At 40.0% G+C, this 72,089-nt stretch overlaps 1 protein-coding gene, 2 long non-coding RNA genes and 2 other non-coding genes across 5 annotated transcripts; 2 read left to right on the top strand and 3 right to left on the bottom strand.

Annotated features, from left to right (window-relative positions):
- Positions 1-984: 984 nt before the first annotated feature.
- Positions 985-1,056, top strand: trnaa-ugc (transfer RNA alanine (anticodon UGC)). The gene has a single exon. It is a non-coding gene; the product is annotated as a tRNA-Ala (tRNA).
- Positions 1,057-3,248: 2,192 nt separating this feature from the next.
- On the bottom strand, positions 3,249-6,201 carry LOC148669373 (uncharacterized). Its single transcript, XR_015936971.1, has 4 exons — positions 6,091-6,201; positions 4,534-4,681; positions 4,341-4,454; positions 3,249-4,232 (listed from the first exon to the last, which is right to left on the bottom strand). It is a non-coding gene; the product is annotated as an uncharacterized LOC148669373 (long non-coding RNA).
- Positions 6,202-6,239: 38 nt separating this feature from the next.
- Positions 6,240-7,626, top strand: LOC148669372 (uncharacterized). The gene is made up of 3 exons (XR_015937021.1): positions 6,240-6,442; positions 6,573-6,659; positions 7,133-7,626. It is a non-coding gene; the product is annotated as an uncharacterized LOC148669372 (long non-coding RNA).
- Positions 7,627-25,048: 17,422 nt separating this feature from the next.
- On the bottom strand, positions 25,049-25,120 carry trnaw-cca (transfer RNA tryptophan (anticodon CCA)). The gene has a single exon. It is a non-coding gene; the product is annotated as a tRNA-Trp (tRNA).
- Positions 25,121-37,088: 11,968 nt separating this feature from the next.
- LOC148669370 (protein FAM78A-like) lies at positions 37,089-48,234 on the bottom strand. Its single transcript, XM_088632571.1, has 2 exons — positions 47,426-48,234; positions 37,089-37,752 (listed from the first exon to the last, which is right to left on the bottom strand). The coding sequence occupies exons 1-2, from the start codon at positions 47,728-47,730 to the stop codon at positions 37,227-37,229; spliced, it is 831 nt and encodes a 276-aa protein (XP_088488697.1). The 5' UTR covers positions 47,731-48,234; the 3' UTR covers positions 37,089-37,226.
- Positions 48,235-72,089: the final 23,855 nt, after the last annotated feature.

The raw sequence follows: 72,089 nt of genomic DNA, 5'->3' as shown, positions 1-72,089 counted from the left end.
CATATTTTTTGGAGAAATTGTCTCACACACCGGAAAACACTAACGTTTATTTATGTGAGAGTATGTAAAACTCAGGCTTTAACAGATGTTCATGGTGTTTCACACGGGGTGTTACCTTTTGTAGTGTTTCCAAAGATGTGTTAGCGGACCACAAATTATCTTGAAAAGATTTGGGTTTGTACTGGCTGGGATTCAAACACGACTCAATTATTTGGAAGGCGCCTGTACCACCAACGCACTTCCGAGAAGCACCTGCAAATTATCACAATCCTCTCTCTCACCTACAAAGTTATGGAGACACAGACGTCCAATGAAAACTCAAGGCTCCACTCAAGGCTTTATTCACTCAAGGCTCCACTCTTTTGTTGTGATGTCATTTTAATTAATATTAGCTTTGATAAGGTGTCATTTTTGCCTCTTAAAGGTAAAGTCTGCTCCTTTCTTCCTGGTATAGAAAGAACGTGTTCCATCTTTGTTTAAAAACACCACTAAAAGTAAATTATTCAGCTCTACCGCCTGTGTGCATTGACAAGACATCTCAAAAGGACATATTAAATAAGAACACGATCCTTCCTGTTACCATTCCTGTGCCGGGGCGTTGTTTCACCCTTTTACGTTAAATCATCAGTACTGCTGTTTTTCTATGCATAGTTTAATCAAGAGCACTTAAAAGATGCAAAAAGCTTTCAAATAAAATAGAATTGAAAGACAGTCGAGTAAGGAGGTAGAAAAAAGCACTCCCCCGTCTGGGAATCAACCACCGTCGCCCATGTAACTGGATACAAAAATAACAGATTAATTTGTGCCCAGTCTCTTGAAGCTTCGATGCGATTATTTTTCCTTCCTTATTTCTTCATTCCTATGAATTTACTCTGTAGTAGAAGAAACGCAAAAGTGGGAAACTGCAGGCATTCTTCGTGAGTGGTGGATTGTGATCAATGAGCATTTGCACATCTCTAAGTCTGTTCCATAAAATTTTTCATCGGGGATGTAGCTCAGTGGTAGAGCGCATTCTTTGCATGTAAGAGGTCCCGGGTTCAATCCCTGGCATCTCCAGGTGCTTTATGTTATAGTACTCACATCGCAATCTTCTGTTGAGTTAGAACTCTTTGCTCGTGTTCAGAGAGAGACAGGTTTACAAAATTAAATGCAGGCACACTCGACGTGCTGCAGAGTTGCGCTGCTGTTTTAAATGTACCTCATTTAGTTCTGTTTAATCTTAAATTATTTGAACTAATAATTTAGTTCAAATTCAGGAAATCCAGAGATTGCTTCACACTTGTCGTGGCTGTTGCAGAAAACACCTGTTGAATCTCACCCGGGATTTCCTGAGAGATTATTCAGCGAGCGAATCCTCCTTCTGAACTCCGCACTAAACTGAAAGCTTCACGAACTCCTCACTCCGTGTCCTGTACTGCTCTCGTGTAAATGTGAAGCACAGCCATAAACACACTTTGAACTTTTTCCGTTTGTTAAGGTAAATGAAAAAGAGCATGACAAGTATTGATCGTATAAAATATCCATGGCACAACTCGAGAAAGTACTGAAGGACTACACATCGACTCTTGATGATTACAAGAGATTCAAGAAACACAACCGTCCGCACCTGGGTTTGGATCCTGAACGCTAGAGTTAAAAGAACATAAGTGATGGATATGACCTATAAACTCTCTTAATTGTCTTGTAGTTTATGAAATAAAACAATTTCTTAATAATTTCTTACTGTTGATAGACGATTTATTGAATTTTAACAAAATCACAATTACAAACTTTTTCTGTTAAACTGTTATTCACATATTCTAACGTAGATAAACGTTAGTGTCTTCCAGTGTGTGAGCCAATTTCTCCAAAAAATATTTGTTAGTCTGTCGGGAGGCTGTGCAATGTCTTTAGAAATAGAATTTCTAAAAGACAGGCTCCCTAAGCTTAACATCAAGGCAGAAAAAATGCTGTTTTCTCTACAGAAATGCTCTTTAAAATTCTTCACTGCTGCAACTCCCTTTATAAAGGGTGTGCACACGTATACAACCAAGGCATTGAAAGTTTTTTTTTTAATTATTGTTCCAAAAAATGTTCCATTTGTTTTCTTAATGTTGTTGATTAAAAGATTTTATTAAATGTGAAAAAAATCTGAATGTGAAAAAAGGTCAAAATGCTATTGAAAAAAATCAGTAATGTGAGGAAAGATGGATTCTGGGAGCCCCTTAACTACCCATGTCATGCTGTATTTCTCACTCATTCTACTGGGAGTGGTGCCGTCGCTTCTGGATAAAGTCTGTCAGTGGTCATTCCAGACGGGTCAGGTAATGACTGCTCTTCCGCACAAGAGACACGTGACTTGCGAGGATCCCGACAGTGTCAACTTTCTTTCAGAGCCTGGATAACTCAGTCGGTAGAGCATCAAACTTTTAATCTGAGGGCCCAGGGTTCAAGTCCCTATTCGGGCGGTTGAACTGTTCTTAAGTCTATTGTGAATGTCATTCTAAATAGTCCTTTATCTTTCACTCTTCTAGCTGTACTGTGGTTATTTTAAATGTCTATTACCTGTATTTACAGTAGTGTATTTAGTGTTTCATTTCACAAACCAAAAATGTTCAAGTAGATCTTGTCACTCTACTCCACGTAATCATCTAAATTAAATCACAGTAGAGTACAGAACACGCAGTGAGGAGCTCACACAGTGAGTACTCTTGAATACGACAAGAGGAAAGGCACACTGCACATCAGTAGTATAAAGCGACACCTTTCGTCAAACTTTTGACAGGTACCACGCCCCCCTTTTCCAGCCAATGGTCGTCCACGGTGTTTGGTTGTCCCGCCCCTTGCCATCCAATGGCGTGTTGTTATTTGTGCATGTCCCGCCCCCTCAGGAGCCAATGGTGTGGGTCGGAACCCCCGCCTCCCCCCGGCCGGTCGGTCCGGAGCCTCAGGGTCCCAAAGCCCCAAGGCGGTGCATCCCTCGCTTTAGGTGTGTGCAGGCGTGTATTGGTTTGGAAGGGGACCATGTCTGCCGCGGGGTTGAGTGCGCTCTATTATAACCCTAGGAAATCGGCTAGTTACGGCGGCGCGGGGAGTCTGGTGCGGGCCGCGAGATCCCGGGGTGTGAGCGGCACCAGCCGCAGCCGGGTGGCCCAGTGGTTGTCTGGCTGCACAAGCCGTGTCTCCAAAGCAGCAGGGGTGCAAGCACGCACACACACACACTAACTGCGTAAAGTCTCACGGAAAGAATTCACAGGACAAACACCATGTGAAATGTGAACCGCTTTATTTCAACAGGGGGTTTTCAAACAGTGAAACAACGCAGCACACATGCATTACCGGCTCCTGTTTGCATTCAACAATTAAATGTTGGTGCGGAAAATTAGTTCGCTACACATAACCACCACCCCAACATTGCTGAGAAACTTTGCGGCATCTGAAAAAGCATTCATAACCCCCTTCCGCTCCCCGTGTCTAAAGCCATGCGAACCACACTGGGCGATCCAATCTAGCAGGGCAAAAAAATTTGCCTGCGTAATCAGCGGGATGGTGTTACCACAGGTTCTGAGCAAAACACGCTGTATTTTGGAATACACACTGTAGAACCCCTCAGGCTTCCTTTTCTGATCTGAAAACATCAGATCCGCAATAATTTCACTCAAGTTCTTGACATACACATCTATCTCTTTAACAAATTTAAGGACATTAGCATTCGACTCTTTGTTTTGCATATCAAGCTTTGTAGAGAGAAGTGTGTAAAGCACTCTTAGTAAGAATTCAGACGTATACATTCGAAATTCTTCATTCTTCGGACGATGGCGGTCCTCAATTATATTTTTTAGCAACTGTTTTATGCGCCGCTCAGTGTCATTTGTAATGGTGTACGAACCCAGACACCGGGCGGTGTACAGAACAGCCGATAAAATTTGGGCTAAACTGAGAAACTTATAAATATCTAAAGCGGCAAACTTCACGTCTTCAGACCCATCTGTGTAGCCGCCAGACAGGCATGTGTGACCCCGCTGCCCGGGATGGTCAATCAGACAGGCCGGGCAGTCATCAACCAGGACCCCCTTTAAACAGTGTTTGAAGATGCAATAAACTACTGCTTTCACAATCTGGGGCATAACATCGGGCTCATTAGGGACATAAGCATCAGCTTTATTAACATTTGGGCGAACACACAAGCATAGACACGAGACATTCACTTGTGCCGGTAGGCTGAAGATTGACCCGTCCACATCCTCTTTATTCTATTAAAGGAAAAAGAAAAGGAAGGCTTAACAAAATAGACATGCTTTGTACCTAAAATATTGAGCATTTAACGCGCTTGTGAGCTAAGGTTTTTCGTTAATATTTACCATTTGTAGTGTGGCATCATCGCTAGCACCCGGCAGTTCTTCAACATCTGGTACCCCAGCTGAACTCACACCCCCGCCGCTGTCACACGGTGTAGAGGGTGGGGTCGGGTTTTGCTAAAAAGAAGATCAAGTATTAAAATGACAGGCTAAGCACCGATACAAGTACGATCAGAAAAATATTTTAGCCGCCTACCTCTTGACTTTGTAGAGTAGCGGACCCCGTTGTTTCTTCACACAAAGAAGCCATCTCAGCACCTCTGCGGTGTCTGACAGCTCCAAGCACGCACTGCGACTCTGTCAGGCCGGAGCATTTAAGAATATGCGCCAATGGTGTAACACGCCTACATAACACAAGACATTTTTCAATTGGTTGTGATGACCCCCCCCCCCCCCCCGATTTATCGAGCGCGAAAAGTATTCACACATCTGTTTATAAGTTTTAAAGTATTAACACACAATGCAAACACAAATGTTGTGTTTCCCCAGAAAATAAATTTTAAGTTTTCTCATTTACAAGCACACCATGTATTTCACGCAAAAATGTTCTTAACATTATTAAAAAATAAAACCTCAAAACGTCAAGCTTGTTTTGTGAACACGTCCCTATAAAGAACAGATAAGTTTTCGTATAGCGTTAATAAAAAACATTTTGTTTCATAATATTCGTAGCGGTCTGTTGGTGAATCAAACACAGACACCGCGGCACATTTACACCACGTTTAACAGCTATGAAATTTAGAAATCGTTGTATGTCTTAAAATAATATAGATTTTAACATTATAACGGTCTATATTCACTTATCAGTTTATAAGTTTTAAAGTATTAACACGCAACGCAAACACAAATGATGTGTTTCCCCAGAAAATAAATTTTAAACACGCAGGGGTTGGTCTTAAAGTTTTTAAAATAACGTAATAAGACACAGTTTATTTTTAATAACACATTCGCGCCACAGCATTTTTGAAAGTTTGAGATAAATTTCCACACAGCGCAAGCGTAAGAGTTTTTAAGGTATTAACAGACAAAAAATGATGGGGTGTTGTTTTTCATACTTTAACAGATTGGTCCTAATGTTCTAAAATTGTTTCCCAGTAGAGAAAACCTCAAAACGTCAAGCTTGGTTTGTGAACACATGCCTATAAAGAACAGATACATTTTCTTATAGCGTTAATAAAAAACATTTTGTTTGATAATATTCTTAGCGGTCTGTTGGTGAATCAAACACAGACACCGCGACACATTTTCACCACGTTTAACAGCTATGAAATTTAGACACCGTTGTATGTCTTAAAATAATATAGATTTTAACATTATAACGGTCTAAAATGTTTTCTAAAATGTTTTTTTAATTTCTACAGCCCAGTACGTGCACACCCAACGATACCAAAGATTAATGGTTTTATGTGGGGGGGGTTCTTAGAAGAGTTTATCGGTTTGTGTATAAGTACCAGCGGTTTAACAGGCGAAGTTTTGGCTGCATTCCATTTCTTACAGTCTCACGTTATCGCCTAACTCGTCAGAATGGATCACACCGATCAATTTCAACAGTCTGAAGATATTCTATTTACAGACCTAACGCTGCTCGACTTGGTAGACGAAGGCCGGACTCCATGAATTTCAGCGGTATGTATATCCGGCTTTTTGTGAGACAATTACAACGTCACGATGCATGTCTCATGTTTGATATAGTTACAAAACGTTGTATAATATTTGTATACTAGACAATATTGAATTATTATAATGGAATTACCAGGGAGTTGCTCCATAATGTGGTCGTGACTGTGTGTATCTATTCATTTCCATTAGCCCCAAAAACCACAGCTGTAAAAAGGCCAGTTACCGCACAGTCCAACACTGGTGAGTATTTACGACAATGTTTTGAATAACACTTTACGACCATGTGAGTCTTAAAGACACCGGGGTATATACTCCACACCAAAACTCGTGTGTCTATTCCACAGACGCGGGAGAAGGGACAAGTCGCTACACATTTAAAAAAACTCGTTTGGGGTTTACAATCCCACCGCAAAACCTTGTGGAGACAGATGTTCACGCCATACCAGAGGGTGCGGGGCATATTATCAGATCGCCTGAGAGAAGAGGTCGGTATTATATAAAACATTCTTTTAGCATGGCCATTTAAACGTGTCTATAATAAAAAAATACCAACCGTTTTTTGGTAATTTGCGGTGTTGAGTTCTTTCACTAATGGTATTTTCCCACTCCGTGCAGACCCCGGACCTTCAAAAAATAAACTGTGACGCGCCAACATGTTAACTGGGTCAACGAGCTCAAAACGTCTGAAATCAACAAGCAAAGGTTAATATAATTTAAGCGTGGTCAAGATGTGTTATGATCCACTTACGGCAAACGTTGCTTCTTTTGTTAGGATGTTAATTCGCTGAAAGATCCTACATCGCGTAGTTTTCTGTTTGGGAGTGTTAAAAAACCTTATTTTAAAACTGCTTAGCTTTTAAAGTTAAAAGCGACTGGTCTGTGCGCGGGTCTATAGGCCGTTAACCACGCTCTAGTAGCGCCACCACAGCCGTAAAGGAAACCGGTGTAACAACATGTCTGGGTAACTTGTTCCATTCACCCACAGCCCTGTGTGTAAGGATGCGCCACATGTGTGGCGTTTTTATCATAGTTATTGTAGTTTTCTGATTTTGACAGTTTAGATTTCATTGATTGTTGTGTTGAAAAGTCTTTTATTTTTATCACCGTGTAGTTTTCTGATTTTGAGATGTGGAGCATTGGCGTGGTAATAAAAAGTATTTTATTTTTTCACACAGCCGCTGTATCTACGAGCGGCGAAACAAATGTGGCGGAAACGTCGGACCCCAAGGTGGTGACTGCATCGGAGACGGCTGTTAAGACGCTGACCAAAGCCAGACGTGTCAAGCCTGCGGAGAGAAATCATAACGTGCCTAAAGACTTTGTGTTGGGTGATGTGCTAGATTCAGTGCGCAGTATTACACAGTCACTATCAACGGCGATCACTAATGAGGTGGCCAAAAAACGAGCTTTAGAGCGTCTAAAAGCGGTTTTAGCCGGTGTACAGACCTTGTTTCCAAAACAGATCCAGGTTTTCACCGCTAACCTCTTAGATATAATTTCTACAGAAGATGCCGCTCTAAACTCAGGATTTCAGACCATGATGATGATATTTCATGCTTCATTGGTGCAAATCCCCGGTGATAAATGACTAAACATGCGGTCTAAAAAGTGCTTAAAAGACCGACCGCTTGCCAACCGCAAGCTTTTGTACATAAATAAAAGAATTAAACTGGCAAAAGCATGTTTGTTGTGTCGTCAAAGATTCAGAGAGAGGCATCAGATTTCCCAAGAGCCGCCCGAACCACGCAATGAGAATGCCGTGGTAGAAAATAACTTAAGGCCCGAGGCTGTTGTAGCAGAACAGGATGTCGGTAACCGAGAACCGGTTGTATTGAACGATCTGAATCAGGTTGGTGGCAGTGCAGGGGCGAATAGAGACCCCTTAGTTTTCCTGGAGCGTATACGTAGTTATAACAGGTCTTATAATAATTTTAGAGCAACAGAGCACCATGAAGAATGTCATATGTACAGGCTATAGACGCTGTGCATGGTGCAATCCAGAGAATATTGGATGAATTTTCTCCAAACATCGGGGCGAATGATTTTGTACAGCTGCGTTTGACTGCGGGTGGTTTTAACAAACCCTTGTTCTCACGCAGGAGACACCCCGGAGAATTAAATGCTGCCGATTTTTTTAGCCACATCTCGGACCTCTTACAGAGCCACACAGAGGTTCTCACCGATGACAGCCTCCGCTTAGTGGTGACGATAGTTAGGAAAATGCAGGGGGGTGCCCGCCGAAGATTTAAATCCGTTCTGTACAGCCGGGTAATTGCTCAGAAAAAAGCACACCTTATCGACTTACATTACACTGGCGGTAATCTGTGTTTCGACGGGTGTGTGTACGGTTTGTTGAATGAAGGTTGTACCGATAGGGAAATGTTACAGAGCGCTAAACGAATGCACAAAGAGTTGGGTTTTCCAGAGAATCGGAAAATTAGTTTGTCAGACATAAAAATTTTGTACCACGATCAGGGTGATTGGAAATATTTTACAACGGGGCCCACACCACCAAATTCTAAAATACTTTTTGTTCTACTGCATGAAGAGCATTTTTATGGGGTTTTAAATATTAAAGCTTTTGTGGGGGCGGCGTATTTTTGCACTAACTGCCATGTGGCGTTTAGCCACAAGAACGCACACGCCTGTGTTAAAGCTTGTAAAACCTGTTTAGATCCCCAATGTTGCAAAATTGATGCAGAAATTCAGAATTGCCCGGCCTGTAAGGTCTTTTGTCGTAGCTCTCAGTGTGGCGAGACACTTGCGGAATGCGGCGACGGGTGTGAGTAAGTGTGAGCGCAGGGTCTTTTGTGAGAAATGTGGGGTTTATAACCTCGCAAGTCACAAATGTAAAGAGAAAATGTGCTCGCGTTGTAACAACGTGATCGACACCCCTGACACACATTTGTGCTACATACCGCCTTTGGACAACCCCAAAATTTCAAACAAGTACATTTTTTTTTACTTTGAATGCATGCAAGAAACGGGGACACACATACCAAATTACGTCCACGCCCTTCATATTGACAATAAACGAAGCTGGGAATTTTATGGTGAAACTTGTCTAAAGGATTTTGTGTGTAAATTTATTGATAAACGTTTCAAAAACCATACGTTCATATCGCACAATGGCAAGGGATATGACAATTACCTAGTAATCAGACAGTTGTTAGCTGAAAAGATGGACGTTGAACTAATTAATCAGGGTGGTAAGATAATGTGTATGACTGTAAAAGCTCTGAACATCAGATTTATCGATTCTTTAAACGTTCTACCTATGAAATTAAGCAAACTGCCGGCCGCCATGGGGTTCCCTGGGGCTAAGGGGAATTTTCCACACTTGATGAACACTTCAGAAAACCAAAATTATGACGGCTCGCTGCCGCTGCCAGAACTTTACGGTGTTAACTACATGCTGCCGAGCGAGAAAGCCGGGTTTTTGGTTTGGTATGAAGAATGCAGGGGAAGTGTGTTTAACTTACAGAGAGAGTTGAAACGTTACTGCCAGTTGGATGTGGCAATTCTAAGAGAAGGCTGTATCAGGTTTCGGGACGAGGTCATGAATATGACCAGACAGACACGCATGACTGAGTCAGGGGCCGCCTGTGTTGTCTGCATCGACCCCTTTCAGTTTGTGACCATCGTTAGTGTCTGCATGGCCATGTTCAGACTTATGTTTTTACAGGAAGAGACGATTGCGTTTCTACCCCATGAAAATTACCACCGCCAGCAAAAATGATTTTCTACACCCAGCATTCAATGGCTTATGTACATCGAACACACAGAGCCCGTTAAAATCCAACACGCGTTAACCACGGCCAGTGAGTTCAAGGTTGGCCCATATTTTCTGGATGGTTATGCTGTAATTGACGGAGTGCCGACAGCCTTTGAGTTCAACGGTTGCTTTTTTCACGGTTGTAGCGTTTGTTATTGTAAAAACGATTTTAAACGATTTTAATCCGCTGACAAACACTACTTTTGGTTGGTTGTACAGAAAGACGATGGTGAAAATTAATTTTCTCAAAATGAGAGGTTTTAACGTGCGTGTTTTGTGGGAGCACGAGTTCAGAGACATGCTTGTTGAAAATGGAGACTTGGGTAAATTTCTAACAGCGAGTCGCTTTTTGGGGGGAGAACAAATGAGATTTGTTTGCATTACACAGCGCAGCCCGGTGAAAAAATCCATTACTATGATTTCACCAGTCTGTATCCATTTGTGAACAAAACTAAAAAATACCCACTGGGGCACCCCCGAATAATTTATAAAAACTTTGGAGATTTAAAACAATATTTCGGTTTAGCAAAGGTGAAAGTTCACCCACCCAGATGTTTGTACTTTCCAGTTCTTCCAACCAAAATTGACAAAAAAACTGTCAACACTGTCGTACATGTGGTGAAACAAAACAGACCACTCCCTGTGAGCACGGTGATGAAGATTGCGCCTTGACTGGTGTCTGGTGCGCCCCTGAATTATGGCCTTAGATCTGGGGTATAGAGTGGGTAAAATTTATGAAATTTGACATTTCGAAAAGTCCTCACACAATCTTTTTACCGACTACATCAAACTGCATCTGAAAGGGAAACAGGAAGCTTTGGGGTTTCCAGAGGGGTGTACAGATGTCGCGAAACAACAAAGATATATCAGCGAATATTATGAAAAAGAGGGTGTCCGGCTGGACCCCGGCAACATTAAAAAGAATCCGGCCAAAAGACAGCTTTCAAAAATTGCCTTGAACAGTTTGTGGGGGAATTATGGACAAAGAGACAATTTACCACAGACCACCATTGTGAGAAACCCCGATGAATTGTTCAGGTACTTATTTACGCCATATCATGAGGTGTCAGCCTGCAAGTTTATCAATGAAAACACACCCTGTGTTATGTGGAAACACACTAAACACTAAACACCACTATACAGGCCATTCAAACACTAACATTTTCATCGCTAGCTTTACAACCGCCTATGCCCGCTGGGAGTTATACAATCTGCTAAACGCTTTGCAAGGCCACTGTCTGTACCACGACACAGATTCCGTTATCTTTGTGAGCCGGGAGGGTGAGTGGAATCCGGGGCTGGGTGACTATTTGGGTGAGCTGACCAGCGAAATCGATGCTGGACAACACATCACCGAGTTTGTATCAACAGGACCCAAGTCGTACGGGTACAAGCTGTCTGGTGGGAAAGCCTGTTTAAAGGTGAAAGGCATTACGCTCAATGTGAACAATTGTGAAAAAGTTAACTTTGAGAGTCTGCGGGACTTGGTTTTTGACTATGGCATTAATCCTTATGCAGAGTGCCGGGAATTTAAACACATTTCTATTCAACAGCCGATGATCGTGCGTGTTAAAAAGGATTGGCGCAGTGAGACCCGGACCTTAAAGAAAACCCAGAAGGTGGTGTACGACAAGCGGGTGCTGCAAGAAAATTTGACATCGTTGCCCTACGGATATTAACACGATGGATGTCAGGTTAAAACACCTTTTCATGCATTTTTTCCTGACCCTCGAATTGCGGTCAAAGTTATTTTATAAAACAGCTCTTGGAGAACAGTGATACCGTTATGACTCGTAAACCCGAAAACATAGTCTGGTGTTACAGCTGCTGGCAACCTCTATCCGCTAAGTTGCTTGTGAAATTTCCATACATTCAGTTTATAGAAGGGCTACCGACGTCGTTTTCCGATGACCAGCTACTGCCACCGGATAGAGTAAATTTGATTATAGTTGATGATTTTATGGAGTCTGCATGTGAAAATAATGAGATAGAAAAAGCTTTTACAAAATACGTACACCACTGAAACCTCAGCATCATGTATATAGTCCAAAATGTGTTTTGCCAAGGCCGGAAAAGTAGAACCATAGCGTTAAATACAAAGTACATGGTGCTGTTTAAAAACCCTAGAGATAAACTACAGATTACAACCCTGTCACGGCATATGTATCCCGGTAAAGCCAGATTTTTTTGGAAGCGTTTGATGACACTACTAAAAAACCTTTCGGTTACTTGTTGGTGGATTTAAATGCCGACACCCCAGATGACTATCGCTTGTGAACAGGTCTTTTCCCCCCAGGTGTACCCGTGGCTTATGTATTTAAAGAATCTAAAAGTCGGTGATCTCGCAACCACAGACTCAGTCAAAAAAACACGTTCGGGCCGTCGTCATGTCTTCACGCGTTCGGAGAAACCTGACACTTGCATTTTCTGGTAAAAGCCAGCCCCAGTCACCGGAAAGCTATTCTCTGTGGGGCTTCAGATGATCTTGTACAGGCAATAGCTAAGCCTGCTAAGCAGTTTGGGACCCTGAAGAGAAAGCATAAGCTTTTAAAGACTTTGAGTCAAAGGGGTCTTTCTCTTAAAAGAAAGAGACTCTTGGTGAACCAGTCCGGCAGTTTTATCGGGACACTGTTGAGTATTGTAGTACCATTGATTACGGAGCTTCTACAACACCGATAATGGACCACACTGAAAAAAAATGTACCTTGTACCTCAAAAACAGCTCGACTCCTAGACTGGTCCGGCAAAGAAACCGATGTGAGAAAAATAACAACCCGCAGGTTGGATGACGAAATGAGAGACATTTTTCAGAACTCGCATCTGCCTGAATATGAAAACGTGAAATTATATAATCAGCTGTTACAACGGTATTTGACATTAGTATGCCAGGAAGTTTCTGAAGAGGGGACTTTAACTGTTGTACGACCCGAAAATGCACCCGCCGATCTATCACACGCATTACCACAACAGCCGTCATCGACCGACGCTGACTTTGGGTATATTTTAGACAGTGCATCTCAGTGGTTCCAGAGAAATGCCGAGATATTGTTAAAGACTGTGGCACACAATAAACCGTTAATAGCCGGGAATTAAAGAAAATTTGTGTACAAGGGGGCACCCGTTGAGGGCTCTCACATGATTGATCTTGTCAGGGCTCTCACACAACAGCAATCAGTTGAGGCCGGTAAGAAGCTAAAAGATTGGGATGTGTTCACAGGGGCAATGGCCGAAATCAACGTACCGGGCACCTTGCTAGCCAATGCTGGTAACTGAGAGCTACTAAAACTCAAGTCTGCCCCACTGTGGTGTGCAGCGTCTGTCAAAACTTTAAAACCCCATGTCCCACCCCCTTTTCAACCAATGGTGTTGTTATAGGGTGGATGTCCCTCCTTCCCCCACAGAGCAGAAGTGTGATAGAGAGGTTTAACCAAACTATTAAAACAAAAATGTGGAGGTACCTGACACACAAAAACACCTTTCGATATATCGATCTGTCTGATCTTATTTACTTTTATAATCATAGTTACCACATGACTATTAAACGACCCACGGCTTCTGTTACGACTGATAACTCCCTTGAGATGTGGAGAACCGTCTATGGCGAACACTTTAAGCGAAAACCGTCAAAGTTTTCATTTAATGTAGGTGATCATGTGCGGGTGTCCAAAATAAAAGGGAATGTTTGAGAAGGGGTATGAACAGACCTTCACAGATGAAATTTTCATTGTCAAAGAGCGGACCCCGGCTCTGAGACTCTATTACAAACTGCAGGACTACGCAGGTGATGACATTAAGGGCTCTTTCTACGCAGAACAGCTACAGAAGATAAACCCCAATTCTGAGAGCGTCTATCGCATCCAAAAGATTAAAGCAGCCAGGGGGCGTGAAAAAAACAAACAGATTTTGGTAAAGTGGCGCAAATAGAGCGATAAATTCAATAGTTGGGTAAAGGCTTCCGAGGTCAGAGAAATATATAGGTGCTGAAAAATGAACCCCGATGTCTTCTAGGTTACGCTGGCCAGTAATTCATCCTCAAAGATGTTTCCAAAGAACACCAGCGTGTGCTTCACAGAGCATCTGGCAAAGGCGATTGACCTGGACAGGAGCTGGGAAGTGGGTCTGGTCGAGCTGCACTATCCGCATACGCTAAACATGTTTGATCAAGATTAAGATTTTCTGTCCATATAGTCTAATCGCTGATGAACATGTACCTTACCTAGAGGGTACTACTGCAACATCGATCAGCTCATACATGAAATGAAACGTGCTGTGGAAAAAGTTCTGTTAAACCTCTCTATTACACTAACCTTCACATCACTGGCCATAATGAATTGTTCAATATTCTCACATTTGAGAAAATTTTGGAAGGTCCCGTTAAGAAATTATTTTCTGTCATCAGTTTGTAGCATTTTAGGAGTACGATCCTCTTGAAATATATTTCGGAAATCACTTGTCACGACACCTCCAGACTTTTCAGTGGCACAGCCCAGGCATATTTAGACAACATGTCTATATGTGAGGAGATGTAACAGAAACCATCATTGAACTCACTGTAGTCTCTCATGTTCACCAAGTCGGCCTGCCACTGCCAGTCCATTTCAGGTACCAGCGTCCTGCTTCTCTTAAAGCTCACACGTGCTGGCTTGTGTAGAATATAAGCCAGCTGGCCGGACAACCAGTCTGACACACAGCCGCGGCTGGCGCTCACACCCCAGGAAGTTGTGGCCCTCACCAGACTCCCCACCCTGCCGTAACTTAGTTGGCAAGACCTGGGTTCGAGCCTTTACAGTGAGGCACAAACTAGGGCGGGAGCGGCAAGTGCACAAGCCCTAGAACCTGAATCCATTACAATAACAAAAGGACAGAATTAAATGGGGTTAATTTCGAAATCCCAAATATGAGATACCATAGCGCGTTTTTTTTCCACTTCCTGGCGGAAACGGGCTTCCGTAGTTTTGTGTATTCTTGATGCATCACAAGGAGGTACAGATGCAGCCATTCAAAGTGCACGGTACAGACACGTACCGGAAGTAATTGGCTACGGCGTCGCGCATCGTGACGCATGATGATGCGGGGTACTGCGGTATGTGATTGGTTGACCGACAGGGGCACTCGTAGTCCGTTGGTCTGTCGTAGAAAGACTTACAGTACAGTAAACGTCTTTACTGTGCCCGTTGTAGATATTGAATTTTACCACTGAAGGGAAATCTTAGTAGCTGAGCATAAAAAGAATAGGAGCTCAGTCAATTCTTATGGAATGTGTTTTCTTTCTTCTTTTTTTCAGCATGGAATAAACCTATTACTTGATTCATATGGATGCCTGGTTCCGCCGGGGATTCAAAACATTTTTTATTTAATTTTTTTAATCGGGTATCAAAGGGAATGGGCAGTATAACCCTGTTCATGCACAAACTGTGGCATGTTACATTGATTTGGGTGTCTCCTCTTGCCAGAGAGCTCTAAATTGCATTTTGAGCGCAGTTGTTGACTTTTTTTAAAATTGCATTTTGGGCACGGACAGCACATACAATGGTTAATGAACTGCGCCAAGAAATTTAAAATAGTATTCTTTAGGTGTGAGGGTAGGAGTGGACCGCAGCAGGCTTAATCAGCAAACCAGGAAAACAAAGAACAGGACAGGTGAGACGTGTATCCAGAAAGCGAGTGATCAGAAAAAGGAAATGGTGTTACGCCCAGGTTTTCAACCCAATTGTTTTAACTTGCTAATGCATCAGACACATTTCCTGGCATATTGTGTTTTAAATAAAATAGGAGTGTCTTTCCCTGGCATTAGCTCATCGGTATGGTGTAAGTTTTATCTGTACCATATCATACAGTATATAGGTACAGAATTCAAGCTGCACCACTGTATCGCTTTGGTAAGGAGACGGACAATGACCAAAATCACGAAGACTCTCTCACACCAAATAATGAAGATGAAAAGAAACGGGAAGTCAACACGGGACATTGTACAGCAGTTGGCTTCGATGGACATCTTCGTTTCTGAAAGCACAGTGAGACGGCATTATAAAGGGGAGAGGAGGCAAAGAGAATCTAAACCGAGGACGATTCAAAGGTAAATAAATTTCTAAAAATACCTTTCTTGCATGTAAATACAACTACGCACATTATTTTTAAAACTAACTGTTGATCTCTTTTTTTTCAAGTCCTATTGTGCGAGTTATCGACAAACTGACTGATGAAAATGATGAGCTACCGGCGATGCAAGTCCAAAGACGGCTCTGGGCTGACCTTGGTGCAACCATTAGCCCGACATCGATAAGAAGAGTACGCAGGAGGCTTGGATGGAGATACAGAAAAACCAACACATGCCCCATGATAAGACTAAAAAACAAAGAGGAAAGACTCAAGCAAGCGCTCCAATGGATTGAACAGGGGGAGGCATTTCAGGATGTACTTTTTACCGACGAAACAGTGGCTCTGGAACAGTTTTCAACAATGGCATTTTGCAAAAAGGGGAGACATGTGGACAAGCCAAAGCCCAAACATCCACTGAAGGTTCACGTCTGGGGGGGTATATCTAGAAGAGGCCCGGGACCACTTCTTATTTTCGAAGGAATTATGGACCGTGTATTCTTCGAGGAAGTCGTGGTCACACACCATGCCGCCCCATATATCAGGGAGCAGTTTGGATCAAGGCACCGTCTCTTTCAAGACAACGATCCGAAACACACAGCAGCAAGGGCGAGGCTTATAGCAGCAGGAGTGAACTGGGTGAAAACTCCAGCTGTGCTCAATGTATTTAAGGGACTTAAAAGTAAAAGGAGATGCTTCATATTGCTTGACTAATTTTAAAAACTAAGTTATAAATGCAGACGCTCCCTCGGTGCCGCGCCGGGTGTAAATATCAAAATATACATTCGCCCCAGGCAGAGGCCGAAGAGCGCCCGGCTGGGGTGCGTGGGGAAGAGCATTACAGGAATGAAAGGTGGGGTATAGGAAGGCGTTCAGTCTGGGCAGGTATAGATAACACTTTTCTAAAACGTACTTGAAAAATAAAAATGATTACAATCTAATCCTTCCACGTTTGATCCCAAAATCCCAAGAGATATAAATCTAAACGGGTAGAAAGTTATGCTGAAAGTTTATTAAGATACTTAGAAGACAAAGATACTGTATCAATTTATGTTGCATTAGCCTGATTATGATAAAAAAACACATAATTAAACACACGTTTGCGATTTAAATCAATATAAATGTTTATATTGTAACACATACTGTCCAGCCTCCATTTCTCTATAAAAATTTACTCTATTACACACACACACAATAGAACCAGGAAGCAGAAGCAGGGACCGTTGTCAGAAGGCAAGAAGGTGACTATTCATTGTTATCAAAAATGACTTAGAATCGATCATGTTGTGATATTTTGAAATAAAAAAGTCAATTGACTGTCCATACTATCGCTATTCTATTTTTTCGAAGAAATGTTTAAGAGAAAAGTCCAGCACCAGCTGGATTTGAACACACAACCCGTGAGTTGGTAATCGGGCACGTAGACCAGTAGGCTACAAGGGAAGTCACATGAAGAGAGAGGCGAAACAGCCCTACACAGCCCTGTCGCAGTACACAAATATAATCATATCATTATTCAATTTTTTAGATACGCGATTCCATATTATATTAGCAGAAAAGCTTAAAACTACCACTTTTTCACATGCTATTTCACATGCTAGTTAAATACTTGGATGCTTAAAATCATTAGGGAGAAATGGAATACCAGTGTGTATTTTTCCCGATTCCTGGAATCTGACTGGCTGACACCCTTCTGAAGTGATTCCATAAAATCTGGTATACGGAAAAGAAAGCGTTGATACATACAAGTATCTTTTAATACAGTCTTTGCTGTGCTCTTGAGGATCATTGTGATATTTTGAGCTCTAGTTGAATGATAGGTGTCGCATTTTAAATCATTTTCGTAATTAGAAATTATGAAACGCCCTGTTAAAAGCAAGGGAGTTTTTATGCCCGTTGAAGTAAAACTAAATGCCTGACAAAGTATGGCTTGGACAGATTCCAAGTGCTTGTACAAATGTGCTAAAGAAATTATACTTTGAGCATACAGCTTGTCCAAAGTCATTCATTATTAATACTATTAGTAATATCTTCGGTAAAGGCTTTGATGCATACATATTTCTGATAAAGGTAGGTTGTGTACTTTTGTCCAACTGAGCAATCTTGCTTTCATAAAATATACCAACATTTTAATGACTGATGATTTTTACAAGGTGACGCGGATAGTTTCCGGCATGGCATCAAATGACGCGTTAACCACGTGATACTGCATGACACCGCGACACGCCCACCGGGGTATGCTGCGGAATACCCCACCCATTTTGAATGGCTGCATCTGTACTCTTCTCTTTACCGCACGTATGGAGTTTGGGTCTGATCGAGCACGTTACTCGTCCCTCACGCAATCTACTACTTTCATCTAATACAGCCCTTTATTTGGCTTTTAACTCCACCTGTTACCCCTCACACTCAATGTTTCAGAAAAAGGGTTTTAATTTAAACTTTGCCCAGCAGTGTTTGAGCAGACAGAAGAAATAGAAGCGCCATTCGCGCCAGTTTAGCATAGTAACCACTAACTCCAATAATCCACTTATTATTATTATTATTATTATTATTATTATTATTATTATAAAAGAATCCCAGCTTCTGCATAAAAAAAAAAACTATTGATATAGTGCATCCCCAACACTGGCTGGAGACGCTGTGTGTGTACGGGCTCAGCGGTTATATAGGACAGGACTCGGCGAGCTGCAGGTGAAACTCATTGCTCAGCGCTCCCCGTGCGGAATGCGCGTCTCCTCCCTCCAGACTCGTCACACCGCCTTCTACAGCGGGGAAAAAAAAACTCCCCTTTACTGTCTTAATACATCCCTCTTAAATCCCAGGAACACAGAAACTGCGGGGCGTTTCTGTGAGTCAGTACTGGGTTTCTCTGTTCGAGATTACAAGCGGAAACAATTAAAGCGCTGAAAGCAGGAAGTTATTTCTGCTCGTAGGCATAAACGTGTAAAAATACATTTTCTGATTCCTAAAACCTAATAAAATCCATGTAAGTCTCCCTTTTGTTCCCAATGCACATAACTGAATATAAACCAGTCAAGTTCAGGTACTTTACTGATAGTTCAGGTACTGATGTATATGAATACACTAGTTCTGGCGCAGCTGTTACAACAAAGATACTTACGAACTATTTTTTTCATACGAGCTCTTGCCGTTTTAAAATTGAATATTTTTTCATTTCGCTAAATCACACGAAACACCAACAACACTCATCATAAGCATCTGACCAATCACATTCCTGAATTTTAAAAGTATTTAGTATTTATTTTTAACTTGTTTTATTTTTAAAAAAATGTATACACCTGTTTTACATATCCTTGCCATTTTTGGCATATTGTAAGTGGATTGTAACTTCAAATTGATAATTCCTGATCTTTATAACTGTGTATCATTTCTTTTTACCTTGTTTTAATATGTTTTAATTATTTTTGCATTTTATAGAAAATTTAAAATATGACTATCAATGCTCCTGACTTCTAAAACCTGTATTTATTCTGACATTTTTCTCTCCAACTGCAGATGAGGAGGGATGCATTTGATTTTAAATTGGTTGATTTTAGGGGAAAATGTACATTAATTTCTTTGTACGTATCATCAGTGGGAAACTTGGCATTTTGGGATGAATTGCAATCTTTACTGCAAGACTGATATAGAAATGACGGGAGATTTAAATGACACATTTGATAAATCAGACAGGCACAGTACAACATCTAAAATGGCAGAACCCTCTAAAGTACTGAAATATTTTAGGCACATTCATAATCTACGAGATGTTTGGTGGTTATTGTGTCCTGCTACCCTTTCATATTTTTTAATGTGCATGAATCTGTCCCACTTCTTTTACTAGTTTTTAAGGAAGATTCTGAAATATCTGATTACGAGATCAAGCCAGAAAAAAATGATGACAATTAGTAAGAAGAAAGATACAATGTATTGACAATGTAATATGCTTTAAAGGATTAAAAGGAAAATAAATACTTTATCTATGCAAACTAATTCAACTGAGCTCCTCTTAACACTATAGCCTGAAGAATTGCCAAAGCACAATGTATCACTTTAGGTGACACTTAGGGAAGAGGAACACAACACTCAAAACCACAAACCACTTATTTTCAACAGCAAAAATATGCTTGAAAATATTTGACAAAAAAAAAGAAACCTTACACGCATGGAAACCAATATTTATCTGCTAGGGTAGAATGCAGCAGAGAACAGTAGGGCAGAAGGTTAGTGTAACTCTATAGTGCATCACAGAGGCCGGTCTCTTCCCCTCATTATGCAGGCTGACTTGTTCACAGTTAACTGTCCTCCAGCGATAGTCAGCTGCAATCACTGACATCAGACATGATGTTAATACTCTGACAGCACTTTGGCTGATTTGGTTAATGCGTTTTCCTATTAAACAGGAGATCTTGAGTTCAAATCCCAGTGGTGCCTTTCTTCCTGTCTTGTCTTATAGAATGTATCACTATGGATGATCATGTGCGGCTTGATTTTGTTAAATGCAAGTTTTCATTTTCTTTTTAGAACAACTTGCTTTTCATGAAATTCATACAGCTTGCGAAAGATGAAACACAGATCTTGCTTATCAGTGCAAAACAAATATCACAGGCCGGCAAGAATAAAGTCTTTTTTTTTACAAAAAGCTTGCAAATGGAGAAAAGGGATGCACGTGAGTCTCTGGGAGCTGTTAATTGGAAGGTTAGTGGTTCGAGCCCATTTCTCATTATTCTACTTAATTGGATTTCTTAGTAAAACCTTAACCCACTTGATATTTGCATGAAATGCAGTTTTTTTGTGTGATGAACTACAACAAGTAAACAAGTGAGTACATTAGTCATTATCACTGGGAATGACCAGTCATGGCCAACATTCAAGGGAATCGCATTCAGTCACGGACTTTGACCTTCAAATGGTTGGAGGGAGAATTCATTTATACTCTCGTTGCACCCTTAGTTAAAATATTTAAAATTACAACACAGATTTGTTGGAGAACTTGAAAAGCAAAAAAGACAGTTGGACAGCATGATTATGTTAGGACTGTACATTTGTATTTCAATACTTTTGTATATTTATCTTAATTTTAATATACATGTAACCATAAATGCTGTTCTATATATATATAAAGATTGTTGTATTTTATAATATTTTAGCAGAGGGCACAAGGGGGTCTATTATACCTTGCGAAACATCCAAGACAACTATAATAGAGGCTCATATTTTAATAAAATTTGCTTTAAAAGAAAACCAAAATTTGTATGAAATCATCCCTCAATATCGACGTTCAGTTGAAGGATTTGAAGAAGCAACAGCGATAGGTGAGTACATTGATTTTGGACCCATGTTTGCATCTGAATAATCTTTCCTCCTGGAAAGAATTAAAAACAGGTCTGTTTTGAGTCTCATGATGATTCTCTTCTGGATCTGAAAAAAAAAACAGTGCAAATTTGTTTCCGATGTATTTTTCAATTTTATCAGATTTTTTCAGGTGAATGCAGTCGATACGTTCAAGTTTTTATATGATGACAGGACCTACACTTAGGGCTCAGTACTGATAACACTGCTGATATTGATGGAGTAGAAATAAGTGATGTATTGGCAGCTTTATCTGAGGCGAGAAGTCCTAGAACACCTACAAAAATGTTAGGATTCAGAGGAAGAAATATTTTTCTACCTCACCCAATCCTGCTGCATTAACGAGGCTGAAGTTGGCTGCTTATTCGCCAGCTTCTTATTCGCGTTTTTCGTTCCACCTTAAGTGCTGCTGTGATGTTATGCCGCCTTTCGCCTGTAGATGGCTCTCTATAGTCATTTTTAAAAATACTAATCCGAGTTGATTACTGCACATATCCTCAGTAAAGGGGAATATGTAAGTAATGATTATCCAAATTGCATTTTTGTATGAAACACATTTCAGAAAATCGAAAACCAATTTTCAAAACTCACAATAACACAAACTGGCATGTTAGACAACAAGTAAATAAGACAAAGGCAAAACGTGAATTCTCAAAGTCTCAAAATCTTGCATTTTGCAAGAAATGTTATTATAGCAGTTACAATGGGACATTTAGAACATGACATATGAGAATATATGGTTAACGGAGGATGAGCAAAGAGTGATGGCACTTTCTGCTTATTGCTATGACCCTCCCTCCTGATTATAAAATCGTCTCACAATTCTGCCACTGAGGTGTGAGACACAATGTAACAGACTCTCAAAATCCTGAACTTCAGGAAATGTTGCTGTACCATTTTTAAAATATGACCCTCTGAATGTGGCATGAGAGAATTTATAGGGAAAAGCTAATTGCTCTTTTTGTTGTATTGCGATGGCCCCTGTTTAGAAAAAAACATCTCAGAATTCTGACACAAAGGTGTGAGACAGAATGTAACAAATTATGAAAATCATGAAGCATAAGAAAATTTACTGTACCATTTTTTTAATATGACCCTCTGAACATGGCATGTGAGGATTTATAGTCAACAAAATAGCACCCCTTCTGCTGAATTACTTTTTCCCTCCTTCCTCGTTACCAAAACATCTTAGTATTCTGACACTAAGGTAAGAGAGACAAAATCACTCATCACGAACATTTTTAATTTACAAAACTTCACTGTTGCATTTCTGCATTGTGACATTCTGAACATGGCATGTTAAAGTATATAGAAAACCTAGATCAGAACAGGTTAAATGTAATTCATAGTGATTTATATTTTTTTAATTCTTTCTAAATGAAAAAATATGTTTTTCAGTGATTATGACACTTCAGTATTACATAAAATATGCTTCAATGCCAAAATAAATAATAATGGAAAAAATACCCACAGTGGACATTCATAGTTGTGATTATAGGAATGTTATATATCAGGTGGGTAGCTGTGTCAGCATGCGTAGGCTGCATAGGAAAAAGTAAAGGATTATTCCATGCTGAAAACAGAAGAAAGGAAACATAATGTGTTGGCCGTGGAGCCTTCTTCAGGTGTGAGAAAGACAGGGCTGTAAGCAAAGATAATTTCCTTTATCTTTGCTTACTGCAGTTTAAAGACTTTAGGAAGTTTTACGGCTAACAGCTCCACATCAACTTCCTTTTATAACTAACCTCATCAGATCCCTCAACTCCCAACTCTTCCAATTTCTCACTTCAGAGAAGGATAAAAAACTCAATCATCCTCTACAGAGAAAAACCATCAACACCCCTACCACCTCCACTAATCCTAACCTAATCCTTGTTTTTACTATACCCTCTGACCTTTCCCTTTCACCCCTTTACATCCTCGGCTAACTTATTTTAAAATTACAATAGACTGTATAGTATGTATGTTTAAAATTAAGGTAAATATGTCAAAATATCAAAATCCAACTGCACAGTGCTATTGTAACAATGCTTGTCAAGTTATCAAACAAACCTGCATTGTATTTTTAAAATATTTCAGCAGAGGATTCAACTGGAGTATAAATGAAGATTCGACGATAATTTTTTCTGGGGAGTTGCAATGTTGGGCATTATTGGACATTTCCCGGTGACCCTGACACGTGTTAAACACTCGCATTTCCTGCATATATTAAAATGGTTATGGTTTCGCTGAGAAATGCAATTGACTTAAGACAACGTTTATACTGCAGAAGAATCCCATCCCTGGGTGGACTCGAACCACCAACCTTTCAGTTAAAAGCCAAATGCGCTAACCGATTGCGCCAAGTTTTGGGTTAAACAAAACTCTCTTACCGTTTGTTTTGCCAGACGGTAATATTTCTTCTGCACTGATAACCAAGAATTGAATTTCATTTTTCGCAAGCTGTGTGAATTTAATCAAAAACAAGTTTTCCAGAAAGGAAATGAATACATGCATTTAACGAAATCAAGCCCTTTGTGATTGCCCGTAATGATATGTTCTGCACTACAAGATATGAAGAAAGACACGGCTGGGATTTGAATCCCGGTTCTTTTGTTTAATAGAGAAGCGCTTTAACCAACTAGGCTACGGTGACAGGACAACTATCCCCTTTTACAGCCGCTTGGACACACCGCTCTGAGACATCTGCGTTCAGTAAGCGCTGAACCTGCGCTCAGAGCAACTTGCCTCTTTTACATAGCAGCCCCGACACTGAGAAACGAAGAGAACTGGCTTTTATCTGGCATTCTCATGTCCAATGCGTTTGATATCTCCCAAGGGCGACAGAGTTCTTTTGCGACACTTCTTTTTTATTTCTGTAGCTTTGATAAAAAAACGAGAAATCGTGCAAGGGAAAAATGTCTTTTTTTTCATAGAGAAAACGTGCACCAGGAAATGTTGTGTTGAGAAGAAATGATTTAACATGATACGTGACCTAATTTATCGGAGCAATTGCTCAACCAGCAAGGTCTGGAGAGGTTGGAGAGTCTGGTGGATGTGATAATTATACGGTGTTGTGAAAGAAAACAGTCTTTCTTTGAATTCTCAGTCAATCGGAATTTCAGTGCAAAACATAAACCCCTTGTCTGATTTAAAGAGATTATATTTTAAAACTCATAAAAAATCAGAAAACACATGTTTCTCACTTTGAAATTTTAGACGGACCGGTGCATTACTAGTAGCGACGCTGAGCACACTATGGGGAAATTCAGGGTATGTGAAATCCCAGCGGTTTAATAAACAACGCGTCTGATTTCGGATCATAAGATTGTAGGTTCGACTTCTACCTGGCTCGTGTAAATTTTATTCAAGCTCCTCAGTAATAGATGTATATTATGTAATGAACCGCACCTGAAAGCAAACGTTGGGTCTGTTTCCTTTGTTTTCCAGCATGAAATAGCAAATCGTTACAAAAAGCACCTGCTAATGTCCAATAACGGTTTTTTTTTATTAAATTACATTTTCAGGCTTCAGGCACTTTTTAATAAAACAAAAGTGTCCGGAAACTCATTAACTTTCAGGTTTGCTTGAACCTGTATTAAAAAAAGTTATCTGAAACTTCCGGGATTCCATTATCTGATGTAGCTGTCTCTAAAGTTGGACGTGATGTTAAGCAGATGTGAACTGTGCCTTTTCTCTTAAAAAAAACAAGTTCTTTTTTCCCTCTTCACTCCAATGCTGGAGACTGTAAGCCTCTGTGAGCTCTACACTGCGTGTCCTGTACTGCTCTATTTTGTTTAGATTATCTATGTGGTGTACAGATAGAACTCAACTGTATGGTGTGAATTCCGTGTTCAGGACCAGCAGAACCTGAAAAAGTAACAGCTGATCTCGACGTGATTTGAACACGCAGCCTTCTGATCTGGAGTCAGACGCGCTACCGTTGCGCCACGAAGTCACGGCTGTTCGTGCCTTTGAATTCCCCAAAGGAGACAAATCAGCTTCACAAAAAAAAATCTCATGTGAAGTGCGCAGCTCTTCCGAAGAGAGTCTCTTCTTACCACATTTTATTCTTCCTGCGCAGCTCTTGTGCAGGTGTTGTTCTCAATTACAGATCCAGGAACACTGATTGTTTTTTCTATTTTTTTAAATTAAGTACCCCATGGTGCAACGGTAGCACGTCTGACTCTAAATCCCCAAGTTCATTTTCAAAGTATATCGGAGTCAACTGATACTGATCAGGTTCTGCTGCTACTGAACCCGCAGTCTTCACCTTAAAGTTCAATTCCCCAAGCCTTTTGACCTTATATGTCCATCCCTTCTCGTCAAAACTCGTATTTTCACAGGGTACCCTTCAGAAATCGCAGTATAGAATGAAAAAACTCCAGTAGATCTCGGCCGCTGTTGGTGATTTTCCTTTTAAAATAAATGAATCTCTGGAAATTTTACGGAGTGTATCACTTTCACTGAGACCTAGAAGTGTTAAGCTGTACATGCGTCTTTGTGGCTCAGTTGTTAACCAAAAGGGTGGTGGTTTGAGCCCTTCCAGGGACGCTACGAGCCTTTTAACGTACACACCCTCCTCACTTCATTTCTCCACGACCGGTCTTGTACCGCTAACAAATACAGAGCCCATAGGAGGCAGTAAGCTCGTACTAGACCTCGTGAAACCCGACTGCTGCTAGTTGAATTTGTAATTTAATTTATTTCAACTTTTCTTTTCTGTCACTGACTTTTAGCAGGAAAGTCCACATCATACGTTTTGTGTGCAATTTATAAATGTGGTTCTATATTTTCCTTTTTCGCGTAGGCGCTAGCATTGCAGATTTGAATGCGAAAGTACAAAAAATACTCATGCTCCACTTTCTTGTGATAACGGTAAGTTTTCGGTCTCTTTGCTTAATCCTTTTCGCTCAAACACTACAACTATCAAATAGGCAAACGTATCAAACTGTTGGCTAATTTATCACAGCCAGTCTGTTTTGCTCCACGATGCGCTGTAGCGAACGTGGGGTTCGTGAGGCAATAACCAAGAGAAAGTTCTTGGGCAGCACACACACAACAACTTATTTACGGAGCTCCTGTAGCCTTTTTTTCAGTGAGCCAGCACTCAGGGAAGATACTTTTACAACCCGTTCGACAAGGGTTAAACACACAAGGGCAGTAAAATGTATGACATCACATGCACAGATCTGAATGAATGTTTAGGCTGTTGGAAAAAAAAAGTAAATACTCAAATAGCCCATTTGTTTTTTGCCATTGTTACAAACCGGGGTAAAGTTAGCTCGAAGTTCGAAAACGATTTTGGCACGCCTGTAGCGCTTTCACGAAACCTCTTAGAGTTGCGAGAATGCTTGTTTTGTGTATAAAATACATTGTGGATGCTTTCTCAGCCTTTACTTTTTCGATTTTATGACATTTTTTTGACCATGCACGAATATTCTTTTGTCCATATCTTCGCAATGGAAGCACAGAACGCCGTCAAACCAAATGCATTTTAAAGACCACGACTTGTGGATATTTCCACAGCCTTTACATCAAACTATCAGTGAGCTAATTATCTTTTTTTAAACCTCCGGTTTTTCATCGATGCGTAATTACGCACGAACTGGAACCCGGGGGACCGCTGTGTGCACACGTTCACAACGCGAGAAATACTGTTCAATACGGCTTCATGCGAAAAACCCGTATATGACCATAGGAAGCAGAACAGCGCAGTCTCCCATTACCCAGACTGTAAGCACGGGAATAAAGCTTTGTTTGATTTCTGAAACCCTTCCTTTACGCCCTGTTTTCATTCAGGTAAGGGTCAACTATATTCACAATACTACTGACAGCAGGAAGATTAAAATATTCTTTTCTCAGCAGCTTATTAAAAACAGCTCCCATGATGTTCAAACCGATTTTTTACACAGAACACTGACACAGCTTTGCATTCTGAATCTCTTTTTCTCATGCTTTTATTTAATATGGCACAATGCACTGGGATAGGGGTATTCTGTTCACAAACCAATAGCATTTAAACCACAGCACCCACAATGCAGCAAGTGTTTTGCACACTAAGCAGGTCCTCTGACTTTTCCCAGCTTTGTTTTGGGTTGTGGAACCTTTCTTTATATTTTTTAGGATTTTCTGAAGATAACACTACAGGTAATACACTGGGATAGGTGGGTCATCTTCATGGCTCAATAGCATTTCAAATACAGCACCCACACTGTTGAAACCAAGTGTTTTACACACCAGACAGGCCCCCTAACTTTATATAACCTTGCTGTGGCTGTGGCCCCTTTCTTTAATTTTTAATGATTTTTTGAAGATAACACTACAGGTAATACACTGGGACAGGTGGGTCGTCTTCATGGCTCAATAGCATTTCAAATACAGCACCCACTCTGCTGAAACCAAGTGTTTTACACACCAGACAGGCCCCAGAACCTCGTACAACCTTGCTGTGGCTGTGGCTCCTTTCTTTATTTTGTAATGAGTTTCTGAAGATAACACTACAGGTAATACACTGGGACAGGTGGGTCATCTTCATGGCTCAATAGCATTTCAAATACAGCACCCACACTGCTGAAGCTAAGTGTTTTACACACCAGACAGGCCCCAGAACCTCGTACAACCTTGCTGTGGCTGTGGCTCCTTTCTTTATTTTGTAATGAGTTTCTGAAGATAACACTACAGGTAACACAGTGCGATAGGTGGGTAGTCTTCATGGCTCAATAGCATTTCAAATACAACAACCACACTGCTGAAACCAAGTGTTTTACACACCACACAGGTCCCCTAACCTTATACAACCTTTCTGTGGTTGTGGCCCCTTTATTTATTTTTTTAATAAGAATTTTAGTTTTTCAATATGGCACCATTAGACAGGCGGTACATGGGGATTGGGGGGTGCTATTCATGAGTCAATAGCTCTTCAAGCACAACAGCCACAGTGCTGCAACCAGGTGTTTTACACCAGACATTTCCCCTAACCTTATACAACCTCGCTTTGAGTTGTGGAACATTTCTTTATTTTTTAATGTTTTTTTTGACTGTAATCAAGTGTTGTGCTCACTAGGCAGGCCTCCTGACCTTTCACAGTCATGCTTTGTTGTGTGCAACTTTAATTATCTTTTTAGGATTTTTTGAACATGGCAACTTCCACCGAGACGGGTGGGGGGTGTGGGGGAGCTCTTCAATAGTTTTTTCATCTATACACACAAACGGATGTAACCAAGACACTCAGAACCTGTCACGCAGGGGCTGACTGCTGAGGATAGGGATCCAATGCGGTGCCCTTGGTAGGGTTGGCGCGAGACGCAGGCGTAGTCGGAGTAAACAGGCAGGGGCCCGAGTCCGGGAAGGCGTAGAAGTTGCGTCGGTAGGCAGAGGCGTAAATGAAGAGACAGGCTGGGGTCAGGATCCGAGAAAGCGTAAAACAGGCGAAGGTACAAAATCGAGTGGCTAAAGCAGTTGTCGGAAAAGTGGGGTCGAGGTCCAGGGGAGAAGTCATAGTAAGGCAAAAGCGTAGTTAGTAGGTAAGCTCCGGGAGAGAATCTCAATCGTGAGCAATGACCGGGGGACAGATGAGGGTTTAAGTAGAGGACTGATTGACATGTGCACGTTTGGTATGGGGAGAGCTCGAGGGAATGCGGGAGCGCTTGCCTGCGTGAGGGAGATTCATGACAGAACCAACAGAATCAACCTGAACTCATAGAAATACAAGAATGCCCCCGAGACACCTGAATCCCCCTCCTGGACCACTCTGGTATCAACACCCCCAAACCCATCCATACCAGCTAACAAGATTCAGAATCGGTGCAACCCTCCAACCTGGACCAAGAGCAGGATGGGACAAGAACCTGCACCACACTACGTACACAGGTTTGTATTTTTGGCTGAAGATGAAAATGTCTAACATAGATTGTTTTGGTTCTAGCAAACAATAAAAATAGTTGTTAAAATCCAAACACACATAATGAGATCACTCTCTGTCAGTATGTGTAACATTCTGGGTCTGGGCTCCTCTGTATTTGGGCTAAAGAGAGTTCAACAACATTTATTAAATGCACTGACATCATAATCTGACAAGATCCATTGTTTAGGGGAGACTTGACCACCCACTGTCCCCCTGGTATCGTGAAGCTCATTGTCCTTTAGCTTTCCAAAACCAGAATCACTTGGGACTCCGGGGGGATCGGTGTATGCAAAATATGAATTCCTTATGCAAGAAATTGTATATGGTCAATATAGCGATCATATCTTATCAGCAGATGGTAATCTCCAAGGAACAAGTAATAGGTTTATTCCACGCTGAAAAATGATCAAATGATTGATGAACCCAAGGGATTTGAAAGAAATGTTAAACAACTCAAAGCGAGGTTGTATAAGGTTAGGGGAGCTGTCTGGTGTGTAAAACACCTGGTTGCAGCACTGTGGCTGTTGTGCTTGAAGAGCTATTGACTCGTGAAGAGCACAATGTACTATCCCCATGTACCGCCTGTCTAATGGTGCCATATTGAAAAACTCATAAAAAAAATAAAGAAAGGGGCCACAACCACAGCAAGGTTGTATAAGGTTCTGGGGGCTGTCTGGTGTGTAAAACACCTGGTTTCAGCAGTGTGGCTGTTGTATTTGAAATGCTATTGAGCCATGAAGACGACCCACCCGTCCCAGTGTATTACCTGTAGTGTTATCTTCAGAAACTCATAAAAAATTAAAGAAAGGGGCCACAGCCACAGCAAGGTTATATAAAGTTAGGGGGCCTGTCTGGTGTGTAAAACACTTGGTTTCAGCAGAGTGGGTGCTGTATTTGAAATGCTATTGAGCCATGAAGACGACCCACCCGTCCCAGTGTATTACCTGTAGTGTTATCTTCAGAAAATCATAAAAAATTAAAGAAAGGGGCCACAGCCACAGTAAGGTTGTACGAGGTCCGGGGGCCTGTCTGGTGTGTAAAACACTTGGTTTCAGCAGAGTGGGTGCTGTATTTGAAATGCTATTGAGCCATGAAGACGACCCACCCGTCCCAGTGTATTACCTGTAGTGTTATCTTCAGAAAATCATAAAAAAATAAAAGTTCCATAACCCAAAACAAAGCTGGGAATAGTCAGATGACCTGCTTAGTGTGCAAAACACTTACCTGCAGCATTGTGGGTGCTGTGGTTTAAATGCTATTGGTTTGTGAACCAGCGCATTGTGCCATATTAAATAAAAGCATGAGAAAAAGAATGCAATTCAGAATGCAAAGCTGTGTCAGTGCTCTGTGTAAAAAATCGGTTTGAACATCATGGGAGCTGTTTTTAATAAGCCGCTGAGTAAAGAATATTTTAATCTTCCTGCTGTCAGTAGTATTGTGAATATAGTTGACCCTTACCTGAATGAAAACAGGGCGTAAAGGAAGGGTTTCAGAAATCAAACAAAGCTTTATTCCCGTGCTTACAGTCTGGGTAATTGGAGACTGCGCTGTTCTGCTTCCTATGGTCATATACGGGTTTTTCGCACGAAGCCGTATTGAACAGTATTTCTCGCGTTGTGAACGTGTGCACAAAGCGGTCCCCCGGGTTCCAGTTCGTGCGTAATTACGCATCGATGAAAAACCGGAGGTTTAAAAAAAGATAATTAGCTCACCGATAGATTGATGTAAAGGCTGTGGAAATATCCACAAGTCGTGGTCTTTAAAATGCTTTTGGTTTGAAGGCGTTCTGTGCTTCCATTGCGGAGATATGGACAAAAGCATATTCGTGCTTGGTCAAAAAAATGTCATAAAAACGAAAAAGTAAAGGCTGAGAAAGCATCCACAATGTATTTTATACACAAAGCAAGTGTTTTTGTAACTCTAAGAGATTTCGTGAAAGCGCTACAGGCGTGCCAAAATCATTTTCGAACTTCAAGCTAACTTTACCCCGGTTTCTTACCAACGATCGACTGGCAAGCACTCCGCGAACGATTGGTTGGGCACCCCTGTGTTAATGCATTAAGCTTTGTTAACATTCAAATGATTTTGACTAATTTCACGTCATGTTCAGGAAAGCAAGAAAAGTTCTTCTGCATTTTCTGCAGTTTGACACGTAGAGCAACATGAGCTTGGAAAGCCGTATTCCTTCTTTTCACAGAAACGGCGAAAACGACAGGTGTTTAAACAGAGGGTGTCCCAATGTCTGGGACAACGCATTGTGATTTTGTATAAACGCAAATGGTTTCTGATTTAAGCGCAAATGTTCCTCATTTAAACGCAATGCTACCTCATTTAAAAGCCAACAACATTACTTTTTCTCCCTGGCGCTAATAAGCTACCACACATGGAGAAAAGAAAAGAAAATTCATATGTGCATAGGAAGGCAGAATAAAATCCAGAACTGTATTGGTGATATCGATAAACAGGGCTCATGTTCTCAATAAAACGTATTTGTATAAAACATTAAAATTCGTAAATATATATTTTTTAATTATGCAAAGTGTCTGTTAAACCATTCATGAAGGATTTTTTAGACAAAAAAACACTATTATATGAGAAAATATATTTACTATATGTGCATTTAATTTCTTTGTTTTAACAATTTAGATTCCAAGGTCAATAAAAATTGTTGCCCTGCTTTTTTGTCATAAATACACAAGCTTGTTATGTCTTGTGTCAGAAATAAACTGCATGAAATTCGCTAAAGCAACAAAAAGTAAGCCACAAAGAAGACAAACATTTGCGTTTATAATGCAATGTCATCTCGAGCCTTTAAAATGACTTTAAACGCAATTTGTTTTTCTCTGTGGCTCTAAGGCTTTGTCATTTAGGTGTGCTGTTTTTTACGTATTGTAAAAAAGTCGCTAAATCATACGAAACATAAAAACTCCTATTGTAAACAATTGACCATTCATATTCCTGAATTTTAAACCTATAGAGTATTTATACTTTGTCTTAGTATTTGTGAATAATACAGAGCTCCTTTTCAAAAGCTGTCAGTACGGTTTAGTGCTTAGGTCTCCTGGTTTTCACCCAGGCGGTCCGGGTTCGACGCTTAGTATAGGAGCGCATCTGTGTTGCCTTCTGGATCTCAAATGAGCAGCTCAGTACAGATAAAAGCCCCGAAGAGCAGCATGCGGAGTGTAAAAAAAAGTATAATAACGATCGTCTTAGTGTGTTAAGAGAGATACATTGCGCGTGGTGGGGAGGTGTGACTGGCAAAGAGTGTTGACCTTCGAAAAAAGGACTCTCGGGAAAATATTTCCACATCCTGAAGAGAAGATTGTCCCCATTTCTCTAGTCGGAACTCCTCTAATGCTAGAGAGCTGTAGAATGTGGAGTCTCCTATCCTGCTCTGGGGGTAGGGTGTACTGTCGTTGCCGTAGCGCGGTGGTTATCACGTTCACCTCACACGCGAAACGTCCCTGTTTTCGCTCTTTCAAACTGCTTGTGGAGTTATTGCACGGACCCATGTTGTCCTCGTGAATAATTATTAAACTAAACAGCCAGCAGCAGTGATATCACTCCTCTTCTTCATTAATTTCCTTAGTGAACGGCCATGTCTGTGTCCGAGCGCCTGGTGCGAATAGTGAGATAAGCCATTGTTTTCCGATATTTTCCAGTGCGGTTATTTATCATTGTTTTAATTAATTGCTTACACTTATATTATAGTGCTTTTCTGGACACTCCCCTCCACCACCACTGTGCAGCATCCATAGTGCCATAGTGCACCAGAAAGCAGAGCAATATAGCCAATTGATAGAGGGGGATTATTAGGAGGCCATAATTGGTAAAGGCCAATGGGAAATTTACACCCCTACTCTTTTCAGGAAGCACACTGGGATTTTTACTGACTGCAGAGAGTCAGGATCTCACTTTTATATCTCATCCGAAGGACAGCACCTGTTTACAGTACAGTGTCCCCGTCACTATACTGGGGCATTAGGACCCACATGGGCCACAAGGTGAGCACACCCCCTGCTGGCCCCACTAACACCTCTTACAATAGTTTTTCCCAGGAGGTCTCCCATCCAGGTACTGACCAGGCTCACACTTGCTTAGCTTCCATGGTTTGCCAGTTGTGAGTTGCAGGGTGATACGGCTGCTGGCTGGATTTCATATTGAACGTGTTACCTGTAAAGTCAAAGTGACACTTTTACACATGAATTTTTGTATGAAAGCAAAGGTTTCACAATATTTATTTTATTAGAATACTAGTAAATCCTCTTATTCGCCATGCAATTTCTTGGCCTTCTGACAGGCATGTGTTTTTTAAAGAAACTCTACTGTATAAAAAATAGAGAGGAGCTAAGATACCAATAATGGTTGCAATAATGAGCAGTGTTTTGATCATGCAGTTTCAGACTATAATGTGGCATGATATTCACTGCGTTTATCTGTGTCCTAGTGTCCAATGAAAATACATTTAAAGCAGAGTCCTTGATTCATTTACTCAAGCAAGGAAAGAAATTTGCTTCTTGATAATCTTTAACTGGACCAAATATATGCATTCCCATTTAGTGCTAGGTACCATTAAGGTAATTAGAGACCTTCTGTAAGATAATGACATACACTGCACCTAACATCGGGCTTGAACCTACGACCCTCAGATTAAGAGTCTCATGCTTTACTGACTAAGCAAGTCGGGCACAGATGCCAAATAGACCTGCTGTCATCAATTTGAAGAGGTAGCTGGCTTATAATTATGTGGTGACCAGGAGTCCAGTGCCTATCACGGTGTGGTGTGTTGATTATTCAATGCAGAGCAAATGTCAGTAGCCATTGAAATTAATGGTTGAAATCAAAAGCACTTTATTCTTTCACACAGTAACAGATACACATATAACATAGGACGATTTTCATACCGGGGTAAAGTTAGCTTCAAGTTCGAAAATGATTTTGGCGCGCCTGTAGCATTTTCACGAAACCTCCTTCACGAAACCCAAAGTAAGGCTTGGAAAGGTCAGAATACCTGCTTAGTGTGTAAAACACTTACTTGCAGCAGTGCCACATTCAATAAAACCACAAGAAAAAGAGATACAAGTGTATCAGTTTCAGGAAAAGGTAATGCACAATGGCTCTATTGGATGCAAGTGAAACCTTTTCTGAATGGAAATCAAGACAAAGATAATACTAAACAATGAATACTAATCATTTTTCTTTTATTTCTATTAACAGGACAGGAAATGGTGTTCCAATATACCAGGATCCAGGATATAACATACTTAGATTTTACAGATTACCATGGGACAGACCTCGAAGAGTTAGTACATTAACAATGGCCAATATATACACTTATTAGGGAGGGCAGATGGTGAGTGGAGAAGGTCTGTTCACCAGGTAAAAATATGATTCAAGTGAAGCTGGAAAAACCAGGAATGCCGTACAAGTTAAATCCAGTTTGAATCCAAGTAAAGCACGACAATGTATAACATGGTGGGAATATAGACCATATCCGAAAAGATTATCATCCAATTTATCCAAACTCAGAATACACAATGAAACTTATGACAGTTGGCTAATAACCGCTCTTTATAGAAATGAAACTGGACTCATTATGTGCATCACAACATATACTAGGAGCATCCCAGGACCCAGAGTATGAATTAGTACTGATTTTAATTACATCCAGATGGACTAATTTGAAACCTTTTTTATGGACAAATGGACTCAATGGACAATATTATTCAATTAAATGTATCAATGTTATCCAGAGGAAACACTGTGAATATAAACAATGTTTCAATCCAACAGCCTGTGGCTATAAAATACTAACAATATGTCCAACATTGATGACACCACCAACAGATGGACTTCTTAGGGAAGCAATGTTGCATGTTAAAATCATTACTTTAGAGGTAACTTATGTTTTAGCTAATGTTGTATTGCAATATAAAAAATGTAATCAATTGTAGAAACAAAACCAGTACTTTACAATGGCTGCAACAAAGCATATCTGTTACAACTTGCCCAATGAGGACCTGACACACCTCTTCGCATTACAGTGCGAAATCAGTAATCAGACACACCCCTACTCTTGGGTACTTTAACCTGCTTCACTCTCATCTCCCTGCTCAGTATTTGCTTGAACTTCTCGTGATACAATTCAGAGCCTTTTGCTATCTTGATTGCTTCTTGGTTATTCTAGACTTCTAGTTTGCTGACTCGACTTCGGTTTTGGATCTTGTTTTCGGATTGGTCTTTTGGATTGACTTCCTGGTTTTTTTAACTTGATACTTTTTGACTACGGATTATGGCATCCTGGTTTTCGGCTTCTTGTTTTCTCATCTCCCGCATACGGTCCATCTTTCTTCTTTCGTTTAAACAAAGTGTAGCAATATCCACACTAATTATAGATGACCCAATTATATCAAACTTAAATTGCACCAAGAAGTGCTCGGGGAAAAAAAAAAGTTTGTTTGGAGATATTGGAGGTCTCTTTGGAAGTTCAAATTTGGCTCTAATTTCTTGGAAAATTGCAAATACAGAAGCATGTGCTAACTAGGCATATGCTCAGCAGGCATTGCAAGGTCTGGGTTTAGCAGATAATGGAGAAAATTATTTTTTGCATGCTGTAAAGCTTTAGTAGAAATAGTGAATACATTAGGTCAAGGTATAGTGAAAAATACAATTATTCATGTGAAAATTTTGCTAGAGATCTATTAAATGCAGTCAAAAGTGAATTATTGGATATCAGATTAGGAGTAGTCCTAAATACACTATTGGAAATGCTTAAAAAGTTAGGCTTACAATGGTTCACTGACAAAAATGAATTAACTTGACAGAATTACAACAAAACCCACTACATGAGGTGACACTATTACAGTTCCATTTTTCTTAGTGTTTCCACAAGTATCACATAAGCATAGATACAAGAAAGTAAGGGATTTTGAGAGTTTGCGTGATTCCATATAAAGATATATTCCATATTAGATTCCATATAAAGATCAAGTAATGACTCGTGGTAAGAGAAGATCTATAGTAAACAGAAAGCATGACACTGCTTACTACAACTGATTGCTGTACTGAAACTCACCGTTATATTATAAGCAGTTGTAATACTTTACAGCCTTTATATAACAATTCTAAATTTATTTCTAGAATTGCATCCCTGTTGGGAACCTCACAAGCAATACAAATGTCAGCCATGCAATGGTGTATCACAAGTAATAGGTTTATTCCATGCTGAAAAGAGAAGAAAGGAAGCAAATTTCAGCTGTGGAGCATTCTTCGGGTGTCACTGCTGTCAATGGTATATCATGTCTGACAAAGAAACCTATATATATGGGGATTTATTGTGACCAGAAAAGCACACTTCTGCATACAGTTAACAGATGCTTGTGCGAAGGACACAGTGTACAAACACTTGTTGTTGCAAAAAAAGAATCTGACACATACGCTGAACAAGCAGACTGTTGTGTTGCATATATGAAAGTCTGTAGCATGGATCAGCGGTTAGTCCTTAACATATTGATCATAAAATATGTGCTTCTCCAATACCATGTTAGGTACATAGAGGAGATGATTATAACGGTATAAAAGGGTGCTTTTGAACAATGGCAAGCAAATCAGATAGGATTACTCTGACAGTCTGATCTTGGGGAGGCCTCTTCATTATTAATAAACCTCTTTCAATCCTTCACTGAACTGCACTGTGCCTCTTTTCTCTACAACAGTACAGTTGGAGTTTCAGGTTCTTTTAGGTACAAAATTACTGCATAGTATAAATACTCAGATCATAGTTATTTTTTTGAGCTTCTAATGTGACTACTCAATTAGGGGACTACCTTCTTTATTATTTTTTTCCTGTTTGAAAAAACAATTCTCCCACCCTTCCTATCCCAGGAAACAAGATGTGCAAATTTGTAGATACACACACACCTACTGTATATATTCTCATATAATGTTAAAAAAAATGCCTTGCAAAAAATAATACTAGCCATTTTTGCAACGATTTAATTTAAACTGGGATGAGTATCACTGTGCTAAAGGTAGAATGGTTGCAGTTGTTAAGTCCAGGAGACGTTCATAGCTTTGCCACTTGGGGCATCTTGTTATATTTTTGTTTCTGATGTAAAAAAAAGGTCGCGGGGGGGGTTCCTTTCTTCAATATACTACCCTATAGTTTTGGTGGTATAACAACCACAGGCTTCCCGGTTTCTGGCCTCCACATCAGGACCTGCGCGTCGTTGGCATTGGGCTTCACCATGGCGTTGGGCGGAATGGGCTCGTTCCTGGCCAGGATCTGGGGCTGCTCCTGGGCGGTGGGCTCCAGCAGCTTGGCACGCTGGCCCAGGGGTTTGCCGGGGTCGATCTCGATCTGCAGCTGCATCCTCCACTTGATGGTCTTCAGGATGAAGTGCTCCCTGCTGGCCTGGTTGATGGCCACCAGCCAGGTGATGAAGCTCTGGTCCCTGCAGATATTGGTCAGCTGGGACTGGTTGCTGTTGCTCACGGGCACGCCCCAGGACACACTGGGGTTGAAATTGTCGTCCATGGTGACGTTGAACTCTGTGTCCTTCATGGTAGGGCTGGTGAAAATGTAGATCTCTTTCTTATTGCTATACCAGGGGTAGTTCACCCCATCAGAGTCACTTATTGCTTGAATTTTACCATCCCTTAAATCAGGGATCTCCCAGCTAGACCTAAAACAAAACACACCAATTAATAGATCAGCACATCAACATGTAACACAGCAACAGTGCAAGTTTGACACTTTCCCCCTTTATAGTAACACACAAGTCTATGGTGGCTGGATTGATTAGCTACTATAGTGTTTCTAATTGGGTCATCATTACTTTGAGTTCCTGAGATCATATTGTTGAAGATTCTGATCACTTATGGATCAAAAACTCACACAAACTGAACTGTAGGAAAAATAGTCAAAATGATTAGAGTAGTTGAAAACATTAATGGTGGTACCAATTGATGATGCTCATAACATATGGTACTTCCTGAATTTGCCTAAAATATCCAAGGCTTTTGCACAGCAATGCACATAATTAGAACTAAGGAAGAATTTTCCAGCAGGAAAATGTGTTCCCATCTAACAAGAAAATATATATATACAGTGGTGTGAAAAAGTGTTTGCCCCCTTCCTGATTTCTTATTTTTTTGCATGTTTGTCACACTGAAATGTTTCAGATCATCAAACAAATTGAAATATTAGACAAAGATAACACAAGTAAACACAAAATGCAGTTTTTAAATGAAGATTTTTATTATTAAGGGAAAAGAAAATCCAAACCTACATGGCCCTGTGTGAAAACGTGATTGCCCCCTAAACCTAATAACTGGTTGGGCCACCCTTAACAGCAACAACTGCAATCAAGCGTTTGTGATAACTGGCAATGAGTCTTTTACAGCGCTGTGGAGGAATTTTGGCCCACTCATCTTTGCAGAATTATTGTAATTCAGCCACATTGGAGGGTTTTCGAGCCTTAACCGCTTTTTTAAGGTCATGCCACAACATCTCAATCGGATTCAGGTCAGGACTTTGACTAGGCCACTCCAAAGTCTTAATTTTGCTTTTCTTAAGCCATTCAGAGGTGGACTTGCTGGTGTGTTTTGGATCATTGTCCTGCTGCAGAACCCAAGTGCGCTTCAGCTTGAGGTCACGAACAGATGGCCGGACATTCTCTTTCAGGATTTTTTGGTATACAGCAGAATTCATGGTTCCATTTACCACAGCAAGTCTTCCAGGTCCTGAAGCAGCAAAACAGCCCCAGACCATCACACTACCACCACCATATTTTACTGTTGGTATGATGTTCCTTTTCTGAAATGCTGTGTTACTTTTATGACAGATGTAATGGGACACACACCTTCCAAAATGTTCAACTTTTGTCACATCAGTCCACAGAGTATTTTCCCAAAAGTCTTGGGGATCATCAAGATGTTTTCTGGCAAAACTGAGACGATCCTTTATGTTCTTTTTGCTCAGCAGTGGTTTTCGTCTTGGAACATTTTTGCCCAGTCTCTTTCTTATGGCGGAGTCATGAACACTGACCTTAACTGAGGCAAGTGAAGCCTGCAGTTCTTTGGATGTTGTTGTAGGTTTTTTTGTGACCTCTTGGATGAGTCGTCACTGCGTTCTTGGGGTAATTTTGGATGTCCGGCCACTCCTGCGAAGGTTCACCACTGTTCCATGTTTTCGCCATTTGTGGATAATGGCTCTCACAGTGGTTCGCTGGAGTCGCAAAGCTTTAGAAATGGCTTTATAACCTTTTCCAGACTGATAAATCTCAATTACTCTGTTTCTCATTTGTTCCTGAATTTGTTTGGATCGCAGCATGATGTCTAGCTTTTGATGATCTTTTGGTCTACTTCACTTTGTCAGGCAGGTCCTATTTAAGTGATTTCTTGATTGAGAACAGGTATGGCAGTAATCAGGCCTGGGTGTGGCTAGAGAAATTGAACTCAGCTTTCCAAAGATGTGATAAACCACAGTTGATATATGTTTTAACAGAGGGGGCAATCACTTTTTCACACAGGGCCATGTAGGTTTGGATTTTTTTCCCTTAATAATAAAAACTGTCATTTAAAAACTGCATTTTGTGTTTACTTGTGTTATCTTTGTCTAATATTTCAATTTGTTTGATGATCTGAAACATTTCAGTGTGACAAACACGCAAAAAAATAAGAAATCAGGACACTTTTTCACACCACTGTATATACACCTGTTTGACCTGTATTGGCTTTAACTGACAGAAGTCATACTCATTCTTAATATCCCATGCATCTGTTTTTGTTAAAAATAAACAGAGGATCGCACTGGTAGAAGTCCTGCATCCTCTTTGGAAAACTCTGCAGTACCAGTGATTCAGATGTGGCAAGATTTGTTCAGATATGCCCATGAACGTTTTTGAAAAGTAAATCCATCATCTATCCACACATATTATAACTGCTTCATCCAATTCAGAATAGCAGGGGAGCCTATCCCGGTAAGCAAAATGCACAAGGCAGGATACACCTTAGATGGGACACCAGTCCCTCACACAGACAAACACACACACACACGAGGGCCAATTTTCCCCAGAAGGCAACTAATCCACCAGTATGTCTTTGGACTTTGGGAAAAAACCCTCCCTATATTCATAAGAAGATACAACTCTATATACACCCTAAGAATTGAACTCAGAGATGGTGTAATGCTAACCACTGTGCCACTTAGAAGTTGTTGCACATTCTGTAATCCCCCCCCCCCCCCAAAAATAAAAATTGTCAATTATTTTCTTTTAAATCCCCCCCTCGTCCAATTTAGATTCTCCATAGTTTAACAGGCCTGCGTTTACATCAGCTCCTAAAACCAGCACAGGAAAGATATAACCCAGCAACCTTGCAGGAACCTGTGCTTGTCAGAGTTATCTGCTATTTTTCACTTCACAGGCCCCACAGATACCAATGGAGTCACCACTGCCTGGGGGACTGACACGGCTCTCACAGCTGCTGACAGATTGAAATCTGATGATCCAATGGATGTTTTTGATATGCAGGAGACTGAAGGAAATGACCAGCATCATCAGGAAAGCAAGATCATCCTCAGTACCTGGGTCAAGTGTGCAAATACTGTCTAAAAGTAAAAAGAGTGCTATGGAGGCTTTTAAAGGTTGTATTGAGAAGAGGCAGATTGGCATGTAGTGGAGGTATGTTTCATACCAAAGCGGGAGAATGCCCAGGGCATAGGACAGTTTAGAACTATATCTTTGCTGAATGTGGAAGGAAAGATCTTTCTGGCAATTGTGGCAAGATGACTTACTGACTACATGCTGCTTAACAAGTACATGGATATATTAGTGCAGAAAGGAGGCAAAAAAAGGAATAGGGAACTAACAGTACTATGGCTGGACCTAGCCAATGGATATGGCTCATTACGACATAAATTAGTGCATCTGACAAGTAAGATGTAAAATGGCGAGTAAGATGGCGCCAACAGTGAAGGCTGGCGTCCTGCAAGTGTCCTGCGAGCATCCATTCGTCCTTGTTTATTTCGTTTTGTTGTTTTTTGTCCTGCTAACTGCACGTACTGTTTGCTCGATGATTAGATATGACCAACAAACACTTATGGACATAAGATCGAATACTGACAAAGTTAAATCTACACCAATAATTACTGCTGACTATGGACTGTGGTGTCCCACCTGTACTGGGAAGAAGACGGCGTCGTAGGAAGAGGGGTAAACGGGCAGGCGTTCTGGTAATACTGAGGCAGCGGAGCAATCGTGCCCAGCTCCCGAGTATACTTCTTGCTAATGTTCAGTCACAATAAGCTGGATGAACTGAAAGCAAGGCTTTCTTTCCAATGGGACATCAAGAACTGCAACGTGCTGGCTCTTACTGAAACTTGGCCTGACCCATCTGTTCCGGACTCTGCTATCCTTACGACTGACTGGCAGATCTTCCACAGAACTGCCAGAAATATCAATCTGTATGCAGACTATGTTACTGGCTACATCAATAAATGCATTGAAGGTGCATGGTTCCCAGGATTATTGTTCACACATACCCAAATCAAAAATCATGGGTAAATGGAAAGATACATGCCAAACTTAAAGCTAGGACAGCCACTTTCAAATCTAGCAAATTGGATAAATACAAAAAAAATCCAGATACAACCTCAGGAAAGCCATCAAAAGAGCTAAATACAACTGTAGAGTTTATAAAAAGTTTATAAAAAGACCAATCCACACAAGGCTCCTGGCCCTGGCCATGTTCTGAAGTCATGTGCAGACAAGTTGGCAGATGTCTTCTCAGACATACTCAATCTTTCTCTAGCTCAGTACATAGTTCCTTCCTGCTTTAAGAAAGGCACCATTGTCCCCGTTCCTAAGAAACAGAGTCAGGTGTCTAAATGACTACTGCCCCGTTGCACTTACATCAATTATCAAGTGCTTCGAGTGGTTGGTCAAAGCATTCATCACCTCCTCACTGCCTGATACACTTGACCCATTAGTATTTGCGTATCGCCAGAACAGGTCAACAGAGGATGCTATAGCCACTGCCCTCCATACTGCCCTCTCACAAGGGGATAAGAAAGGAACATATGTGAGAATGCTGTTTGTTGATTACAGCTCAGCATTCAATACCATAGTGCCCTCAAAGCTCGTCATCAAGGTCCAGGACCTGGGACTGAACATCTCTCTCTGTTACTGGATCCTGGACTTCTTGATGTCCGCAGGTGGTGAGGGTGGGCACCAACATACAGTGGTGCTAGAAAGTTTGTGAACCCTTTAGAATTTTCTGAATTTCTGCATAATTCTGACCTAAAATGTGATGAGATCTTCATCTAAGTCATAGAAATATACAAAGAGAACCCAATAAAACAAATAACACACAAAAGGATATACTTTTTCATTCATTTATTGATCAAAATGATCCAACATGAAATGTCTGTCAGAAAAAGTATGTGAACTTATGCTTTACATAAATTTACAAATGTATGTAGAAATTCAGAAAATACTAAAGGGTTCACAAACCTTCTATGCTCTACCCAGACTCTAAAAACTGGAGCCCCCCCATGGCTGTGTGCTTAGCCCTCTCCTCTACTCCTTATTTACTCATGATTGTGTCGTCAGGCGTAACTCAACTCCATCATCAAGTTTGCGGATGATACAACAGCCATTGGCCTGATCACAGATGGTGAAGGGTCTGCGTACAGGGAGGAGGTTGAAACCCTGGCAGCATGGTGCCAGGAGAACAACCTCTCTCTGAACATCAGTAAGACTAAGGAAATTATTGTGGATTATAGGAACCAATAGGGAGATCACATACCTATTTATATCAATGGGACTGCAGTGGAGAGGGTCAGCAGTTTTAAGTTCCTGGGAGTTAACATCTCAGAGGACTTTACCTGGACCCACCACACCAACATCGTGGTCAAAACAGCACGGCAGCACCTGTTCTTTGTCCGAAGGCTAAAGATGTTCAGTAGCCATCACATATCCAGGCCAGCTTCTGCAGGTGCACTATTGAGAGTATCCTGATTGGCTGCATCACTGCCTGGTATGGAAACTGCTCCACCTGAAATCGCACTGCACCAAGTACCACAGAGGGTGGTGAAGTCAGCGCAGCTCATTACCGGCTGTAAGGTACCAGACATCCATGATATCTTCTCAGCTAGATGTCTTAAGAAGTCCAGATCCATTCTCAAGACCCCAGTCATCCTAGTATCGAAGCATTCAAGACTGCTAAATAGCCAACCTGCAGCTTCAGCAAATCACTGTAATGGCTGCATGGACATACTGTACAGTTTTCATTGTATTTCTTTGTATTTGGTGTACTGCACTACTTGGACATAATGTATTGCATACACCCTGGACACATAACAGCTCTATTTATATTGAGTTTTGTTGGAGTTCATCTTATTCATATTCTATGTTACTTAATTTAGTCATTTTTATGACCCTCCCCTCGTAGAAAAGGAATTGCATTGCCGGCATGTACTGCTGCACACTGTATTGTTGTGCATTTGAGAAACGTTGATTGAGATACTGGATGTTTACAGACAAGTCACAGGGTCACTGCTGAGCACTGAGCTGAAAATACACTGATTTGAAATTCAACAAACAAACAAACAAACCACAGACAACTGGACAAGTGTCTTTGTCCTGGTCAGTCAGATAAGTGGCTCACCCACACTGAAACTAACACTGTCCATGCTCTTGGACAAACCGTCCTATCTTTACTGGCATCAAATCACTGCAGGACTGGGTAAGTGCTGTTTTGACAATAATTTGTTCCCTGGACTTGGACATTGAATACAAGAAGCTCCTTATACAGTATACCAAGATGAGAGTGTCAGCAAATCCTATAAATGCAACGTGTAGTGTGCACAGTGTCACTAGTAGTAGTGACATTGCATATGACTATTTAGAGAAGGTTAAGCTGCAACCTGGTAATAAAAAGATTACTGTACGGCAGAACACATTTGTGTACATCTTTACAGTAAGCACTGATTGAATATGTACTGTAGCAGCATTTCCTTTTTTATTACAGGTACATAAAAACAAAAGATTAAATATGTGTCTCTTTGTATTTGCGTCTTCTTCTTTCTCATTTCTCTCAATCCCTTCCCTGTCACCCTTCATTTCAGAGACACAAAAGGGTTTCTCCAGAGGGAAATTTGAGTCCAGGCTACTGGTGCTGAATCTATTAAGAACCGTGTTAACAAGTACTCTGCTGGGAAATGTGAAATTTCTGAGAATATTCACATCTTGACTTGTGCCACTGTTTCAGGCGTTTTAATATAGACCTTGTCACTTTCTCCACAGCAATTCTCTAACCTTCATTTGGTACTAATCCAGAAACCATTGCTGACCTCATTAGAGCAGTTTGCAAACATCTCAATATAGCTGACCATGGCGTAGGACGAATGCAATTAGTTTTGATTAAGAAACTAAACATCAAATGATACATTAATTTTCCCCCCCCTAAATAATACCAGTTTTGAACATGTTTTGATAGGTCCACTTCACAGTCATTAGAGTTCAGTTATTTTACCTTCAAATACAACCAGAACATGTTCCAGCCATGTAGCTACAGTAGTTCCTGGCTAAAGATCATGATTGAAATAAAGGCAAACATTCACAGGCAACTATGAATGGTGAAAGCAGAGCACCATTTCATAACAGCAGTTATGAAAATAACAGCACACGTAGGATTAATATACTACCTGTTAGTGATCCCTTAGACAGTTCACTGAGGATATAAAATACCTGATAATCTCATACTCTTCAGCAAAGCAAGAGGTACTGGAAGTTACTGAGGAAAGCTTTCAAAAATAAAAACAGATACAAATAAATCCAGCCATTTTATTTCTTAAGATGTGTAAAAATATATTAGAATACAACTCTATACTTCTATTATATAAACTGTATGTATAAATATTGCATAGTATGAACATGCTAAATGCTATTTAACCTCACTTTTATTTAAGATGATCATACTGATAGTTACACTAAATCTAAAAGTGAAACCAAAAAGTTTGCTGTCTTGACACATGAAACTTTTTAATTTAGGACTCAGCAAAAGAAATGTGCACCACTTGTGAATTAGCCGATAACACAAGAACACTGCAATAACTCAAGTAGCACTGCCAGCTTGGGGTTCTAGGGGCGCTGTGCTGTGCCATGCTGGAAGTTTGGAAGAAGGTTATACAAACAGTGAAGCTGGGCTCTTCCATACTGAGCCATGTTAACATTAACCTCACAGTTAAGACTAAATACAGGGCTGCAAATACTATCCACTAGACGTAGAATTCAGGGAAGTGGGGGACACAGTGCAGAGAGTGCAAGGCAGGACACGCCCCGGACAGGACGCCAATCCATCACAGCACAGACAGACACAAACACACACACCAGGGCCAATTTCCCAGAGGCCAATTTATCAACCAGCATGACTTTGGACTGTGGGAGTAAACCCATGTGAACATGGGGAGAACATACAAACTCCACGCAGACAGCACCCCAGGAACTCCACCATGCTGCCCTGGATTTGATCATTCTGCTTTATTTCTGTGTACAATTTATATTACAATTGTAAAGTAAACATTCTAAATGTGGTGCCTGGTTACTTTTCCCTTGCTACTTAACAGAACCTTCATGTACATTATACTCTTTTTCTCCCACACAGCCACCAATTAATGATCTACCTCAAAGGAGGAAAGCAGTTCTTGGATGACCAAATACGTGTAATTTTTTGTACATAGGCCTTGTTTGAAAATTTCTGCCTGCACAGGCAAATTACAAGAAGGAAAAAAGAATAATGTCTTTTGCTGTATTTCTTATAAGTTGAATAATAATAATAAATATAATAATTGCTTACACTTATATAACGCTTTTCTGGACACTCCACTCAAAGCGCTTTACAGGTAATGGGGACTCCCCTCTGCAACCACCAATGTACCGCATCCACCTGGGTGATGCGACGGCAGCCATAGTGCGCCAGAACGCTCACCACACATCAGCAATCAGTGAGGAGGAGAGCACAGTAATGAAGCCAATTCATGGATGGGGATTATTAGGAGGCCATGATTGGTAAGGGCAAATGGGAAATTTGACCAGGACACCGGGGTTACACCCCTACTCTTTTCAAGAAGCACCCTGGGATTTTTAATGACCACAGAGAGTCAGGACCTCGGTTTTACATCTCATCCGAAGGACGGCACCTGTTTACAGTACAGTGTCCCCGTCACTATACTGAGGCATTAGGACCCACATGGAGTTTCAAAAGTGGGTAAGAGGGGTTTGAAGTAAGGTAAAGCATAACTGCCTGTTTAATTCACCCCTTACTGTCTACATTCAATCAATATAAGGCACAGACTAATGTTAAGGAACAAGTAATACATTTATTACGTGCTAATAAGAATAATGGAAAAGACGGAAAACACAACGTTTCGGCTGTGAATCTCCTGTCCCAGCCTGAGGAACAGTGAGCCTGTCTCTCAATAATAATAATCCAGTGTGTGATCTCCTGTCCCAGCCTGAGGAACAGACAGTGAGCCTGTTTCTCAATAATAATAATCCAGTGTGTGATCTCCTGTCCCAGCCTGAGGAACAGACAGTGAGCCTGTCTCTCAATAATAATAATAATAATAATAATAATAATAATAATAATAATAATAGTAATCCAGTGTGTGACCTCCTGTCCCAGCCTGATGAACAGACAGTGAGCCTGTCTCTCAGTAATAATAATACAGTGTGTGATCTCCTGTCACAGCCTGAGGAACAGACAGTGAGCCTTTCTCTCAATAATAATAATACAATGTGTGATCTCCTGTCACAGCCTGAGGAACAGTGAGCAGTCGTAATAGTTACAGCTTTCCTTATTTAGCTCAGCAGCTTTTATTTCGCCCGCGGCAAGAAGTGCAAGCAACTTGTGAAAACAGATTGGGTTTGCTGTGTTCAACCGGTTTGGTTTCTTCGTTTTGTAAAGCCGAAACGTTGCGTTTAATTTCTTTTTTCAGCATGGAATAAAAGTATTACTTGTCCCTTTGCACCATATGCATGCTGACGCAGCTACCCACCTGAACTATAGAATAATGTTATCAGACTTGCGTCTGTTCACCAATTTATACAGGCTGTAGGAAGTCAAAAGATTCTGAAACGTTTTTGTAGATACTGTATATTGTAGCAGGTTGTGCTGAGCATTTTCAGTTTTGTGTTTTTATGCGGTAAAGCATTTCTTAGAGGTTACACAGAAACTTGTTTTTATAGGGCTATACATATTTCTTACTGAAGTCTAGTAGATAGCCCCAATAAGCCATTGTATATACAGTATATATAATGTGAACATCAGTTCGCTTGCTAACGCGGTACTTACGTTCCTTCATCCCCGTATTCATTGTAAAACTGCATGTGGTTGCACGCTTGAATCCAGCCCACGGTCCAGGTCTCCTTAGCAGCGATGGGCGGCACCAGTACCCGGGCCGAAGCTCGGAAATACGGGGTTGTGTACCGCAGAGCAGAGAAGGATTCGTAGATGCTGGTGGGATTTGAGTCTATGATAGAATTCACTTCAAGAACGGCAATGCTTTCACGGAAACGTTTGGGAAAACTCTGGCTAGAGCCTATTGCATTGAATATCACTAGAACTCCCAAGAACGGCAACAGACGCATGAAAAACATAGTCACTGATTTTGTCTCCACTCAAGGAAATATATATATATTTTTAAAGAAGGTGTTACGGTCAGTCTTCCTAAACCGAAGGATGGATCCTATGTGGGTTCAGTAGACAGAACAATAACCAGGAACGTCCTCGGTAGTGATTTCGCAATCCGAGAGATTTGCTCAAAAACGGGAAAAAACAGACAAGTTCGAATGTTACACAAAGCCGCAATCCGAGAAACGAAATAAAAATACTAAAAGGGGTCCGAAAACAAGAAGACACTCTAAATGAACAGCCAACAGTAAGGGAAGATCAAAAGTCAAACGCAATACTAAGCGAGGAGGATGAGCGGCGCTTAAATGCATTGAGAGGAGCGGGTGTGTCAGCAAGAGAGCAAAGCGGTAGGTTAGGTGGTTATCGATGTCTCTGCCTACGTTTTGATCGGGACGTCTGGGTCTTAACCGAAGGTCTTCACGGCACATAGCCTAGCGTTATCGCGATGGTTAGATATCCTGTTGCAGTTTCAAATTTTTTACTAGTCTTGAAAAATATCCACTCCCGGCACATGTTCTGTATAAGAAACTTATTGCACGTTTTATGCCAAATCAGTATTTCTATACTGGAAAGCTAAGGAGGTCCAGCATTTGTAATAATAATAATAATAATAATAATAATAATAATAATAATAATAATAATAATAATAATAATAATAATAATAATAATAATATTCTAGTTATCAATAGCATTTTTTTTATAAATATACAGCTTACTTTAGTTCAAGTTCGCGATCAACAGTTACACCAAGAGCTGCAGCCACGCTTTCCTTTAAACTACCGGCGGTTTAAAATAAACTAGCCATTTAAAACAAAGTAGTGATTGACAGAACTAGACTGATTTACATGCTCTGATGCATAAAATAATATCGACATCTGCAACAGCAATGCCTGATAAACGATCTTTCCGTCGAGCGCTTGAAGTTCCTACCTCCAGTTTTAGTACCCTTATATATACAGTCGTTTTTTTTTCTTACTTTTGTTATAGTTTCCTTAAAAGACGGAGGACAGGATGTGAGAGCGATTTAAGCTACGTTTGCATGTTTCTAGTTGTGAAAGAGAGCGGAATTAATATTTAGATTTCTTCATAATGTCACATTAAGACTCATCTCATGCCTCCTCAATCTAATGGTTCCTTCCTGCATCGTTTACATTCAAATTTCATAACAGGAAAAAATATATATATATTTTCCCTGCTCTCCCTGTTTAGAAAACCTTAATTCGCAGGCGCTTATAAATAAAAGATACTGTAATAAATATGCCCCTGCGCATAACACGGATGTTGGCTGCCCGGGCTGAGGAAGACGGCAAGACCCCTGTTGAGTGATGGTTTGCGCCCATGTGGTAGAGAGAGGAACTGGGAGCGGCGGGGGCACAAGCCCGAGAACCCAAATTCGTTACATTGGTGTTAGGGTGGGATGGATGGACAGAGACCTACAGCACCTGTTGGACTCAGAGATGCGCCAGTTCCCCCAGCAGGTGTCCCACCCTTAAGTGCCAAGAGCTAGAATGGCTCCACCGGTGCAGCCACTGTTAGAAATTAAATCTAGGTGGACTGAGTGAGCACATTTGGTTCCTGTTCTGACCCGAGGAAGACCTAAATAATCTAGACCAGGCTCCTCTTATTCTTCTGCTTGCTGTAATAAAACCAGAATCTCCATCACTCCCACTCCCTGCTCTCTAAACTGATTTCAACATAAAATCTATCCAAAACCATCTCTGCAAATTCTCCCAGTGGTTGGTCATAAGAACAAAAGAAGAGTTAGAGACCCATCTAGCCCATTTGGTAGTAATTAATGCATCAGATGATCTCATCCAGCTGTGTCTTGAAAGGAAGCAGGGTATCAGTTTTAACAACATGGCTGGGTAGCTTGTTCCACCTTTCCATCACCCTATGAGTAAAGTAGTGCCTCCAGTTTTTAGTTTTAAATCCATGTAGTTTCCACTGTTCATACTAAAGAAATCCACTGGGTTTCAGTGGATCAGTGTCTCCACTGGTGATCAATGTCCTTTGAGAATATGGAATAAAAGTATCAGTGTAAGGATCCTATGCAGACGCAGATGCATAGGATCTGTATATGATATGTACAGTTGGCTTGTGCCCAACAGAGAGGGGACTATTTCCCGTATCATTTTCAGTATCAGTTTCAGTGGGTGGCCTGGGAGAACGGCTGGTCCCAGGGGGAGATGGCAGGCCACCTTGCCATGGCCCGGGAGGGGAAGGCCTGACAGGCTTTGCTGACCAGCAATACAGCTACATGGTCAATGCTGTGTTTGAGGAGACCGGTGGGCACGTCCAGAAGGGTGCTCCCTGCTGGGCAACAGGGGCCACATCAGAGGAATCGGGTGGGGAGGAGGAGATGGCCACCGGTGTTACACCAGTAGAGCAGCGAAGACAGGTCACCTACTTACCACTGTGGACATCGCCCAGGAGGTGTTGGGCGCCAGAGCCAGAAGCTGTCGGGAAACAGGAGAAGAGCAACCTAAAGGGGGCAGGAAAACCCGGAGGAGTGCTAGACCCCGCCTGCCATTGTGGGGTTCCTTTCCTGCCTCACTGAGGGGTGGGCATCAAGACAGCTGGACCCTCAGGATGGGAGACTATCAGCCTGCGCCTGAGGACAGTGATGGGACAGTGCACAGAGGTCCTCGGCAAGGGGGTGCTGACTGACTGTGAATGTAAAGTTTGGGGCAGCCCCCTTTATCTCCTCCAAATTCATGATGACTGAATCCTGGGGGACTGGTTGGAAGGAAGGTGGCTGCCTAGACTTGGGCTGGTGGGAGTTGGTGGGGCGGGGAACAGATCCGTCTCGAACATGATTATGTTAACTCTTGTAAAACTACTTCTACTACAGACCCAAAACCGATGCAAAACTAAGATCACCAGCAATTTTTTAAAAAAGATTCTCTGAATGAAACAGGAATTAACAGAAACTCTGTTCCGGTGTTTAATAAAGCTAAACAGTAAGCAGGTGTTTAAGGACAGCCCCAGAACTACTGAACACTTGCTTGAGGAGCTTTTCTCTGGTTAGACTGAGCACAGGCAGACATAGAAGTGTAAATATTGTGTCTCTGTACTTAGTGTGTATGTTCAAATTTACTCTTCTGTTTCAGATATTTGGACGGTCGCTTGACAGCTCTTGAATCCATCAGTATTTATTACCTTGATTAATGGAAATGCAGGTTTCCCCCCAAAAAACTATCATCCTTTTATCTGACTTCAGTTTTGAAACTGGATCTTTCCCCTCTTAACATGGTATAAAGTTCAGGAATGAACTCACGTTTTCTACGTTATTTAGCATGTTGATATCAGCACAAAATATAAAACTCTTCCCCTTGACTCATGAATTACTTTCTTTATTGAAGGTTGTTCCTTTCCACCTGTCCTAGAGAACCGAATCTTGTGTGCTCAAGTGCTCTGAGCAAAATCGTTCATGTCAAGGATCGCCTCAAGAAAGAGAAAGAGGAAAATCAACCCTGATATTTTTAGCACTGTCTCTGTGTGTTTCTTTTCTTACTACTTCATGTCCTTCTCCTGCCTCTTCAGTGTTCAGACAAGAATGTTGCTCAGCACCCATTTTCAACACATGAGGATATATGTCAAAACCTGATTTTCAGTTCTTGAAAGCATGTGTGCAGGCACTGTTCATTCATTATACATAAACGTAAAAAAAATGACTCTGACGTTTGGTGACATTTGAGTTTTAGATGAATACAAGAGAAAAGAACTCCAGGTAACTTTGATAGAGAACAATGCTGTGTTTGTGTTCTAACCTGTCATAGTGATGCTACTACTTTGTTTGTACTAGTTTTCATAGTCTGAGAGGGGGTAATAAAGAAGCAATCAGCCCTGGCTCATCTCTTCTTGTTACTGTTTTCTGGGCCAACGTGGCTGTCACAGTCCATGACCTTAGTCATTAAGAGAATGAGCTTGACTTCTTCACAACAAGCACTGTGTAGAAAAACAGACAGTTTGAGAACAGTAGTTTTGCTCTCACCACCCAAGAACCTCGTGTTACAATGAAGTTTCAACTTCAGAATGCCCCCAAGCTCAGATACAGCTACCCTTTCACTTTCAAAATGAGGCTGTATGTATTTATTGATATCATGGCTCTGTGGAGATAAGATAAGAGTTTTTTTAAGCAGGTCATCAAACTAAGCATATCATATCTTCAATGAGAGGCACTCTGAAAATGAACCTAACGAAATCTGCAACAATAGAAATATATTTGAACTTCCTGGGATCGTGGTCTTATTAACTACAACTGGCAAAGCAAAATATCTGTTGAGGGGCCTGTTCACACAAGCTCAGGCAGTCAGAGACTTGATGACAGATCTGGAATAGAAGGATGGCTGTGATGCCAGATTCTAGGTTATAGATCGTTGACTGAACTTTTGAAGTCACTTTTTTTAAAATTAAAATGTATGTGGCCTATTAGAGCTTCAGTACTGTCAAAGCCAAAGATAAAATCAACGTTCTGCTGTCAAACAGTACAAGCTTCCTATCTATTACAACTGCACTTATAAGAAATGCCTGTGAAACTAACTGCCTATAAAGAGGCTTAAGAAATTCAGCACTCCAGTCCTTCTATGGTATTTCCTCTTGGAGCAAGTAGAGTGATAATAACCAATGTCCAGGAGTGTTCACTCAGGGTATGGATTGTTACCGTGCTGATATGAATCTGCTGGCTGTTGACCTCATGATCTGCACCAGGTAGCTTATTCCCAAGGAGCAAGGCTCAAGCTACGCTCAAGAGCCCATGGAATTTGCATGTTAGATGGTACTGTAAGATCCCCCCTTCTTGTCTGTTCCAGTCTAAACTCTGTTCCGGTGTTTAGTAAAGCTAAACAGTAAGCAGGTATTTAAGGAAATCCCTAGAACTACTGAACGCTTGCTTGAGGAGCTTTTCTCTGGTGACACTGAGCACAGGCAGACATAGAAGTGTAAATATTGTTGCTCTGTACTTAGTGTCGATGTTCAAATTTACACTTCTGTTTCAGATATCTGGACGGTTGCTTGACAGCTCTTGAACCCATCAGTATTTATTACCTTGATTAATGGAAATGCAGGTTTCCCCAAAAAAGCTATCATCCTTCTTTTATCTGATTTCAGTTTTGAAACTGGATCATTCCTCTCTTAACATGGTATAAAGTTCAGGAATGAACTCACGTTTTCTACGTTATTTAGCATGTTGATATCAGCACAAAATATAAAACTCTTCCCCTTGACTCATGAATTACTTTCTTTATTGAAGGTTGTTCCTTTCCACTTGTCCTAGAGAACCGACTCCTGTGAGCTCAAGTGCTCTGAGCAAAATTGTTCGTGTCAAGGATCGCCTCAAGAAAGAGAAAGAGGAAAATCAACTCTGATATTTTTAGCACTGACTGTGTGTGTTTCTTTTCTTACTACTTCATGTCCTTCTCCTGCCTCTTCAGTGTTCAGACAAGAATGTTGCTCAACACCCATTTTCAACATATGATGATATATGTCAAAACCTGATTTTGAGTTCTTTAAAGCATCTGTGCAGGCACTGTTCATTCATTATACATAAATGTAAAAAAATGACTCTGACATTTGGTGATATTTGAGTTTTTGATGAATACAAGAGAGGAGATCTCCAGGTGACTTTGATAGAGAGCAATGTTTTGTTTGTGTTCTAACCTGTCATAGTGAAACTACTATTTTGTTTGTACCAGTTTTCATAGTGTGAGAGGGGGTAATAAAGAAGCAATCAGCAATGGCTCATCTCTTCTCGTTACTGTTTGTTGGGCCGACTTGCCTTTCACAGCCCATGACCTTAGCCATTAAGAGAATGAACATGACCTCTTCACAACAAGCACTTTGTAGAAGAACAGAAAGTATGGGAATAGTAGTTTTGCTCTCACCACTCAAGAACCTCGTGTTACAATGAAATTTCAACTTCACAATGCCCCCAAACTCGGATACAGCTACCCTTTCACTTTCAAAATGAGGCTGTATATATTTATTGATATCATGGCTCTGTGGAGATAAGATAAAAGTTTTTTAAGCAGGTCATCAAACAGCATATCATATTTTGAGTGGCATTCTAAAAATGAACCTAGCGAAGTCTGCAACAATAGAAATATATTTGCACTTCCTGGAATCGTGGTCTTATTAACTACAACTGGCAAAGCAAAATATCTGTTGAGGGGCCTGTTCACACCGACTCAGGCGGTCAGAGACTTGATGACAGATCTGAAATAGTAGGATGGCTGGGATGACAGATTCTAGATTATAGATCGTTGACTGAACTTTTGAAGATTCTTTTAAAATTAAAATGTATGTGGCCTATTAGAGCTTCAGTACTGTCAAAGCCAAAGATAAAATCAATGTTGTGCTGCCCAAACACTACAAGCTTCCTTTCTTTTATAACTGCACTATTGAGAAACACCCTTGAAACTACTTCCCATAAAGAGGCCTACGAAATTCAGCAGTCCAGTCCTTCTACGGTATTTCCTCTTGGAGCAAGTAGAGTGATACCAATGTCCAGGAGTGTTCACTCAGGGTATGGATTGTTACCCTGCTGATATGAATCTGCTTTTAACTGATTTCCAGTTTGAAACTGGATAATGTTTCTCTTAACATGGTATAAAGGTCAGGAATGAACTCGCATTTTCTATAATAATTAGTATGTTGATTTTAGCCAAAAATATATAACTTTCTTTATTGAATGTTGTTTCTGCACTCTGTCTTGATCTGTTATTTTCCATGTTTTAGTCTCATCTTGCTTTCTGGCGATCCTGCACACTTCTTCTTCTGTTCCTGGTCCAGTTCCTGCTTACCTGGTGGTCTGTGCACTTTTGGTCATTTCCAGTCTTGTTCCTGATTATCCTGTCCAGTCCTGCTGTGCTGCACCGTCACCTGCCTGGACCACTCCCACTGCTCCTGTCCATTATTGCAGATCCTCCTCGGAATCTTCCATCATTGCTTGCCTTGGCTTCAGATGTTTCCATGAGACCTCATCCTTTCAGGTACATCAACTCTTTGCTCGTGTTAATGCCTCTTTTCAATAAACTAGTCTTTATCTCATGTATGAATTCTCTCATTACTCAATAGGCTTTAGGATTTCTTCCACTTTGCCAAAGTGTAACACTTCCCAGCTGGAAGAGTCAGTCTGAGAACAGAACTCAGACAGCTCTCTGCAGAGTACATCTTTTACCTGGAATCAGTGAGTCACTTTACTGGCTACAAATGATGGTTGCAGGCAGAGTGCACCATCTGACATTGTATAGCAGATCATCTGACACTGATACTTTTGAATGGCTAATGGATAATACACAATATATATGTATGAAAAATGTAGGGTATCTGCACACACAATAGAACACATCTTAAAAAAACCATTAGCCTACAGTATGTTTTATTCATATTGTCAAATATCTTAGTGACCTTGTGGATTAGAGAACTGCACTTTCCTCTCCAGAGAGTTTCTATACTGTGATCATACACTGTGTCCATAGAGTGTTCATGGAGACTCATTCACATAGTGTACACTGTAATAATGAGAGTATTTTTAGAGGGTGGTTGAGAGAATGATATTTGGATTGAACACCATGCAACCATATGAGGAACTTTTATCACTGATCTGGAAATAGGATCAGTTTTAACCACTGATCCAGGTGCCACATGCCTTTTTATGGAGGAAGAAGATTTGTGGAGGAAGAAAATCGGTTCCTTCTATGGGTGACTGGTGGAGTTTCAGAAAAAAAATGTACTCTGCTGTGTCACAACACATCGTGTCATTGTGTCCACATACTTGAACACAGTACAGAAACGACCTGTTCCCCTGTTGCTGTCAACTAAGACTGGTTTGTGACGCATCTCAAGGGCACAGGGGATATTGGGAAATTGCAAGGATGAGGCACTCTGTCCTACTAACACATGGAGAACGTGTTGAATTAAGCCGGGACCACTATGTGTTTGTTTTTTTCAATTTTGAATCCAGCACTGAAACATTCTGCTCACATTTTCTGGACGCTGTGTGGAAGCAGTTAAAAAGGAAAACAAAATGTTTAGTTGTAGTGAAAATTGAATAATTAAAATTATGGGAAGTGGTATTAAAACTGTACAATGCACTAGTGAGGCCTCATTTAAATTATTGTGTACAGAAGTGATCACCATGTTATAGATGTTATAGAAATTATATTGGAATTAGTGTGGAGAAGAGCAAACTGAGCGGAAGGAAATGAACTACACTGCCAAGCTGGAGGAACTGTGTCTCTTTAGATTGAACGGAGTGTCCTACACTTACAGATTGAAGGATCTGCTGGTCATTGGGGTGAAAGACAAGCAATCTTGGTGTCTGAAATATCAAGGAGGAGGTTCAAAGTGGCATTTCAGTGGGTAACAGAAGATGATTTTGCAGTGGAGCAACAGATATTGAGAGTATATTGAATGGTGTGCTGCTCATTCTAGTGTGGAGCCAAGTGTATTGGTTGAAGCTTATACTGGTTTTGAGCCAACTGTACTGGTGCAGTTCAAGTATGTGGACACTATGACACTACATATTGTGACTTCACCGGTCACCCATAGAAGGACCCCATTTTCAAATTTTCATAAAGTCTAGAGATGATACTGGTTTGGAGCCAGTGTACTGCGTGTCTATGTACAAAATTTACTGTATAAGAGTTTGAGGAAGAGTTTAGTAAAAGGATGGGAAGAGTAAAGTCTGAACAAAATACATTTCCTCCTTTAGAAATGTCAAAAGTAGCTCTATGTGTCATGAGCTGTGGTGTGTCACTGTGTGATGTGTCATGAGACTGTGGGTGAGTGCTGTAATCTAACCTTTGTTCTAACCTTTGTTCTAAGACTTAAAAGTACAAAGCTAGCTTGAAATAGCACCACAAAAGTGGAAGATTGCACTGTTGAGTCTATTCGTTTCCAGCATTATGGTGATTTTTGACATTGGTTATCCCAAATAGATTAAAGTTCCAAAAGGATGACACTATTACTGTTACATGTTCAATTTGGGGTACCACAGGATCAATGCTGGGACCAATATTTTTCTCTCTCTACATGTTGGTGCTAGGTAGGATAATCCGAAAACATAATATTAACTTTCATTCATATGCTGATGACACTCAAAGGTACATTTTGCTTACACTTAATGACAACTCGTCTATTATCACTTTATTTAATTGCATTAATGAAGTAAAGACTTGAATGTGTGAAACCTTTTTGTTACTTAACTCTGATAAAACTGAGGTTTTGTTGTTTGGAGGAAACAATACTGATAGGACTGCTATAACTTCAGCACTTGACTCAGAGGATTTAAAACTTTGCCTCAGAGACTCAGCACGTAACCTAGGTGTCATATTAGACACAAGGCTCTCATTTAACTCTCATGTTAAAACAGTATCTAAAACATGCTTCCTACAAGAAATATTGCAAAACTAAGGCAGTTTTTCTCCATTCAAGACACAGAGAATACATGCACTGGTATACAGCATGTTAGATAACTGCAATGGCCTACTAACAGGGAGCACCCACCACTCTTTCAACACCTTACTGTGAACTCAGAATGCAGAAGCTAGAATTGTTACTAGGAGTAGACCATATAACCCCCATACTTAGCTCTCTTCAATTGGGTTCCTGTCAGGTACAGGGTGGACTTCAAAATCCTTCTACTTACTTACAAGGCTCTCAGAGATCAGGCATCTGTCTATCTAATGGAACTTATTAATGTATACCATCCAAGTCGCCTGCTTAGATCACAGAATGCAGGTCTTCTACATATTCCATTAATAAAAAACAGTTGGCAGTAAAGCCTTTAGTTACAGGGCCCCTAGCTTATGGAATAGTCTCCCACCCCATATTTGGGATGCAGAGTCAATCTCAGTATTCAAATCATTCAAATATAATATTAGCGTGCCCAAAGGGATAGGGCAACTAGTTGGCTTTGGACCACTTGAGGTTTTTTTCTCTCCTTACTAAGGAGTTTTTGGTTCCTCTCCTCCATTGTCTTCTGTTCTGTATTGACAAAATTTATTGTCAATTGTATTGTTAAGCGCCTTGGGGCAACCTTGTTGTGAAAGGCACTATATAAAAATAAGTTGAATTGAATTGAATTATATCTAACTTGCCTCTTTGTGAAAATCTGAGAGCGTGCTGTTGCAGTTCAGTTTAACAATCACCTCATTGCAATTAACCACTTTGTAACAGAGAGAGGAACCACAGAGAACATTAAATTCCCATGGACTGAATTACTATTTCTATGATACTTAAACCTACAGTATGCCCACACTAAACCTGACACTAAAGTAGCTATCTCTGCACTCTTAAACTGCATTTCTGATATAAAAACCTTCATGACTTACAATTTCCTTTACAAACTGCCACAAGACAAGGCCCATGAACTCTGTAGAGCCAGTGCAGTAACCCTGTGGATTGTACAGTACTGGAACATTAGGGTTATATCCAATCCTTGCTTGATTTTTGGCTCTCAGGTGCAGAATATTGTAAACACATTGTTCTTCCATCTCAGATATACCACCACACTATGTTTTATTTTGCCTTTGTTGCTGAAAAGCTGGTCAACGCTTTTGTCTTCTCTCATATTGATTGCAGTAATGCCGGGGTATTTAAATCCACACTGAACAAACTTCAGTATGACCAGAATTTGGCAGCCAGAATCCTGACCCAGCCTAGTGCAAGTGATCACATTACTGTCCCTGCACCGGCTTCCTGTCACGTTTCTTGTCAACTTCTAAATCCTCATGCTTACATACAAGCAGGGCTTGGCACCTCAGTACCTGTCTGAGCTACTACCTTTGCCAGCTGTTTGGGGTCACAAGTGAGAAACCGTCCAGCGGTCAGAGAGAGTTTGTTTGGTTTCAAAGTCTCCAGTAATGGAGCCAGTTCCCCTGTTTCTGTGCAAAATTATTCATACTTGTATTTATGAAGTATATAAAGGGTTAATTGAAGAAGCTTTCAGAAGCGTGGAGTGATAAAAGAAAAACACACTGGTGTGTAACAGTATTGTGAGTTCAGTGAAGTGTAGTTGCATTGTGGGGAATTGTCCTGTTCAGTCCTGTGTGTGTTACAGAGTGTGACAATTTTTAAACAGGACAGTGTAACATCACCTATAATGAGTGTAAAGATGTATGAGGCTGAGAGGAAGATCCGTGATACCAGCTGCAGTTACCCCTGTAATGCAAGAACCTGTGGAAACACCCCTATATTTGAACTAACTTTTTAGAAAATAATCCTTTAAAAAACATGATCTTGTGTGACTATTCTCGGCGTGCATCTCTGACTGCAGCCAGCACAGGAAGGGACCTACGTGACGTCATCACGGCCAGGCTGTGTGGGACTTGCAGTGCAGACGCCCCCAGGAAGTCTCCCAGGGGGTTTATTGGAATTGTATTTCGTAACTAGTATCTACTGCCAGCTATGGTGAAGTGTTCAGACAGGGTTACACTTAGAGCGAACTACCTGCCTCCATGAACTTATTTAAAACAGGCGTGGTTGAAAACACCAGGCTCAAATTACTCCTGTAATACCTGTAATACCGAAATACAATATGAGGTATTAATAAATCAATATTTATGTAGCCTGGCAAAGAATAACCAGCAAAGGACACAAATATATTTTTGGGTTTCTTTATTTCCAGGTGAGTATGGTGTCTGATCTGTTTTGTTAGTTTGGAAAATAAAAAAACAAAAGAAATTACATATAACGATATTTTTACCCACACAAAATACAGTAGTGGCTCTTCCTACCATGAAGGAAAACATAAAAAACACATTTTAGTTTTACAGTTTCAACATTCCATCTGACCGTTACAAAATCGCATCTAAACTGAACAAAATATAAGTTACAGTTGAAGTTTAAACAACTCACCACGCAGCGCGTGCAGAAATAGGCCGCTCAAAGTTCTACCCTCACCGAGAAGTACATTACAACGATAATTAGTATAATACTGTAACGCAACGGGGGCTCAGGCGGGCACCCTTGCCGCATTAGGTCGGCCCCCCACCGTTGGGGGCTCGAACCCGGGACTCCCACATCTCTCTGCAGTGACCCAGCCCTGTGAGCTGAATAGAGATCTCCCCACAGCCCAGTAGCTGTAGTCCTGCTATCACAGGGAAGGGCAATGACATCACCTGCTCTGGTACGCCGGCTCTTACACAGTGCCTGTCGGCCGTAAGCGTTACAATACTTACAATTGCATACACTTAACAAACGGTGCTATACCCATTTCACAGCTAAACATAAGTCTCTGTAAAGAATAAAGGAACATAAAATACAAGGAACCTGTGAAACACATTACTTACAATTCAGTAAACAGATATTCCTAACCCGAGTAGATGTCTAGAAACTGGCTACGGCCTCAGTGCACTCAGTTAAAATCTAATATCCATCTTTCTAATCTTGTCTCAATCCTATGAAATACCCCTTTATACTTGTTAATAATTTTGATTTGAGACCTTATTTAGGGTGTAAATAGGGAAACAACACAGTATTCACTGTTACAACTCTCTGCAGAAATTCAGGGTTCTTTTTAACAGTAACTCACTACTTCCTAGTCCCTTCTGCCCATGCGCAAAACGCTGAACTCAACTGACAGGAAGTAAGATACACCGCGAGCTAAGAGGCAGCACCATCTAGTGGATTTAACATAACAGACATTTCTTCGAAAAAATAGAATAGCGATATTATGGACAATCAATTGACTTTTATATTTCAAAATATTGCAACATGATCGATTCTAAGTCATTTTTGATAACAATGAATAGTCACCTTCTTCCCTTCTGACAGCGGTTCCTGCTTCTATTGTGTGTGTGTGTGTGTGCAACAGAGTAAATTTTTATAGAGAAATGGAGGCTGGACAGTATGCGTTACAATATAAACATTTATATTGATTTAAATCGTGTTCTGATTTAACCGGTTTAATTCGTCACAGCCAGCACTCCGGCAGAGAGGGGGTTGAGTAGTGAGATTTCCAGCGAAAGTATTGAGTATTTCGAGATTTCCAGCGAAAGACACCTCCCCCTCAAAAACCCAGTAAGCAGTAATGCTTTAAGTTGAAAATCGAGGTAGATTTTGAGGATGATAAAGAGGGTAAACTGGGATGGGAGGAGGGTTTGGTTTTGCATAAGGGGCAGAAGATTTCCCTTCTGCTTTGTGTAAGGATGGTATCAAAAGCAATCTTAAGTGGTGAGAAAGCTGTGCTCAATGTATTTAAGGGACTTAAAAGTAAAAGGAGATGCTTCATATTGCTTGACTAATTTTAAAAACTAAGTTATAAATGCAGACGCTCCCTCGGTGCGCTGCTCTGGTACACCGGCTCTTACACAGTGCCTGTCGGCCGTAAGCGTTACAATATACATACCCAACACTGCTTGTACCCATCTGTCATGCAAATAAAACACCTTGAATTGAATTGAATTGAGGGGAGAGGGGGGGAATACTAAAGCCAATACTGGCTCAATACCCTCAATGGGCTTTGACGTGCTAATGCGTTGGTTTAACAGTCCGGGTGTGGCAAGCTTCCAATGTCAACTCGACTCGATTGGAAGACAATGAATGTATTTTAGCCCTAAATGAATTAATAGCAAACATGGTTTACATAAAAGACATTTTTCCAAGAAAGTTTATAATAATACGATCTATAGTTGAAATCTGAGCCTACTGTAAATATAAAGGAAAAGCATTTTCAGAGAGCAATCACGCTGTGTTTATGTAGAAAAAGCGATTAGGTTTATGAGCAATCTAATTACCTATTCGCTTAAAACGCTATATAAAATAAAGTTTATTTAGAGATGAATGATCAGTGTCGCAGTTTAAATAATTTTTGTAGGAGGGCTTGGACAGATTCCAAGTGCATTTTTGCAATTTACGTTACATTGTCCAATGTTCTGTTGTAATACAGGCTAGAATACAGTTACAGTAGTCTAAGCTTTATCAGCCTATTTAAAATAATTTTTTTGAATCCCCGGCGGAACACACTCCATAGGAATCAGCGCTTTTATACAGTATATCGCCTTTAAACACATATATTTAAACACGTGTTTACGATTTAAATCAAAACGCGATTCAAATCAATATAAATGTATATTTTGTAACGCATAGGTGACTATTCATTGTTATTAAAAAGACTTAAATTCGATCATGTTGTGATATTTAGAAATATAAATTTGTTTGGTGCGAGTGAGGTTTTATTTAATCTCTGACCAAGGGAAACGTTTCATTTTTTCAAAGAAATGTTTGTTAAAAAATAAAGTCATAGTTCCATGGGATTCAATCACAGACCATGTGACATGGGAGTCAGGAAACTTACACACAGCGCCACCGGATTTAATAACACAATAAAAACTCTATAAAATAATGTGACTAGGCACAGAAAAAGTTTACAGTACAGTACAATAATAAATGCTGACCATGACTTTAGAAGCATAAATTACCTTACACTCAATTTAAACACAAGCTGTCTTTCTGTATGAACCTCTAAGCTGGTTCATACAGAAAATGTAGAAATGCATTAGCCTGATTATGATTAAAAAACACATAATTAAACACGCGTTTGCGATTTAAATCAGAACACGATTTAAATCAATATAAATGTTTATATTGTAACGCATACTGTCCAGCCTCCATTTCTCTATAAAAATTTACTCTGTTGCACACACACACACACAATAGAAGCAGGAACCGCTGTCAGAAGGGAAGAAGGTGACTATTCATTGTTATCAAAAATGACTTAGAATCGATCATGTTGCGATATTTTGAAATATAAAAGTCAATTGATTGTCCATAATATCGCTATTCTATTTTTTCGAAGAAATGTTTGTTAAAAGCAAAGTCTAGCACCAGCTGGATTCAAACACACAACCTGTGCGTTGTTAGTCACGCACCTAGACCAGTAGGCTACAAGACAACTTGCATGAACAGGGAGGCGAAACAGCCCTACACAGCCCTGTCGCAGTACACGAATATAATCATACCGTTATTAAATTCTTTAGATACGCGATTCCATATTATATTCCCTATTAATCAAATTCTAAAAGTATGCTTGTTGACTCCGGTATCACGTTAGTTAAAGACTTCGAAGCTTAAAATGTTTAGGGAGAAATGGAATACTGGTGTGTATTTTTTTCTTTAAAGTACCAAGACCAGCTATATACTGTATGTTTATGTTCCAAAATTAATATCGTTTATGGCCTTCACACGCGTTACAGTATGCTCCTATTCTTTTTATTGCTCAGCTACTAAGATTTCCCTTCAGTGGTAAAATTTAATATCTACAATGGGCACAGTAAAGACGTTTACAGTAAGTCTTTCTACGACAGACCAACGGACCACGAGTGCCCCTGTCGATCAACCAATCACGTACCGCGTCATCTTGCATCATGATACGCGATACCGCAGCCAATTACCTGCGGTACGTGTCTGTACCGCGCACTTTGAATGGCTGCATCTGTAGGAACAAATCTTAGCGCATCCCTGAGTGGGCTTGAACCACCAGCCCTTTATTTAACAGCTGTACATAGACACACTCCTGTTGCTTTTCACCATTCACACGTTTGTAGTTAAAGAAAATTAAATACTGGCGTTTTCCTGACAGCCAGCAGTATTTCTTCTGCACTGACCAAGAATAACCAAGAACTTTATTTAATCTTTCATAGGTTGTAATTTCCAGAAAAGGAAGTGAATACTTGTATTAAGCTAAATCAAGCCGACGGAGATGCACTGCAGTTGTTTTTCTCCACTTTTCGTTAAAAGGAGAAAAAAAAATCACTGGCATTTTCTTGCAGTGTTTCTGATAAGCAAGACTTGTACTTTATTTTTCTGAAGTTGTATGACTTTCTTGAAATTAAGAAACAGCTTGTTCCAGAAAGGAAATTAACACTTGTTTCAAAGTAAATCAAGATGTATATCTCTCTCTGCGTGTGCTCTTATCTGTCCATCTCTATCTCCTCTTCTCTCACTCTGGCAGACTGTGCAGAGTATCTGAAGGGGATGTAACACCACTTGGCAAAGAAGAAAAATTCTCAGACGCAGAATAAAAAATCATTATTCTCTTCTCAGTCAGATTCACAGCTCAGACTCACACTCGGACAGAAGCTCATCTCCATACTGTTCTCTATCCTGACAACCCAGAACAAGAGTATATTCAGACAATCAGTGCTGCTACATGAACAATATCAGACAGAACAGCTCAAGTCACATCTCCCCCTTTTCTCCTTCCTCACAGCCTCTTAGAGACAGAGAAGAGCTCCTGGTTCTCCTCTCTGTGAACTGGGCTCAGGGGTCACTGATCTGGCAGCTGTGGGCTCTGTTCCAGGTCAGAAGCAAGAAGCTTCTATTAACCCTTTCCAGGACCTCCAGCCATTCAATATTACTGTACTTTCTTTACTGTATGTCAGCCTCCAAACATGTTTTATAAATGTTTTATAACACACATGAGTGTGGAATTATCTTAGTATTTATGTAATAAACACCAGTATTGACACTCTGATCAGTATATTGATTATTAGTAGTTGATGATCCGATGTTCATGTCTACAATAGTGACTAGTTGACCAGTCTGTAGCTCTGAGCAGTGGAACTCAGATCACACAGAAGATTCCACACCAGCCCTGGGATTCAGCTGCTCTCACAAGTGTCTAACAGTCTTATAAATTTACAATTAGATTAATTATTGTAACAGTTACACAGTTAATTTAAACCATCAGACTACCTATGAAATTGAGAGCTGGCTGGAAATAAAACCAGGATACCCAATTTAACCTCCAGGATCAGGAGTCTGTTCCTCCTGATTCCTGTACTCTGATGATTCGTTTAAAACATTTAAAAGCGCTTATTACAGGGACTTGTGCTCGTTCTCTACTGCTCCACATGGGTACGCTTTGTAACACATTAATCTGCGAAGTAAACTATTTTTTTTCCTGTTTAATGAATTTCATTCCTTGGTTTGTCACTCTCCTCCTCCAACTGTTATAAATCACTTCTCTTCACAGCCCGGTGTGTTCTTTTTTTTGGGGGGTGTTATATCTGTAAGAAAAGCCCCCGGGCTCCGGACAGGAGTCTCCTCCAGCGGAGACGCGCTCTGCTCTGTCAGAAAGAGTGCTGTGATGTCACAGACACCAGCCAGAGCGCCGGGATCAGAGAGCGAGACCGCGGGAGGAGCGCTGAGATCACGAAGGAGAGTTATTGATCACTTATCTATCCACAACCAATTAATTAAACTGAAGAACCGTAGAATAAACTATTAAATTCACCGATTGGTGAGTACTGATTCTTTTCTTGACCCTCTTTGAATATCTAGAAAACAGTCAATAAAGACTGTATCAATCAATTACAATTGTGCGTTATATGTTAATAATGGTTAATCCAAAATTAAACAATGATTATTCATATTATTATTTAGGTTACTGTATCCCAGAGCAGGAAAAATATATTCCAAGTTGATAAATGAATGTAGGTAACAGTTTAAATGCATTTTCCAGTGTTTAAAAATCATAAGAATGGTAACCACGGCGACAGGCGCCCCGTCACTGCGCGTGTCTAGGTGTCTCGCATTTGTCACAGAGAACGGTGTGACGTCACGGGCAGCAACTAATACTAATACCAGTGTCTTAATGTTAATATTAGTCAGAGTACAACTGGTAGTTTTAATGCTAGTGTTCATGTGAGTATTAATGATGATAGTGCTACTGATCGTTTTAGTTTTAATGTTTATATTCATGTTAATATTAATTATAATTATAGTGTTACTGTTAGAGTATTAACACTAGTAGTAATGTTAGTTTTAGTAATATCATTACTGTTATTATTAGTAGTTTGTGTCAGTGTTAGTGAAAGTCTTACTGTTGTAATATTAGTAGTATTTCTATTTGTGTTAGTCATCTTGTATCTGTAGATAAGTGTGTTTGTGGTATCTGTGTGTGAATGCATGCCTGTGAATGTGTTTGTATGGTGTGTGTCTGTGAATGTGTGGTGTCTGTCAGTATGTAGTTTTATATTTGTAAGTGTATGTGTGGGTATGTCTGTCAGTGTGTGTAGTGTCTATGTGTCTATGTGAGTATTAATGATGATAGCATTACTGATAGTTTTAGTATGAATGCAAGTATTCATATTAATATTAGTGAGAGTGTATCTGGTAGTTTTACTAATAATATAAGTAAACATGTGAGAGATTGTGATGATAGATACTTTTAATTTTAGTTTTAATGCTAGTATTCATGTTAATATTAGTGATAATTATACTGTTAGTGTCAGAGTATCATCATCATGTTAGTTTTCATGACAGTATTACCGTAATTATAAGTATTATTAGTCTAGTAGTAGTTTTTGTCAGTGTTAGTGTTAGTAACAATGATAGTGTAAGTTTTGGTGTTATTGTGTTACTGTGTTAGTGTTGCTGTTGTAATATTAGCACTATTGCATTAGTATTAGTTATAGTGCATCTGTACCTAAGAGTGTATGCGGTGTCTATGTGTGTATATAGTGTTTATTTGTGTGTCTGTGAATGTGTGTGAGTAAGTGTGTGGGTGTGTATCTGTGAGTGTGTGAGTGTCTGATTGGGTGTATAATGTGTGTTGTGTCTGTGAGTGTGTGTAGTGTCTGTGGGTGTAAATGTGTGTGAGTGTGTAGGTGTACAGATGCAGCCATTCAAAGTGACGCGCGATGACGCAAAATACCGCGGTACGTGATTGGTTGACTGACAGGGGCACTCGTGGTCCGTTGGTCGGTCATGGAAAGATTTACTAAAGAAGACGGGGGTTTGAATTTAATCCTTTCTGTAGGGGGTTTAGACTTCTAAGTCACAAGCTGGGGTTTATGGCAGAAAAGGGGGTTAACTGATAAGGATTGCAGATGCAAGCTAGGAACCCCCCTGGGTGTAATCTTAAACTGACCATTTGTCCAGAACATCGTAAACTGGCCAAATACCATGAACCCCCCTCTTTACCATCAGACCGAGTGACGTCAGAAACGGAGAAGAAAACACTATATAACCCAAAAGTTTGTACCAGTACGGGGAACAATACTTCGGTTTTGTTGTTTCTTGCGGGAAACAAGACTTCGGCTTTATTGTTCCTTGCATGCAATAAACTCATCTGTTTTACTTCATCTCGGGATCAAGAACCTTATTTCTTCTGTTACAACAGGGGGGAGAAATATGGCTTGCTATGAATCCTAACACTTTACAGGAGGTATTTTATTCATTATCGGCTCAGATATAGCTGTCAATAAATACATCATACATTTCAACTCCATCAATATCAGCAGTGTTATCGCTAAATGTAGTTTTACATCCCCATTACAGTATTAAACAAAATATTGTAAGTATCAATTGCATGCTGCTGATAAAATATATTTTCGATGGAAGTTATAGTGTAGAGATGCAAGGAGTCACAGAGCAGTGAGTTGTACTATAGTTCAGACTTGAAATAGTGTATTGTACATGCAAGTTTACAATGCAACTGTATTGTTTTTACTCAGTTCAACTTTAAGCAAAATGATACTGCACGTGAATTCTCTCTCGGTTTCTTGAGAAATAGTATTACAGTATAATTCTCCTGTAAAATAGTAAATATTTAGTCTAAATTTATTCTTACGTTGTGTTAGACCATGACAAAAGTCTTATTTCATGGCTTTGGTTCTTCTTTGTCTAGGCTTCACCTAGTTTGATAAAGGGTTTAAGTTGCTGTATGCCTTCCTATGAATCCTGGGAGCTTCACTTTCATGTTGTTCTTTATAAACTCACCTGTCTCTTATCTTTACGATATAAAGTTTGTTCCAGCTATAGTAAATATACCTCTAATTTTTAGTTGTTGTATAATTTCAATTCCAAAGGTCAGAAAAGTTTTATTTTTTTACTATCCCATGCATTGTATGCATATCATTGTGTTTTTGCAGTTCTTTCAACATAATAAGTAGTTTTTAGCTTTACATAATCATGTACTCAGAAATATTATATATATTGTATTCTAATAGTTCATTAACTAATGATTTTCTCATTTTTTCTTTTAAGTGATACTTTTACTTTTCCTTAATTTTGTATTCTAGGTATATGCAATATAATAGTATTTTCTTAGGGTTATCATAAAGCTGCACTTATTATCATTTGTAATAGTGTTTAAACTATTTACACTAATTCCTTCCTCTCAGTGAGAATATTATGATAAAGTGGTTGGCTTTTATTATTTTTATATATACAGATACATGCATTTAAAATGTACAGTACAACCCTGTACTGCGTGAAAGTATCTACAGATCACAGCGTTGTACCGCAGTAAGTGATTGGCTAGCCAAAATGACCGACAGGCAGCACTCGTGATGCATTGGTTGTTAGTGAAATGATTGTGTGAAACCAGTATAAAAATTTTAAGCATCAAAATCTTTCATTCCGTTACATACTGTGGTTATTTTTGAGAAGTTTTTACGTACTTCTGACTGTATTAAGTTTATATACTTCATAAAAAGTTTAACCTTTTCTATGAATAATTGCTCTCGTTATCACAGTTAAAAAACACATACTTTTTATAATTTGATTAATAGGGAATATAATCTGGAATCGTGTATCTAAATAAATTAATAACGATATAATTCTATTCATATAGCTCAAATTATTACAGTAGTAGACTTTCTTTGTAAACAGCTTCATCAATTTGACTCATTCATCCCCTTGGAAACCCCTCATTCAGTTATAGCTTAAACTATCAAGCCGTGTGGTGGTATAATGGCTTAGGCATCTAACTTGCACGCTGGAAGTTGGGGGATTGAACCCAGCTCTTGCCATGAGTTTTCTTTTAACAAATAAAAATTTATTTGAAAAACTACAAAAGTAAATATTATTGACACTATATTGAATTTGTTGGTATTTATAAATATCAAAACACATTCAAAGTTAACTGAGTTAAGTGATTAACCTTTCCTATGAAAACTTGCACTCGTTATCGATGGAATCGCTTATCTAAAGAAATTAATAATGATATTAATTTACTGTAATCCACATTCTTTGTAAACATGGTTTATTTTTAATTTGACTCAATCGCGCATGATTACTTTCAAAACATTTTAAAACTGTTCGTCTCAGCTGTGTTTTCGAGCAGCCCTTGACAATCCAAGTTCAATACCTGCTTACGGGACAAGTTTTTCTTCTAACAAATACTTAAAAAAATAAAATAGTAAGTATTATGTACACTATATTATCATATTTATATATATATTCATCATAACATATTCAATGTTAATTAATATTAATAATGAAATAAAAACGTGAATTATCAAACGGGAATACTGTCAACTGTTCAACCGATTTGATTCAAAACACTTTATTCAGTTGGGCAGTTTAACAGATGCCTCAAGCCTTAAAACAAAGTTGAATATATTGTAATTAGAATCGAGAATAACAAATTAAAAATACCACTGAAACTATATATGTGTCTGGTCATTATTAACAGTATTAATTTAATAATAATAATTTCAAGCTTCTTGTATCTTTTTCAGAGTCATTTTTTTCTTCAGTTTTCATAAGTTTCGCTTATTAAAATACTCGTGTAGGAGACACAATGTTTCAGATGTCGATAATTTTGTGAAAAAATGACAGAGCCTGCAACCTACAGTTTTAAAGATCGTGATTTGTGAAAAATTTCACAGCTTTAATTTAAACAATATCTAGTACCTGCTTGCAGTTTTAGAAATCCTAGTTTGAATAAAGCGGATTCCAGGTGCAAGTGATAACGCGAGAAGACATTATGGTATATTTTTTATGCATCACTTGAAGCATGCTGAAGTCTCTCAAAAACCTAAAAATGTAACATAATATTGTGTGGCACGATGGGCAACCGATTCTTTTAATTTTTAAGAAAATCAAAAATAGGAAACATTAAAGTGTATGTCTCAAATAGACATTGCATGGTTTTAAAACCCATAAATACTGGTTTAGGAAAAAAATACGAAAAAAAAAATATTTTGTGTGATCAGCTTAGAATCTTTGTGCAAGCTGTACATTTTTTAAACTTTTTAATTAAACATTTTTTTAATTAAAGACTTGAATATTGTAAACGCAACACAAATTTCTTACAGATCCAGAACAATCACATTCTCCTGTTTTCCCGTGGTGTGAAATGAATTAGCAGGAGATTGAGAAAACGGTGCACCCACTGAGCTCAGAGAAAAGGAGGGTGCCGTAAGGACACCATTCTGCAGCCCAGTGTTTATGGCTCTGAGTGCGCCTGCCTTTAAAACTTAAAAATAGAATGTAAATAATTTATTTTAACTTGAAATATTTTATTATTAAACATAGCTTTCTCACCAGTTCGTTTTATTTTTTAAACGATCGTTAAACAAAACAGGGGCTTATTGTACTTTCTAATGACATTACACATGGAAAGATTATACATTTTAATCATTTTTAAGTAAAAAAATAAATTTTAGAAACATTTCATCTACACAAATATCACATACTATTTTATTTCTGATTGTTATGACAACAGATTACAATCTAATCTTTCCACGTGTGTGAAGTACAATAGGCTCTTGCTTTGATTAACGATGGTATGAAAAATAAATCTAAATGGTGAGAAAGCTATGCTTAAAGTTAATTCAGGAACTTAGAAGACAAAGACAATGATTGATGTTGTTTAATTTTAAAAACTAAATAATAAATGTAGACGCGATTGGTGCCATTTGCACTGCGAAAGCTCAGGCTGTGCTGCTTCTCCCCCCGTCTTTGATGGGGCGCAGTATTTTCACAGCCTCTGACTGGGGAAAAAAGACCAGCTGATGTGTCCTACATAACAGGAAGAGAAGAGAATGTGATTTTTTTTCTGTATGAAAAGTGTGTTACGTTTATGAAATTCGAGTATTTTAAACATTTAATTAAAAAGTAAAAATCTTAAAGCTAACACAAAGGTTCAAAGTTGATCACGAAGATGAAAAATCACCCAATTTTGTTGCGCATAAAAAGTGGTTTTTAACTAAACCATTTTTTTACAGATTTTAAAGTCATGCGATGTTAGGCAGGGACACGTCATTGTATCTTATTTTTTATTTAATTTTAAAAAAAAATAAATCGTTTGGCCATCTGGTTGATAATTGGTTGATCCAATTACTGGCAATTGTAAGACAAAATAACCATTCCACCCTCCCTTGATTAACTTAAAGATTTCCATTAAGAAATGCTTAAAAACAAAACCATTATGTATAATAATTAATCCAAATTCACACGCAGGAGCCAATTTTGCCAGACACAACATCCCAGAGCAAATCAGGCACTTGGGCTGAGATCTCCTTTAGCCCAGCCAGCTGGTTTCCTGTTGAATGACGTGACAGACTGGGTTCAATCCCAGGTGGTTTACTATATAGTACAGTTAAATTTTGGTTTTAATTCCAAGTTTAATTGTTGGCTGATTACTGGCTGATGACATTTGGATGAAGACAAAATATAGATTTTCTCAATTCAGGTGTAAACCTGAAAAAGACACATCATGTTCACAATAAGCTATAGTGGACTATAGTAGTAGTAGACTATAATAATAGTGGACTATCTTTATGCATTCGGTTCTGATCGCGCCTAGGTGCGCCTAGGTACATTACTGTCATGATCGCAAACCCCTCCTCTGAAGGGCGCTCCAGCCCTTCTTTGTTTGCCTTATTCCCCACACCTGTCCCTTGTTCCAGCCCCTTTTTAGTTCCCCCTTATAAGCCAGACGCAGACGCCAATCTGGGCTCTGCATTGGTTCCTGTATCATGCGAGCCCGGGTCCTGGATGTGTCTGGCTCCGTCATAGTTTTAAGTTTCTGTTCCTGTTCCCCTTGCCGGTCCCGACCCGGTTCTGGTTTTTAATCTCCTGTCTTGGATGGATCTCCTGGCCATGGACTTTTGCCTTGTTTGTGGACTTCTCTTTGGACTCGTCCCCGGATTGTTTGCCTCGCTACACCTTCCCCGACCACCAGCACTCCATGGACACGCCCCCCTGTTTTTATTCCCGTATCCTGCATGACTTTTTCCCTGTGTTTCCTCACTCAACCCCGGATTGTGTCATCCGCATAGGGTCTGGAAAGAAAGCTTTCGTGACAATTACAGTGCTCATTACCACTACAATGACAATAGAAGTTATTTTTTAAAGAAACAAATATCAAAATGTTTCCAAAACGTCCACTTGTGATACTTTAGCTGCTTAGTTACACAATCCCATATTAATATAACTATCAAGTGATGTTAAATCACTACAACATGTATTTTTTTACAATAACAGCAAGTGGTGTTTTTACTACGAATTCTTAGAAAAGGATAAAACGTTATAACTTTTTATGAATTACAGAATATAAGCTTAATAATGTTAGAACAAGCATGTT

Source organism: Lepisosteus platostomus, chromosome 5, assembly GCF_059453375.1.
Source record: "Lepisosteus platostomus isolate fLepPlt1 chromosome 5, fLepPlt1.hap1, whole genome shotgun sequence".
NCBI classification, from domain to species: Eukaryota; Metazoa; Chordata; class Actinopteri; order Semionotiformes; family Lepisosteidae; genus Lepisosteus; species Lepisosteus platostomus.
The sequence above is the reverse complement of the archived record's forward strand: the minus strand, read 5'-3'. Positions and strand labels throughout refer to the sequence as shown.

What these genes read in the sequence shown, in the direction of transcription:
- LOC148669370 (XM_088632571.1), bottom strand. Translation starts at nt 47,730, where the DNA reads ATGTTTTTCATGCGTCTGTTGCCGTTCTTGGGAGTTCTAGTGATATTC. An exon ending in GAATACGGGGATGAAGGAAC is followed by an intron (nt 37,753 to 47,425) that starts GTAAGTACCGCG and finishes GTTTTGTTTTAG; the next exon opens with GTCTAGCTGGGAGATCCCTG.